The sequence below is a fragment of the Pteropus medius genome, unplaced genomic scaffold, assembly GCF_902729225.1.
Source record: "Pteropus medius unplaced genomic scaffold, Ma_sr-lr_union100, whole genome shotgun sequence".
Taxonomy (NCBI): Eukaryota; Metazoa; Chordata; class Mammalia; order Chiroptera; family Pteropodidae; genus Pteropus; species Pteropus medius.
In genome coordinates this window covers 7,756,352-7,819,103 of record NW_024344378.1, presented here as the reverse complement: position 1 = coordinate 7,819,103, position 62,752 = coordinate 7,756,352, and the positions used below count along the sequence as shown (strand labels likewise).

At 36.8% G+C, this 62,752-nt stretch overlaps 1 protein-coding gene across 2 annotated transcripts; it reads right to left on the bottom strand.

Moving 5' to 3' along the window:
• Positions 1–2,233: 2,233 nt before the first annotated feature.
• Positions 2,234–41,153, bottom strand: RAB11FIP2 (RAB11 family interacting protein 2). Of its 2 annotated transcripts, XM_039871079.1 has the most exons (5): positions 40,501–41,141; positions 34,713–35,155; positions 33,545–34,013; positions 12,416–12,461; positions 2,234–6,560 (listed from the first exon to the last, which is right to left on the bottom strand). In XM_039871079.1, exons 1-5 carry the CDS (start codon positions 40,851–40,853, stop codon positions 6,333–6,335), a joined length of 1,539 nt encoding a protein of 512 aa, XP_039727013.1. In that variant the 5' UTR covers positions 40,854–41,141; the 3' UTR covers positions 2,234–6,332. The 2 variants fall into 2 exon arrangements, with proteins under 2 accessions (XP_039727013.1, XP_039727014.1); XM_039871080.1 differs by lacking the exons at positions 2,234–6,560; positions 12,416–12,461 and adding an exon at positions 16,104–17,663 and having other exon boundaries at positions 40,501–41,153.
• Between the last annotated feature and the right edge of the window lie 21,599 nt (positions 41,154–62,752).

Sequence of the window (62,752 nt, the reverse complement as noted above, 5' to 3'; positions counted from 1 at the left end):
CCCAACACCTGGAGAACCAGTGATCTAAACCACCCCCTGCCCTGATCTGTGGAGTCGCGAAGCGTGTAGAATTTTAAATGGCTGATGTGCAAAATCAAACTATGGAATCCACAGCCACTATATTTTAAGAAAAATATTTAGGGTATTTTATACCCCCCCAAAAAAATCATATAAAAACACACTGACTTTATATTACTGGAAACTGTCATACATCGCATGTGATTTGGGACACTAATGATTTTTGTGTGATTTTAACCAAAAGGCAAGACCATCCAAAATATTTAAAAATCTTAATTACCACACAAAAAGATACGTAATAGATCCTGGTGATAACACTATAAAATGCTCTAAACACTACAGCAGCGGCCTTCAGATGTGACCACACGTGATTAGTATCCCCAATCACATGTGGTGTATGACAATTTCCTCCCCTGCCCCCACCCCAAGAAAGTCTTGAGCTGTGGTTCTGTCTTACACATCACACACATCCCATATGCCCCTTGGCCAACCCAGTTTTTGAATAAAAACGGTATCATTTGTGGGGGGAAGTAAACACCAACCATATCCTGAATTGTCCTTACCGTGACAAAGAGAAGGAAGAGGATGAGAGATGGTACATCGGAAAGTGACTCACTAAAGAAGAGATTGTGAACCAGTGGCCCTCAGTATTTTTTGTTTAGAAAGAAATGAATTAGGTGCTAACATTTGGAAATCATATTTCACACAAATATCTATATTTTCAGTTCACGTTTAGCAACCCTGGACTTGCTTTCATTTCCACATGGCCACGATGAGCTGGAGCTGAACAGCTGTCGTCCACTTTTATGGGAGGAGAAGGGGCTCTCCAGATTGCCACTGTCCCCAGTAATCCCTACTCTCCCACACCTGGCCTGCCTTATTGTTATCCACCGCACGTACCTGGCTCTGTAAACATTCGAGTGTGCAATCCCTGCACTAACGTTTTCACACAAATAAGAAAGGTTACTGGGAACTGCAAATAACCTCTAGTCTCAGTCTCACATACTTTTATGTCATTCATCAGGGCATAACAGAACATGAACGACATTATAATAGTGATAATCTGAGTTCTAATTTATTAAAAAAAATAAATCCTTTGCAAACTTTGGTACTAGTTTTGAAACAAACTGGGCCATAAATTAAAATCCTCTGATAGAGAAATTTGCTTTTGTGCTTCCCAGCATAAATTCTGACTTTTGAGCATACCTAACAAATGATGAAATCATCGAAAATTTCAGAATCAAATTTTAGAGCATGAGCAGTATAAGGAGTATAAAAATAGAATCAAGCATTTTTAGTTCATGTAATTACAGGTATGTAAAAATGGTGCTTGTAAGTATTAACTGTCAATCAAAAAAATTGTAAAAGTATGATATTTGTGTTATCATGTAAAATTATTTGGGAAAAAATGAAGAATTCTGGGTATCCAGGTCACAGACCCATTACTTTGAAAACCTGAACAGAAACATTTCTGAGACAGGTACTGCATTAAAACAAAATCTATCTGAAAAATGGCCCCTTTAATAGAATAACAACTCTCTGCTCCCAAATTACCCCAAATATCTTTGTCTGAGTAGACAAGGAAAAATAAACTTGTGTGCTGGGGATAGGCTGGAAGGAGAACGATACAGAGATGCACTGCAGGAGGTGAAGGGATAGGCTAAATGCCACCCCCCGGCCCCCAAATTGAGAGCAATGAGAGACGAGGATGGTGTTCTGGCCTGCAGAGAAATCCCATGTCCCAAATGTGTATGATCAATGCCTAGGAGGACAATGTATGGATCACATCTCACAATCTAGAATACAACTGCCTAATACACTGCCATAAACACACACACACACACCCACCCACCCACCCATCCTGGGTCCTCAGATTCCTGTTTCCCTCGGATAGACAGGTGTGTACTTGAACGCTATGCTGAGAAAACACTGGACACAGACAAGCCTTAGCCTAAAGTAAGTACTCGAATGTTATTTTTGACCAAACCACAGCTCCACATTTGCTGAAGAATGTCCACTCTAAAGTACTTAGAAACTCTCCTCTAAATGAATTTTCTGAACGATTTCATTGTGAAATGGGTTTGTAGGTCTTACAGAATACTTGCTGCAATATACCAAACAGGAGGCACCCTAAGTATTTTTAAAAGGCGGGGACTCATGTACAAATGCGTATGCCGCGCTGTTTCATCTGCAATAAGAAATTACAACAATTGAATTAAGATTAAACACTTTAATCAACTATAATAAATCATATATTGTATAAAAATTCTGATTCATGCATCAGATTACATAAATTATACAATTGTCACATTATGCAATGTTTACATACTTTCGAGTTTGTACCTGTAAAAATGTACACAAGTTAACAGAGCATTTTACTTAATAAGTACAATACTCTTCAGTTATAAATAATGTTGATATCTTTCAAATACCTGCTAAATATATATATTTCTAGATCTGCAGCATTTTTTGTACCTTAAAATACAAACCACCTGGAAGCTTCGAAGATTAATAGGCCCAATACATCATTTGTTACAGACTTCAATTCCATAGTGAGTGGTTTTGACATAAGAAATAAATGAAATAAAATGTCAACTCTAGTTTAATGCTTGAAGAGCTTCCACACTACTTATTAAATACATCAGAAAACCCTTCCTATGCAGATTAATGAGTTAAGGTGCTACCTATTGCATATTAAATACTTCCAATAATTGCACCTGGATTATTAAAGTTACAAATCTGTGAAAACGGGGGCTTTCCAATGTGTGCTGACAGACCCTTGCATCTACCATCTTGAACCAGCAGCACCGTGATCCTTTTCCTCGTACTTCAAAGAGATCAAGTGAATAAGCATGCTTTACACGTCACTTACACACACGCACACAAGTGACCATTTCTATAAGACACATGAGTACATGGACATCAAAAACTTTCAGCTTGACTTACAAATCCAAGGTAGGTTGCTTTTCCTAAAAAGCTACAGAGGGAAATAAAAGCTCTAGTGTAACAATTACTAGACATATTAAAGAGAGTACTTTACCCCCCGCCCCCACCCCGGAGTCTCCTTACTAAAGAATAAGCAGCCTTATGGGGGTGGTAGGCAGGGGGGCTGTGAGGGCGGAGGAGTTGGTGATGGAAGGATGTGGGGGAAGCAAGTCTGTCACTAATGAGCTGAGTTTTACTTAGGTTTCCATTCATGAAACGCTTTTAAATACAAGGCAACATTTTCACAGCTGGAAAATTACAACTAAATCTTCATTTACTGCCAAAAGCAATAGATACAGTTATGTATAATCTATGGATAATACATTTGTGGGAGAATGGCAAAACGAGGCTCAACGCAGCATGTAGCAGCCAAAAGCAATACTTAAACATTTTTCATGAATGGGTGACACGTCATTTTATATACAATTCTAAGATATGACCCTGGTATTCAATAAATGAAACTTGACACAGAAGTGGGAGGACAGTACTCTCAGTAGTTTCAACACTGAATTTTAAAACTGGGAGGGAAACTGATTATAAAATATACGATTTTAAAAATAATAGAATTTAATTACATAACAGAAGTATGTTAAGATAGGTTTGAGATAAATAACAATGCTGCAATTTTAAAAAATCCTCGTTGGTGGAAACAGTTTTCAGCATGTATCTGTAAAGCATAAAAGTAAAATCTGTTTATAAGTCTATAGTGCTGCGCGTTATTTAATGAGTGCATATATCTTATCTCCATTTCTAAGCTACTAACGAAATATACTGATAGAATATGTTGAAAAGTTACATTTTGGAAAAACAAACTTAAGGTGATCTTTTTTTGGCCTTCCTTCCACGATGCTAGAAAATAAAACCACTCTGTTTGTACTTCTGCCCACACCGGAAACACTGATATGTTCACTTGGGAACTCATTTTTACTTTTTGTCTTTAGTTTATTATACTGACCGATTAAGAAGATATATGTTTTGCTCTGGGTCATGAGTAAAAATTCATAACGACGGAACGGAACATTTTCAGGCAGTGATAAATGCAAATTGAGTTTTTGATAGCGTTCTTGTCTCAGATTTAAAGATAAAACTATTAATTTGGTTATAACCAAATCAATCACGTATGGATAAGTCTAATTCTTAACAGTTTTTATACAAGAAAAGAATTTCTCCTTAAAAATGAATTTCTTCATAAAAATGAATTTCTTTATAAAAAGAATAGCAGTACTCGAGCCATACTTTTTAATGAGCTCTAGTCTCATGAAACATGTCCTCAATACAGAACCAACATCTTGGTTCATTCTATAAAGAGCAAATTTGGCCAAAGCAGATTAAAATATCTGCAGATAATCTGTTAGAGTACTAAAAACACATGGATTTGGGTATTTTTAAAAATGTAAGAAGAGCTTCAACTATACTAACAGAAAAAAACAAATGCTAAGAATTTTGTAATATTTAACAAATGTTAATTAAAAATGACACCACGTTAAAAGATAATAATTACTAAGACCTCAAATGAGAAAATAAAACTCGAGATCAGATTTTGAGGTTAATTACAGAAATATATAAGTGAAGGAAAAAGTCGGTAACAGCTGTTTTGCCTTCTCCATGTCTTCATTTCAGAAGTTATTTAATTTTTGGATTTGAGGAAAATTTTCATAATTTCAAAGTGTATGTTCTTATAGGAAAACTCAAGAAACTCAGAAAATACAAGGGATTTTAATTTATGGATTGAATATAAGCTTGGCCAAGTAGTAACTGATTCCAAATAACTAAAGTGAGCAAAACTGTTATATCTGCTTTTTTATTTAATTTCCAATGGAGTCTTAACAGAGTCAAATATTAGACAAAAATGCAGTTCATTAAAAGATGGGGGATTATATGACTCCGTATAAGGTATATTTTTCATTAAATTCAGAAGACACAGATTCAGTGTTCTATATTAAGTATTTTAGAAATTTGTAAGGTAAAAAATAGCAGTAGATGATCAGTAATAATTTTATAACCATTGTTTCACATTTTAAATTTCAGACTAATTTTGCACAGATATGCAAAGATAATTCACAGAAGTAATCAACATTTTTGGGAAGCAGACTTACAAAAAAAGCCGTCCTAATTTTGTGATAATTCAATTCTTAAAGGATAGATGTAGAATAGTATACCATGTCATGCTAGTAAAGATCTGTTCTAAAAATTCACTCCTCCTTTAGTAACTGTTATGTTGGTTCAAGACCCAAATGCAACCATCTGCTCTATTATCTATGTAACTTGAAACCAAGCCTAATTCTTTATTCCTAGAATTTGCTCACCGCTTTGGGTTATGAGGCATCAGACGCTCACCTACACCCCACCCCCCCAAACAAAACCTTCAGATTGAACTTAGTATTTTCTTTGCTAGTGATTTAAAGGCATTCAGAATCTCAACAAATTATATTAGCTTATCTTCTGCTTATAGCTTAAACAAAACTCAAATGTGAAGATAAAAAATGAATTCAAGAAATCCATGCTGTTGTGAAATTAATGAAGTTTCCTAAAACATGTCATTCTCTAAAAAATGACTTTGGAGCATTACTTTTGGAAAAAGAGAAAAAAATTAATGCTGGAATAATATAGAGTAGCAGCTTATTCTGAAACTAAGGTTCATATAGTCAAGAGTGATTTGAAGTAGCTTTTCCATAACGAACCATAATACTGTAGTAACAATGACGATTTGTTTTGCATCAATAGAGCACACATTTTCAAATTAAGAAATTGGCATCCTAATTTTAGAAGCAACCGGTTGTTTTTAAATGTTCTCAAAACATGTATATATGAGGTATACGCATGTATTTTATATACAGATACATGAACATATATCCACGTATGTAGATCCGTATATAAAACATGAACTTTTTTTAAAGTAGTGTTTATAATGAGCAGTATTCCTGCAGTTATATATGTGTACAAACTGAATGCTGAGAAACCAACCACGGAATCAATTCTGCTTATGAGAAATCTATTCCTGAGGAGTAAGTGACATACTTCTGAAGACACTTCTAAGGCCCAGAGCATGTCAGTGGACTGGCTCCAGCACCTAAGTGAATCCTAAGCCACTGCTTCTTTATGGAGAATCTGGCCCATTTTCACTTTAAATGTTTAAGTTATTCAGCTCACTTCAAAGGTCACTCTTGACGGTCCCTGCCAATAGTCACAGGTAAAACAATTTTTGACCATGGAGTATGTAAAGAAATCTGAAAGAGCAGTCTCTTTTTAGTAACAACTTTTTCTTCTTTCCGTCTCTCTTTCTTCCTTTCTTTTTTCCCCCCAATCAGAAATGCAGTGCAGTTGGCTTATTAACTGTTGGAGAACTTGCCAGCTTTCCTGGACGGTTCGTATGGCACTCTGAGGATACTGGGCGTTTCTTCCATGACCCTTACGAGCAGGTTGTCGATGTAGTCCTCGAGTTCCCGGATGTGGGTGTCTTTTCTCCTGAGCAGCTCTTTGTGCTTCACTAGCTCCTGCAGCACCTCCTCATAGGTCAGACTACGATAGCCTGCGGTGGCATCAAAAGGGTTGCTGTCCTAGAACAGGATAAAGCCTGTCACTTCAGCAGATAGGAAATCAGGGACAAAGTCAGAATTATTTTGAACTTCAATGTTCGGTTTTTCAAACCCTGATCAAGATTTTCTGTCCTTGGCTGGCACCAACCTGACAGTGCATAGCATGGCTAGTCAGTTCTGAGACAAGCACTAGGTCAGAAGCACCAAGGCCCTGATGATAATTCTAGATTCTTCCACAATCCTTTTTTACATGGTGGAAAACATCCTAATATAAAATTGACCTATAATTTAAGAGATAAAATGTACTATAATAAATATAAACAGATAAAAATGAAAGATTATTGGACAAACTCTAAGAAGCTGTTCAAAACTATACATTTAGACATTAGTCCTCTCAGAACTGCTTCCATTGAACTGCAGTTTAACTTTGTGCCTTTGCCTTTTTACTGGAGACAGCTACAAGAAGCGGCAATATCGAATCTGCTTCTCGCTGTGAAATGATGAAGCCATTCAGAATTAAATCCATGAGTCCTTATAAGAAGCCCCATGGGAGCAACTTCTGTTTTAATTTAGAGGAGACAGAGCTTTTTCTCCCCTGAGTAACTAGCTTATTTCCTTCTCATAGTACGAAAACATATGTATCTTATTTCTCTTTTTGCCTTGGTTATCAGGAAACTCAGAGTTCAACTGTGATCATGTTACTATTTAGAATGGGTAGATCTACATTCTCTTCCATTTCACTTTTTATTTCTTTTGTTAACCTTGTTCTAGTGATTAAAATTCTTTCTATACAAATATATAAATTTTAAAAAGACATTCATTTAATTCATTTTTATTACAAAGCATTCTAATGTAAAAAAATATTTCACAGGAATTTAATCAAAAAGGCACTATAATGTCATCTATTTATAGTGTATTGTAATTAGATTTTCGTTCTGTAGAATATAATGCCCAAATATAAAGGAGCATTTTTATGCCTTTTTATACATAGTTCTTTCACTAACCTCAACAAGTTAAAATGGTTTTCACCATTTTCTTTCAAAACGTGTCCATTTGGCTTTGAAGAAAACAAAACAAAAATATCGAGGCAATTGGTTTTGCTCTTTCAGACTAAGTATCAAATCTATTCGGTGGAGGGTTGAGCACGGGGATTAAGGAATGCAGAAAGCCCCCCCTTTTATTTCCATAGGAATTTGTCTTTACTCATTTTCAGGATCTTCTTTAATTTGCTATATGTCTAGAATTTTGCACTGGTAAAGCCAAAGTGTAACTTTTTACCCTCTCCTCCTCTATGCACCAAGACTCTTTTGCCAGCACCAGAAAAATGGAGCTAGAGTACAGACATCAAACTGATGCTTAGGTTACTGAAGCATACTTCCTTCTCCAGGATAAAGGGGAGAATTCAAGATAGAAAAACCTCTCTAATTCCATAGAATCACCCACGTTTTGTGGAGAAGATGATATAGTTTGCACTGGGCCTTCAAAGGTAAAACTTGCACTAGGCAGAAATTCGTAACGGGCATCTCAAGCAGTGGGCTCTGCTTGTTCGAAGCGGGAAACGAGGTTCCAGGCCCAGCGGCCAAACAGGTAATCAGTGGAGCCCGGCTGCAAAAGAAGGGTCAGGATGGGAAGCAGAGAGAGGCCGAAATGGTAGGTTCCAAACAGGCCATCAAGGATGCCGAATGCTTTTAGACTACCGAGGACTTTTAGACTCATTGCTGTGGGAAATAGGAAGTCATTGAAGGTTTCTAAAAGAAGATATGATTAAAGCTAAGTTCTAGGAAAATTAAAATGGCAGCAGTGGGTAAAATCACTTGGAAGGGCTGAGATTAGTTATAAAGCTACTCAAATATTAAAGATGAGGGCTAATAAGACCCTCCACTAGATTAACAGAATGAGTAAGAGAATGCTAAAGGGAATTTAAATTCTGTAAGACATTTAAACCAACTTACTTCATTTTAGCATTAGAAAATGGGACAGATAAAACTTTATTACCTTTGTTCCTAAATATATTTCAGAATATTGCTCTGTAACAATTAAAGTACAATTCTGGAGACCAGTGTTGATTTACTTTTTATTCTCTTTTCTCTCAGATCATTATCTTTTTTAAGATTAAGTCTGAACACACATTCTCTCTCTCATGTATTTACTAGTTTATTTAATTGGTCATGAGTAGTTTAAAGATATAAAACTTATAATTTCCTAAACATTCTTATTAAACAATTATATAAAGCAGATTTCTATAGAAAAGGTAATACTATAGAGGTAAGTATGTGTATGTGTGTGTGTGTGTGTGTGTGTGTGTGTGTATTTTTTTAATTTATTAAAAAAAAACTCTAAAGTTTCTTATTTTAACCTAAGTAGTTCAGTACAGAGTTGAGACAGAAATCAACCTAGGTCTTACTTTATTTATCTGATAAATGAGATGTTCGCCAAGGTCCCTTTTAACTTTAAAATTTCCTGGTCTGCAAAGTGATTTTTCTGAACTGCATTTTAAAATAGCAGTAATGTCCAACTACTGTGATTTCCTTTTTCTAATAAAATATTTACCAAAAAAAATAGGGATTCTTGGGAGAATTGCAGAGATTTAATGAAATTAAACTAAATGAGATTCATTACTGATTGGTTGACTTGGTTTTTTTCCTCACTTTAACATAATAGCATCAACTTTGAGTCTCTCTAATCTTAATCAAATTACATGTATAAACTGATTTCTCCAAACTGATTAAGTGATAATATAAACTTATATTGTTATATTTAGTACTACACCAGTACTACCAGATAATGTAGTTAAAAATAGTTTTAACATTTTTCTAAAGACAAGGATAGTCATGTCAAAAAATTCTTATTTTGACATAAATAGGTTAAATTAATTAAATGACATAAATTGATCTAACAATTTAATCTGTAAAGAATCAATTATTACCCTGGAATATTGTTCAATACTTTATAGCCATTTTTAGAATGTACAGATCTATTATTTCACTTACCTTTTCCCCCTGCGACCACCTAATACTTATGTATAGACAGAGTTTCTGAAAATACATTTCTGACCTTTTCAATAAATTTTCCGCTTGTCCTTTTATGTAAAAATTTTACCCTAAATTTCTGCATCAAGTTTCTAGGCAGGAAAACATCTTAGAAACACATGTACTATAAACTATATTCTGAAAAGAAAATAATTAAAAACAGTTTTATGCTTAGTTCCAGATTTTATCCCATATTTGAAAATCATGTAAACTTTTTAATTTTAGGCATAAGATTCTTAAATCTTATACTTAATAAATAAGTATATACATGTTCTTCTGTTTGTTAATATAATTCCAAGTAAAATAATAAAGATTGATATTAATATATACGACAAAAAATTAAAACATTTTCTGGTAACAAAAATTATTTTGCTTAAAGAGGAAAACTCTCGGACAAATATAAAAATTAATTATTTTTTCAACAGATACTGTTAATGCTATTCTTGGAAAAATTTCTAAACCTGAGAAATGTCCAAACTGGTAAAGACTCGAATAACCTAGAGTGGGATTCCTAAGTACTCAGTATGTTTCCCTCCAGCACTCCATATAGATGGCACATATGTTTTTAAGATGTCTTCTTATATTGAAATGTAATGTAAATTTTTTTTCTCTCTTCCCCTTCCACAATCAATTCTTTTTCACTCCTACCCAACCTCTGTTAAAAATCTCCATATGCAGATACAAGAAAATTGGGGTTGGGTGAGAGAATAACAGAGTTAGTACGTGAAGTTTTCTAATCAGAATTTTAAATAACATAGTTGTGCAAAAGGCTGAGAATTATTAGTGATTTATTACAATTAGATTTAGATTTTACACGCAGCCTAGCCTTTTAAACTAGGAAATGTGTGTATATATATATACACACACACATATATATATATATATATTTTTTTTTTACAATATTTAAATTTAGACAAAAGCAAATTATCAGGACTCAAAATAACTGAAGATTTAAAGAAAGGTTGTCCTGGTAACCAAATATTGGTGGGGCAATAACTGACATCCAAGGCAACGAGAGGGGAGAGAGAGAGATAAGATGAAGACTTGGCATTCTCTGATCATCTCATTATTGTTCTAATGAGGAACTTTGCTCTGGGAATATCATCTCAGCTACTTTCACATCTTTTGTCCTACTCCCTTCATCTCCCTTTCAGTTCTTAATTAGGCCTTAAAGAGCTCACACTGCCCTTTCAACTGGCTACTGCTCCTGTTTAAACACTGCTTTCACAGACAGGTGTTGGCACTAGCATATAAGACATACAAACTTAATTACAAAATACTATGTCCAGAAGGGGAAAAAATAACTTGGTGGATGGCTATTATTGGAGAGCTTAATGTAAATTACTTCAAACATCTTATAATCTTCGCCATAAAAATTGTTCAAATACTTTTCCTCAAAAACGATCAGTATTGAGGATGAGCTTTCTCCTCTTAATTGTATCTTGCAGTAAATTAACGACACCTAGTAATCCCTAACTGTCACTTAGAATAGTTAGTATTCCAGAGAAAAATAATCACACATCAAGGATTCTTTTTATCACCTTTAAATCCTTTAACTAAAACAATTTTCACATTTTATTTCTTTAAAGAATTCTAAGGATGCTTTTACAGCAATAAATTACAAGATTTGGAAAAGTACATTTACAAGCTCATAGAAATTGTAATTAAGGTTACTTAATAAACAATAGCTGCACATTAAATCAGTTTTTTGATGTTGCATTTTGTTTGAGATTAAGTAACCGCCTGATAGAATTCATTTTACTATCTGATCAAAGGCTGACTTCATATATTCTGACATTTCTCGCCAGACTGCCGTATTATAGAGACGTGAGTATTTATAAACATAAAAACTTACAAATCATTTACATAAGACAGCAAAAACACAGTACAAAGTCCTCTGCCTCTATAACATTTTCTACAATTTTAAAGAAATAACTACATTTAGAATGGTTTACACTCTATCACGGTTTCTTCTAGGCATATCACATCATAGAAAATTGTGATATGTTATTGCTTTAAAAAATTCTTATTACACATCTGGATCACACACATTAAGGACAGATGGTTCAAACAGCAACCCAGCATCTCGGAATAAAGGCTCTATTTCTGTTATTTAGGGAGAATTTAGTTTTCTACCATGAACATGTGCCCATATTTCTGTAAAGCAACTCATTCCCTAGGTTTAAAAATATTTTGAATTGACTGAAGATGCAATGAAACTCTAAACAGAGATCCAAAACTGGACTTCAAATAACAATAATATGAAGTTAAGATATCCAAACAACGCTTGCCAAATATGTGAGTTAATTCAGCTGGTCATTACCAAGCCTGTTAATATACTGGGTTTTTGTTCTGACGAGGAAGGTAGGTGTCCTAAAGCTTCTCTCAAATACCTTCCTGGTTAATTGGATCTCTTGCCAGAATGCTCTCCCTATTGCTGAATATCAACACGCAGTTTTATACTTTCTTCAATCTTTGTCCCAACAACAAAAAACCTTAGTTTTCTCCACATGCTCTTATTTCATAGCTAAAATGTTGACTCTGACATACAGCTTTCATATTAATTTTAAACAGTCTGCAAACAAAATATGTAAATTCTAAGTCGGCTTCAATTACAATGTTTACCTGAACTTCCAAAGATCGTACAGAAGTCACACCCTACTATATATTAAAAACAAAGTTTGAATTTTACTTTATTTCTTTCTCCCCAAATTATCACACTAATCTATAATCCGTAAGTAACTAAGGGATTTAAGGGAATGGAGGACTTTTTAGAAATGTGTGCCAGACAGAAGGCCTGCTTGTGGCTTGTTTTTTGATCATTCTTGAACCCCCTTTGTAACTTACCGGGATTTTCCTGAGGTCTTCATTGCTTGTCGGATTCATATGAAAACTGAGCAATAAAAGACAAACGTAAATGTTAAAAGTGTATGGTAGCCCAAGTGGGAGGAAACATAAAAACAGGACATTTTTAACCAACATTTCAATAACAATTTCAAAAGTCCTAAATCACTCAGATGAAATTTAATCCAGAATGTAGAAGAAAACCAGTATTTACTCAACATTCTAAAGCACTGACAATTTTCAACTTTGGAGGAAAACTCTTTAGTTTTTATCAGAACTGAAGAACTGTATTTCTAAAATACGTAGTTTCTAAACATTTTAAACATAAGCATTTTACACAGCAAGATATTTTATAAAACTAAATTTTATAACATATTATTCATTTTATATACAAACACTCACCTTACGCCTTCTGATATAAAACTATGGAGGATTAAATAAATTTAGGTTGGAAAGATGGTAGAATAAAGAGTTAAAGCAATCTTTTAAAAAAAATTCTACAGGTATTAGAAAAATTATCTTTAAATATTATCCTATCATTGAGAATAAATTCAGAATTGTATGAACCATTTCTGCCATTAATGTGATTTCTAAGTAGCTGGCCTTCAAAATTTAAATACCAAATGGACCAAAACAAAATGGTTATCTTCCATGTAGAGAGTAAGAAAACAAAACAGCTGAATGCTATAATCGTTTTCTTCTTTGAAACTTGTCCATTAGGAAGGGGACTGCAACCCAAAAGAAGCTAAACTTCAAAGCCAACTGATGAGTAAATATTTCATCGCTGCTATTCAAGTTTAATTTTACCCAGCACTTAAGAGTATTAGCCATTATAACTTCTACAAAGCATTACTGTCCTAGGAACCTTTTTATTCCTCCCCCCAAGACTTAACTGTAAAATATATATTTTACAGTATCTGTGCTTTATCAGCCAAATGTTGGAATCCTTTGAAGAAATTCACTTTTTAAACTTTTGATTGTGTACATGAAAAGTCTGGACCCTAGATATAATATCTGAAAAATATCTATTATTATAGGTACACATCCCAGGCTGTAAATCTAAAGAGCATACACGTATGTACAACAACCTCAAAAGAATTTCTCACATGTCGAAGGTTTCGATTGTTATGACTAAGATTGGTAGTACTGGCTTCCAGAACTGGTGGTTGACCTCTTCTGGCTAGAACTCCTGAGAATAAATTTAGTATTTCAGTAGAGCTGGGTGACATGGTAGAAAAGACTGAAACGTTTTAAATACCTACCATGCACCATTCACAGGCTGAGGTGGCTGACACACTTTGTCATTTCCTGTATCTCACCGTCTTTATGGTGTTCTGTATGGTCCCAGACTACTGTCACTACACTAGCAACGTTTCAAGAGCACGACAAAAGAGTGACTTAAAAGAAAACAACAACAAAAAAAATCCTAAAAGACATTATCATATAGTAAACCTAGGCCTGGGTGCCATTGCAGCAGCCACTAACGCATGTGGTTCCCACCCGCTCGGACTTTCAATCCAAGGTGGTCAACATCAGGGGTCAGCAGGACATTCTCTCCTGGCGCCATCGTCTCACAGCATGCTGTTTTCTGATAGGTCAAGAAACACATTCTGCTGCATCTCTCTCCAGCTGGCGGTGATAATCTCAAGGGCAAAATGACTGACATTCAGGTTTGACAGTACACCACGGTGCTTAGGGGCAGTGGGGTGCTTGAGGGCCCTGGAGCTGGAAGGTAGGAATTCAAATCCTGAATCTGCCCTATACTTGCCTTGTGACCTTGAACAAGTTACTTAACTTTCATGGTCCTTGGGTTCCCTCATCTGTAAAATGGGGATGGCAAGTGTCTACCACGTAAGACAACTGTGAAGGTTAAATACATTAACATGTAGAACACTTCGCACAGTGACTAGCACATAGAACATGTTCAATAAATTATTTAATGAACATTTACATAGCACTTAGACTATGCCACATACAGTTCTAAGCCCTGTACCCAAATTCATTCATTTCATATTTATAAACCTTAAAATAGGTATGATGTTCATTTTCAAAATAAGAAAACGAGAGCCACTGAGAGGTGGGGTAACTTGCGTTGTGGCCCTATAGTTGGTCATGGTGGAGGTGTCTGCCACTAGAATCTGTCCTGTGACACATGGCCCTAGCCCTGGTCTCTGCACACGGTGAGCGTGGCTTGCACTATTGAAGCCCTGAACGCACAGGACACATGGAGCAATCAGAAAGTGCACATCACCGCAGGCTGAGCAAGCACACAGTCCGGTGACGCTTGGGGGAGCAGGGGGACAGCACTTGTGAGAGTTAAATTTTCAGACCACGTGGAGGAAAGATATGCTCTATCACAGCAATTAGCCAAGGCGGGCCTGACTCAAGGGAAAAGCAGGATCTTACACTACTGAAGGATGGGTCTGGCAGGCCAGAGAGAGGCCTCTGAAGACATACAGCAGTGCCTTGGCAGGACACCGAAGAGACTGGACATAAGGCACCAGCGTGGGACAGGGCCATTGAAGGGTTTCGATGGGAAAGATGAGGCTCTCAGGCTGGGTGCATGGACCAAAGGGCAATTTTTTCACACTTTCTATCTTCTTTCATAAATGTTAAACATTTCATGTTTGTTAGCGTAATCTATCCCATTATATCCTTGAAGAATAAACAATATTCTGACTGTATAAATTTCATTATATGTCTCAGGAAGAAATGATTCAACTAAGAAATAGAAACATTGGTATCATAATCCTTGTGATGAGAGTTTTTAAGAAACAGACATTTAAGATGAAGACTTTATCAAAATCATAAAACAATACATAATATCCAATGACTTTAGCCCATGGATATAAGTGAAACTCAGTGACAACCTGAAACATGTTTGAGAATTCTTAAGAATGATTAGGTTGAAAAGGTCGCAACTCTAAGGGAAAAGGGTACGGGGCGCAGCAAGCCCCAGCTCTTTCCCATTATACCTGAATGTAATCTGAGTGTTCTGACACTCTCTCCAGCAGTCCCCGGTGCAGATCTGAGGACAGGGCTCTTGTATGGGGCATTGTCTAAAATCTAAAGGCAGAGCCCCTCCCTTGTGGTCCGCTTTATATTCACACACTGACCTGTCAAACACATGACAACTCAGTCATCCATGGCTGCCTTTTTTGATCTGTCCTTAAGAGGGAAAAAAGAGTTAACTGAACTGGACTGAATTAGCTTGGTGAAAAATAAAATGTCTCCATTTATCGAAGTGTGGCACCAATTTGTGATATCTTTCTCTTTGGACTGCTGTCCTCATGTCAGACAAGATACTGAATAATGCAGTCTGACTGCTCAGCTGAGCTGTTGACAGGTCAAGGAAAATGGTGCTTTTAATCAGGTAGAAAATGAACACAGACATGCTCACACTGAAGAAAGTTTATATAAATTTAAAATTTAGAATTAAAAAATTTTTATTTTAGAAATCAGAACTGATAAAGTCTGAGCATGGTAGAGGATTTTAAAGTATCTTTTCAACTGATAAAAGCATTTTAAATTCGTATTTTAAAAAGTTTTTAAACTAATAAAATGCTTTAACATTCTAAAGTTGTTAAGTAAAAGCTTACTTTTACCTTGTGATTGTAAATTTCCTAATTTAAAGAATTTTTCTAAGTAAACTCTAATTGTAAATTTTGGTAACAGTACTTAAAATATTTTAAGGAATCGTTAGTATCTCTTCTATAATATTGCTTATTGGTTTATTTTGTAGAAGAAATATTGAGTAAATAAGTAAAGTGGTGAGAACTTGAAACTGTCCTTCAGTTTCTGCTACGGACTAGTCTTCTATAGATAAGTCAGAAAAGCAAACCAATCTTATAAAGCAATAAAAATGACCACTGCGGAAATCACTAAGGCATTTGGCAGTGATCGGAGTTTTTCCTTTGTCCTTCCTTTTCTCTTTTTAAAAACATAAATACATTCCTTTGAAACAAGAATACCTATGACAGGGAAGAGACTATTAAAGTGAAAAAGTATGTGCCTGTCACAAACAAAACAAAACCAAACCAAACCCACGGAAGAACAAAGATCTATTAAAACTGATTAACTGTCCTTTAGCATAAAACAATGCAAATTGTATAAATATCCGGCTCTAGGACTTTAAGTCTTTCAACGAGAAGTCACGTAACAACACTGGAAGCTCTCGAAGGCATTTAAAAACAAGTATTATTATGTCTTCCACAATATCGCTTTCTAAGCCCCATTAATGCTAAAATTATAAAGCAAAGTCCATTTTGGCCTACAACCTGATCCATTTTGCATTTAATAAGTGAATTCAAGTTATTTGAAAAATCCAGGCGCTGTCCCACCTGGCTGGAACGGGGGCCGGGACGGGGAGGAGTGGGTAGTAGAGGAGTAACTTTCTCAAGCACCATTCATTCCTTATTGTACGCGCACACACACAAAAGCATAACTTTAAACTATCACAGAAGAACTTCTGACATTAATTATGTTCAAAAGGGAGTAGCCTATTGATCTTCTTGTTTAACTGAGGGAGTGGGCTCTAGAGACCTGGGGCTTCATTTTGGTGACAAATGTAGTTGGGAGGGGGGGAGGAATATAAGAACTGTAAAACATAAAAGCTTTAATGAGTCTGAAAAGAGGTAAAGAAAAATCCTCAATTACAGTGAAGCAAGGGCAAAGACAATGACACTAGGCCTAATAACGACTGATGTTTATCTTACTTTAACTGTGGTGCCGGGCGCCTTTCTGAGCACTTTGCATGTTAACTCACTCAATCCCTGTAATGATCCTATGAGGTGAGTGCTATTTTAACTTACATTTACAGAAGAAGAAACGGAGGCACAGAGAAGTTAAGGAGCTTACTCCAGGTAACACAGTTATTAAGTCGCAGAATGAGGATTCAAAGAAAGGCAACCAAACTCCACAGTCCACGCGCATTAGCCATAAACTGTACTTCTTCCTCACACATAGGGGTTCTAATCTGTTCAGTTGTACCGTGAGCTCAGAGATGGTTGGTTTCAACGAGTCCAATACAATTTCTTAAGGATTCTTCCAATCAGAAATGACTAAGTCCAAGACAGGTAAAAGAGAACAAAGGCTGAAAAGCAATAGGTTTTGAAATAACTGTGCCCATTATTTTCTGTTGGCCCCTCCTGCTGCATCTGCCCTTCGCTGTACCCCAGGAAGCTGACCTCGAGTGCAGCACCTGGGCCGGCTTCCCATTGGCTTCCAGTTATGCTCTGCCACTGGGAGGCACCTGCAAGAGATGGGAGGAGAGAAAGAAGGGGAGGCAGGGTATTTACTCCCCACCCCACCCCATTCCACTGCGGAGGCTGCAGTCCCTCCCTGCCGTGGTGACATTTCACCAGTAGCTTCTCCACAAACAGTGCAGTCATGGCTGCAGCTACAGCTACTCCTTCACACCCGAGCATGGCAGTCACTTTAGACACTGCTGGCCTCCAGGGTTACACTAGTCCTCCTTGGCGTCCTTAACCCTGGCCACCCCTCTGTGAATACTCTCCTCACTAAACTTTCTTCGGTTATCCATTGTGCGTGTGTCATCTGTTTGCTGCTGGGACTCTAACTCATACAGGAATATAAAATAAATGCTATGAACTATTCACCTAATTTAAAACAGTTAAGGATAAAGGTTTATCCTATTTATCTAATAAAAAGAGAACCAAAGAAAAACAATATATCATGATTTTTCACATGAATTATCTACACTTCCCTTTTCCCTTCAATTTCTGGTTTATGCTCCATGACTACTTATTTTAACACTATTTTTTTTTCTTCCCAAAATACACATAGTGGCGTACTTTACAAGTGATAATTCACTGTTAGGCACAAAAAAGTTCCTAGCTTTCATTTAACAATACTTTTCACATTCACAGAGCTAGAATACTTTACATTCAAAATTATTTTCAATTTAGGATTACATTATTAAAGACTGATGGCTCCTGTACTTCTGAAATGGTGTGATTACTGCAGGTGACTTGGACTTGAATAATATGACCTCATGTTTATATTTGGCCTTACTATTGATAACACATTTTCACAAACAGAATTTTTCTCGATATGTTTCCAAAGGAACAGTAATCAGTAAGATGGGATATGGTTACTCATGCTGAGATCTCACACAATCGAAATACCATCTGATCATCACACCTTCTGATTCTCCCAACCCCTTACTCCCAGCAGACCTGCTTGTGGCCACACACCATCACCCCGATTGTTTCCTAATCCATTTGTTTGTACTCGCCTGTCTCACCAGAGCACATTACAGCTTATGACCCCTCAGATGTTCCACCATTTTTATCTGGCCAATCGCTAATCCCTCCCAAGTAACCCTGCTGACTTTGTCACTTTACTCACTCATCTTCTATAATCTGAAACACAGTCCCCACCACCAGTACTCATTGCTTTTATGAAGGTCACCAACAAACTACTTTTATCTAAGGCAACAGCCTCAATCTCTTTGACCTCTCAGCTCCATTTGACACCAATGACCATTCTTCCTTTTTTAGACTCTTCTGTACTATATGGAAGCCGAAAATTTCTCCTACGTTTCCAATTAGTCCTTTTCCTTGTCATCTTCCTCCTTTGACGCTGAGGCAGGAAACACTGGATATGTCTTAAGGTTCTGTTTTCAGACCTCTTGATCTCCCCTCTGCCATGGTGATTTCTTAGTCTCTCACTACTTCACCTATCACCAGCACATGGACTGATAAATGCTAAATTTTTTATCTTCAACCACAATCGCTTTATACTTTGCAATATCACCTTTACAAATGTCTGTTTAAAGCATGAGATTAAATATCCCACTTGTACCTAGAAGTCAACATGTCCAAAACCAATCATAATCTCTTGGCTTTTATATCAATTCTGTCTGATTTTCCTCCTAATCCAACCAGTCTCCTGGTCACTGAAGGCGAGGCACCCTTGACTCCAGCCTTTAGCTTTCGTTCCTCATCGATAAGCTTCCAGACTCTCCCCATTCAGCTTCTGGACATAGGTCTCTATTTCCTAGCTATTCATCTTCAGTTACCCTTCTGACCACAAAGCCACATTATCTCCAGCCTAGACTTCTGTAATGGCCTCTTCAATCTCTGCTAATCCTTCCTTGTCCAAGCCAGCCTAAAATATGGCTGAGCAGCATGTGCTAAAGCTCAAGTTTATCCTCAATACTTACCTGTCCCCAAAATTCTGGCCTCCAACTTCCACCCAAATAAGAACAAAATTTCTTAGCTTGGCTTTCAAAGCCTTCTGGATATGACCCAACATATCTGACCAAATTTATTGCCCACCACCTAGTTCTCAGGTACAACCTATTTACTGCTCTAAATTTTGTATTTTATTTTTAACTAAGAAATAAAAATGCCACCACCTATTTCAAAGAATTAGGATTAGAAGAGTGTTAAATAAACATGAAATGCTTTATATGACAAAGTACTAGTACTATTCAAAGATAAGGTATATGAATCGAGACATGGACCTTGCATTCTTCATAAAAATTAACTCAAAATTGATCACAGACCTAAATGTAAAACTTGAAACTATAAAACTTCTAGAAGATAACAGAGGAGAAAAATCTACATGAACTTGGGTATGGTAATAACTTTAACTACAACACCAAGGCATGATCCACAAAAGAACTGATAAGCTGGACTTCATTAAAATTAAAATCTTCTGCTCTGTAAAAGACACTGTTAAGAGAATGAGAAGATAAGCTGGAGGCTGGGAGAAAATATATGCAAAAGACATATCTGATAAAGAACTGTTATCCAAAATACACAAAGAACTCTTTAAACAATAAGAAAACAAACAACCAAATTAAAAAATGGGCCAAAGATCTCAACAGACACCTCACCAAAGAAGATATACAGATGGCAAATAAGCATATGAAAAGATATTGCACGTCATGTCATCAGGGAAATGCAAATTAAAACAACGATGAGACACCACTACACCCAATCAGAATGGTCCAAATCCAGAACACGGACAACACCAAGTGCTGGCAAAGAGGTGGAGCATCGGGAACGCACATCCATTACTGGTGGGAATGATAAATGGTACGGCCACTTTGGAAGACAGTTTGGCAGTTTCTTACAAAACTAAACATACTCTTACCATATGATTCAGCAATTATTCCATGGTATTTACCAAAAGGAGTTGAAAATAATGTTCACACAAAAACCCGCACACTAATGTTTATAGAAGCTTTATTCCTAACTGCCAAAAATTGGAAGCAACCAAGATGTTCTTCAGTAGAGGGGTGGATAAGCAAACTGTGGTACATACAACAATGGAATATTATTCAGTACTAAAAAAGAAATGAGCTGTCAAGCCATGAAAAGACATGGAGGAACCTTAAATGCATATTACTAAGGGAAAAAAGCCATCTGAACGGGCTATGTACTGTACAGTACCAACTATGTGACATTCTGGAGAAGGCAAAAACTAGAGACAGTACAAAGATAAGTAGTTTCCTGGCATTGGAGGTGTGGGGGACGGGAGTGATCAACAGGTGGAGCACAGAGGAAATCTGGGGCGGTGAAAAATACTTTGATACTACAAAGGTGGACACATGTCACTACATACTTGTCAAAACCCATAAAATACGCATGAACCCTAATAAAAAGTATGGACTTTGGGTGATGGTCATGTGTCAATGTAGGTTCATTAGTTGTAATAAATGCACCACTCTGGTGGGGATGCTGATAATGGGGGAGGCTGTGCACATGTGGAGGTAGGAGGTATGTGGGAAATCTTCCACTCAATTTTGCTGTGAACCTAAAACTATTCTAAATATATACATATATATATATTTTTTAAGTTTGCTTTTTGTGTATCTTTCCTCATCCATGGGTTTTCCACCCCTTTCTACTATAAACTACTTGCAGGAATTATATCTCATTAACCTTTTTAGTCGTGGCATCTGACAGCACTTAGCATATGGCAGATGCTTAACAAATGTATGCTGAATAAATAGTTGGTGCCTAATAAAAATTTTTAAAACCTGAGCTAATAGTTGAATGAGTAAATCAATGGTAGTTCGGTACAAATTTCAACAAGATATAAAGTCCTCAAAGAGCAGAGAATATCTTTTTTTCTGAATAACCAAGATTACTTATATCTAGACCTGACAGTATATTAATATAATGTTTTTCACTTCTTTTTTAAGAAATGAAAATATATTGCAATACTCACAACTGCCAATATGAACTGAAGTAAGTTTCAAATTGGTGACTTCCTATAAAATCAATTCAACTAGCCAGTTGAATTTTACCAACCAGGTCTACCAGTTTAGGTATTTGACCATGATACAGATTCATTTGGGATTTTTATGACAAATACTGAAAAAATTTATTCCATAGCAGTACAACGGGGTTTGAAGAAGTTAAAGAAATTTAAAGAAATGTTCTCTAATGATCCTCTTTATAAAAACCCTAAGAAATGAAGTGTCCAAAGAGAAATGCCACTAATAAACACACCTTTAGCATATTTCGATCATGTTTCTTAAACCATGCAAATAGGGCATAAGAGGCAAGGTGCAATTCAATATTGTTTTTTTTTTCCTTTTCTTTTAGGAAAAAAAAAAGTCAGTACCCAATCAAATTAATGATATCACAGATTAAAGTACTACATTCTCTCTCCTGGGACTGGGCAAGCACACTAAATATATGAATGGCAAAACAGAACCTAATACATAAACGTCTATCGGGACTAACAGTAATTTACTTATTAATATTCTCACAGGGTATCTTTTATGAGATCTCATAGGCAAGACAATTAAAACCTGTGGTCAGTGACACCGAAGATCACGGACAGCAAATTCAGACCCAGATGATTTTCTATCATGAATAGTAATAAATATATTGGTGAAAAGTCCTAAAACTTGAAGATTTAAAGATATCGATGATATTAAGGCATGTTTTATCAAGAATATCATATTCAATCGAGTTTAACTTACTACTTTCTCCCAGTGAAAAAATAATTATTTTAAATATAGTTGATCAAACAATTCACACATTGTCCAACATAAGCCCTATGGATTCCAACAGTTCTCCATCTCTTTAAAAATAAACTTCTCAAACATTTTTTTCTAGCCCCCCTAATACATGAGAATACAACTAGCAACAAGCATAAAAGTTCCTTAACTTCTAAATTTAACTAAAATTTAACTAAAAATTCAGGTACGATTTTGCATTTTACTCCATACCACAATCATATTTCTCTTGATATAAGAATCTTTTCTCCCTAAATCTTTAGGAAAAATGCCATTCTGGGAAGTTGTGTCGTGTTCACCCTGGTGCTCTGAGCAGATCCTGGCCCACGGCCTACCACATGTCCACTAGTCATCTGGGGCTGGGGACAGGGACTGGGAATCAAGTTCTGTTTATTTTAGAAGCAAAACAGTACAACTGGAAAGGAGTGATGAGAACAAGCCACCGGGCACCTTGACAGGGCCAGACCCAGCACGGACCCAGGCTCCGTCTACGTGACCAAGGCCAACCCAATACCCCTGCTCAGCCTTTTCCTGGGAGGAGAGAATGCCTTTACCTGGGCAGAGGTGCCCTCTACGAGGAGACGCAAGTTGGCCCTAAGTCCCTCTGGACTAGGCACAAAAGGAACAGAGGGCCCACAATGACTTTGGCCAAGAATGCCCCTAACTGGCCCTCTACCTGGGACAAAGCTAAGCTCTGGCGAGGAAGCTATGGTGCCCACTCTTTTCACAATTTGTGCTCAGCCATGTGAATTTATGAAATATTCACCGTGCTTTCAGGTAAAGCCAAAGTTTAGAAATCTACCCTGTGTCCTTACTTGGGCCATGCGAGATTCGCCGAACACAAGATTTTATAGCGATACTGATTATAATACCTTTGACCCGCATAGTAATAAAATGAATTTTCTACTTAATACAGTGAATACTTTTTACTCAATTTCAATGTGGTTTAGCTTATTTCATCAAGATTATTATTGAACATACATCTCAAAAAAACTAGAAAATCTATCAAATTTACTGTTTTCTTCCAAATGTATGTCCTTTTTGGTCAGTATAAAACCTGAGCTCCTAAATTCCACTTGAGATTTTTAAAGTTGAGAATATATGATTACTTTGAAATAATTTCATTTAACTTACTTAAAGCCAGTCTGTGGATGCTGTGGAATATGGTCACAGAGAGCGCCACCACTGCCTGGCTCACGCCACCTGGCAAACACCGCCTCCCGCATGTGACGGGTGGCGCATTACGTACTGCTCTTCTGCAACACCAAGGTGGTTATCCCAGTCGATAGGTGGAAGAAAATTAAGCTTAGAAAGGTTAAGTAAGGTCACGCAGCTAATCAACAGCCTGAAATCCAGACCTGATTCCTAAACCCGAACTCTTAATACCTATCCTCCACTCCCTGCAGAATGGTCCACTATTACTATATTTATGTCTTCATGTTACACCGTAAAATACTTAGGTGGAAGAAGTTAAATATATCTTCTGAATCAAATACTAAATTACGTTCAGTATGATTTCTATTTTTAATTTACTTGGGGCATTTAATTTCTTTGAAAATGAAAAATGAGTACATGAAACAAAATATATTGTACACCCCAAGTAAACAAAATACCTGATTAACCTGAACACCCCCATTCCCACACCAGGCTCCATAACAAAGAAGTCGTCACACTCAATGCAGAGCTGCCCTGGGCACTCACTAACCGGCTCCTTGGGAACCTACCAGGTGGGGAATGACAGACAGAGAGCATAGCTCCAAGTCTCCAACTAGAAAAGAAAGGGTGAAATTACTAAGTAGTTAGCAAAGAGCTAATGATACGAGTATATGGCCACTATAAAACCCTCCTTCAAAACATACCTCACGATTTTAATAAGCTTTCTTGCTATTTACTAAAACAACTATCTCTCTGCTCATTCCCCAACCTATAAAATTATGTTCAATGGTCAAGAGCAAGCTCAAAGGCCTTAAAGAAGCGCTTCCCAATTTCTAGCAAGCTGTCCACCTTTCCACAGCAAGCACTGTGTTCCACACAGTTCATTGTGCCTGGATGACAGGTCATTGCTCACATATCCTTCTCAAGCTTATGTGGCTACCAGTCCTCTACGAATTATACCTTCGAGCCACCCATCCCGGCCCTAGTAGAGTTTTACATACATGTTTGTTAAAACGACTTTACAAAACTGGCAATTTGAATTAAGGTTTACTCTAGGCCAAGCTGATTCATGCCATTGCTATTTAAGTGGCATTAGCACTTATGTCAGAAAGTGTTCTGAGCTTAAAATATATTTAAAATACATAAAATTATTTTATTTGATATATATTTAACACATAATATGTAATATCATGTTAATATTTTTACATTTATATTATAATTCTACAATAATATACTATTACATTTAATGTATCAAATCAGAGAGCAATAATTTACCCTTAAAATATAAGTTCAAGAAAACAAATATCAAATGTCTGGATCCTAACGTTCTTAGAAACTATATAAATGCATGCAAGGAAAATCATTTCACAATCAAATTAATTACTTTGTTTTTCTATCACCCACAGCTGTTTAAAACACCCTGGCCACAGGTAACACCGTCACCATATATTAAACAATCAGAAACAGCTCTTGTTTTTCAAAAGTTAAAGTTTTATTGTTATGAAAAAAGTGATGTGGTCATAGAAGCTATTCTCTTAGTGAAAACTAACAACAGGGACAAGATTTGGTAAAGCCAAAACCACAGTAAAGAAATACATATAGTAATTACAATGCTAGAGTGAACACACTTTAAACGCATTAAATTCATAAACAGCTACAGAAATCCATATTGTGTTCAAAGAAGCCAAAGCGTGGTTCAGTGTTCAAAACTAAATTCTCAAGAACAGTTACTATGTTGGTACTAATTTGACTATTGCCATCAACTCAAAACACATAATTCCTATTCTCTGAAACAAAACCCAAATAAATAAGACAGCATCTCATTAAAAACAAAAACACAAAGCTCAAACCTCTCCATCAAGACTAAAATGCCAAGTCTGACTCAAAAACTACAGACCTGACATTGCTGTAATACAGTTTTTACAACGCTGTGTTTCATCAGATTTAGGACACGGACTAAAGACACATGACTGGAATACTCTCTCTTGTTTCTTTGCCTTTACCAACCAACCTCTCCTCCACACACGCATGAAAGCAGAATGGTTAAGTCTAATCTATTTTAGCCCAGAAATAAATCTTAGAGATGTTCTCTTCTTTTCCATCCTCACTGCCAAGTGACCGCCATCAGGTCTCACCTCAACAGCCATACTTACTTCTTAACTAGTTTTCCTGCCCCAAGTCCTTCTCCTCTTCCCTTTCCAGCCCTGTTCCCAGCAGATCCCCCAGGCTACAGGGCTATGTGTGTAAGATATTACTTTGATCATATTACAGTCCAATTTAAAAACCTTTCATGGTTCCCCATGAAACGCCTATACAATGTCCAGTCCTTAGCACAGAATTCAGATCTAATGTTTACATGCCTGTTTCTCTGGGCTCTAAGGGCAGAATTTATATCTTCATGACCTCTAATTCCCATGTATACAGTAAATATTCCAAAAATAATGAAAATGAAAACATCATTTGATAGTCAGATCTGAAATATGGAAAAAAAATCATCTTGATGGACAGGAGGAGCCACGCTGAGGCGGCAAGGGAATGAGTCAGGAGACTTGCGAGGGCCTTCTTCAGGTCTTTAGATTATGACGTGTTTGTGATAAAGGTTTGCTGACTGTAGGAGTTTTCTGAACCCAAACTAGAGTTATACCTCCAATAATTTCAAAATTACACAAGAAGTAACTAGATGGAATACTTGAAATTAGGAATATCAAGTTTCAGATGTGAAGGTACCACAGGAGCATCACTAGAGAGGGACCTGTGCACATTATGTAAAATCCAAACTAGTGAAGGCCAGTCTCCTGTCTGGCCCAGACTCTGACAGTTTTAAAGTGGATAAGGAGAGTAAGGTCAATTTGGAATTTTTGCCAATTTTAGCCAATAGACAAGAAATGAAAAAATAAACAGAACAATATATTTCCAAAACAATTTAGAAACATATAGTTTGACTTTCCGATGCATTGTTCTCAAAATATACATTTTCATTACTGACAATTAACAAAGATTATTAACCTACATGCCAACAACCTCCCTTGCTTGTTGGTTTTACAAAGAAATAATCCTCTCAAATTCTATCTTAAAAGTTAAACCAAAAAATGTACATGTTGATTTACAAAAATTAGTGCACTGGGGTCGCTGGAATATAATCTTAATACTTTCCTATCAGAAACCTCAAGAGGACTTACATATTATATCTTGTATCTGATCATATCATAACAACCTGTTCTCTTTAACTACTGGACTCGCTATGTGTTATCCTGTGTCCGGTGCCTAAGAGCTCGTTAATTACCTAAACTATATCTCCATAGGTCTTGTTAATTACCCGTCTCCTGTCTCAGAGGACCTTGTTAATAACTTGTACAGTCTCTCTAAAGAGGTCCTAACAACACATTAAAATTAAAGATGCTTTTCTTTTAGCACCTGTCAAGTGCTGTAAATTGAGAAATTTTCACATCAGTTTATTAGCCTACAGTAGTTTTTGTAGATTTTTTTTGGCTTGTTTTCTTCTCTCACAGAATCTCTCTGTATCTCAATCTCTCGGCTCAAAATAATAATAATAACTTAGCAAAGTTTGTCTTTTTTCATTACAGAGCTTTTTTTGTTTTCAATTTTGAAGTCTATAAATATCAATTTGTATTAGTGAGTTAGCAAAAGGATGGCATGGTTGGTATCTGCAAATTAACCCATTGGGAGATGTACCAATTAATGAGAGCTATTTAATGAGTATTAGGATGACAAAGGGTAAAAAAGTTTCAAGTGGTATCTGGGGAGTCGAGCATAAAGTTCTAGTTAGTGTTAAGGGAACTAATCACGTCGCATATTTCATGTTCCCATCACTGTTTCACCGGATACATTCTGTAAATCCCTGGGCACTAATGGATTAACGCATCTAAAAATCACCTCGAAAGTTTTTGTTTTCTGCCTCATAAATGAGGCTATACATTTTCAGCCGTGTAAAAGATTTACAGCCTGCCATGAATACCAAATTATCTTTAATATTAGACAAATATAAACAAAAATAAATATTGCTATGTAATATTTATATGCCAAAGACAGAGCTTTAAATTTATGCAAGGAAAAAAATGTCCATAAGGAGCATTATAAAAGTGAAGGTTTTAAAACTAAGAAGAAGATCTTTTATTACACTTTTTAAAATTAAAATGTAAGCCGACAGTAAATGACCTATCATTTTTTATGGACATGTTATACAAATTCATAATCATGGTTACATGCTTATAGGCTGATGGTGATTTCGGATTTGTGAAAATTAGAAACACATTTAAATATACATTCCAGGTAACCAATTTTTATAGCTTCTAAGAAAGCTATGATACAGCCATAGACAGGAATCAAACAGTGAAGGAAAGAAGGAAAGGAGGAAGAGAAAGAGGGAAGTGGGTGAACCTGATCCCAAAAGTAAAAGGCACACTGTCATGCAAAATTGTAAAACATTAGTGAGAAACATGAGGTCTTCATCTTAGACACCATTTCTGCACCACCCTAAAAAATAACTATTTGGCCCAAGTTTGTCAGCTAAGAAGCAGACAGGTTCTTCCACAGCAAATACTGCAAATGAAAATATGTGCATATATTCTCCAATAAAATCAATAATACTAATACTGTAAAACATACTATTATCATAGAGCAATTAAGAGTTTGCTACATGGTACTCACTAGAATGAGGCAGAAAATAATGACGCCTAGGTTTCACTTGAATCCTGAGAAACGATTCATCCACAGATGTCATAAATATTTAGTAGACAATTCTGTCTGGTCTTCGATGCCTACTCTAATTTAGATGTTTCTTAGCTATTCGGCCAAATCTCAAACTGCTCTCCACATCCCAGTTTTAGTTAAGCTGATCTCACCATGCCCTCTGCCTTAGTTAGGGTCCTGTAAGCAAAGCAAACATGACTAAGTTGTCGATTCAATTATGCGTGTACAAACCCAATTCCTCAATCCTAATTGTCAAAAAGAACTTACTGAACTCTTATGAAACAGAGTTCAATATTTAGATCAGCAATTTTTAAACCTGTCTGAGAATCAGCGGGAAGTTTTTAAAATGTTGATTTTTATCTCAGGCCCATTCACTAAAGATTCAAACTTCAGTCTGAGGTAGGACTCAACATACCGCAGTTTAAAAAAATCCCCAGGAGCCCTTGATGCTCGGCACTGGGGACATGCGCCAACCTAGGTGCTCTGGGCCTGCAACAGAAGAGTTGGCACAACTATGAAGACACTCACCTAGCTTTGTAAGGAGGACTGAGACCTCGGCACAATAAACACCATCTAGCAATTACGTTCTTTTGTATCAGCAGAAATCAAAGAAGGGAAACACCATGTTAGAAATCAAGAAAGAATGAAAGGGCTTTTAGCACTAAGGAGAGATGAGCTTAGGACACTCAGGAGAGTGAAGAGTGCATTCTACCACTAAGCCAAGGAATGGAATGGCAAGGTTTAAAAGGGCAGTAAGGAAATTAACTTGCATAGAACAAAGAGATGAGGAATAGTAAAAGAAAAGCTATATTGCTAAGAAAAACCTAAAATACAATAAGTCTTGAAAAAGAGAAAGAAGAGTTTGGATCTGGTGTTACAAATCAGTAGTTCTTAAACTTTTTTGAACTAGGCTTTTCTTAAACAGAACAACAGGTGCTATGGCCCCTGTGCCCTAAGTACTAAATAATATGTGCTGGAATAAATGCAATAAATGCAAAATTGCAGTAACTTAATACTCTGAGAATGTGTCATGCAGACAAGTTTCAATTGGCTATTCTTAGTTAGGTGGACTTCCACGTGCATCCAGGGACCCAGGCTATTCCTACCTTATGGCTCCACCCTTCTCATAGATCTCCATTCAGCTAGAGCAGGGTTCAGAAAACTGTTTTTGTAAAAGGCCAAACAATAAATATTTTTGGCTTACCAGGCCATAGTCTCTACTACTCAACTAGCACGGAAATAGCCATGAGCAAATGGGCAGGCTGTGCTCCAATAAAATGTTATTTACAAAATCAGGCAGCAAGCCAGGTCTGGCCTCCAGATCTGGTCTGAGGCAGGAAGGAAGATGGAGGCTGATACAGGTTTTCATGGACCAGAACTGGAGTGCTTTATATCTCCTCCACTGACTCAACAAGCCAGAACTTGGTCACATGTCCCTACCTAACCAGGGGTCTAGCTATGTCTCCGTTAAAAAAGGAAACCTGGTTTGATGAACACACCCACACATTTCCACTTCCCAGTGGAAAAACGGCCCAGTGTTAAAGAACTGGCTGTGAACAAGTTATTGAAAATGGCAGACAAACATCTGGGTATGTTTGTTTTTGGAAAACTATGTACTGATGCAAAAGGCATTACTTTACAAATTGTGGGGCTAACTACACAACAGATTAGTCGATACAGATGGTGCTCGACTGCCTCTGATTTATAATTAAAAAGCAACAGTTGAAGCAATTTTAAAACACAAACTCGATACCAAAAACAAACTGATAAAACATCTTCCTGACAACTACAAGAATGCCAAGTGCACTCTCATGTACCTGCGTAGTCGGGGTTTCGCATCATGCCAAGCGTTAGGATCCAGACGTCTGAGAACCGGCATCTATGGCAAACACAGCACCGAGTAGGTACCACGCCCAATTCATTTTCCTTGGGGTCCACAGCTAAACCGTTTTTCTTAACTGGCTGCACTGAAGTTGGGATACGACTGAGCTCTGGCCAATGGGACAGATGTGGAAGTAATGTACCCCACTGCCACGCCTGGCAGACAAAGATGGGATCCTCCACTCTTTCCCTGCTGCATGAGCTTAAGGAAGGAGCCTGGTCTCTGAATAACTGTACTGAACAGAGCACCCACTTCTCTCGTCCCCATCTCTCCGTAAATTACTTTGTGACAACAATGAACAATAAACATCCACTGCAATAAGCCACCAAGATCTGGGGTTGTTTATTACAGGGGATATAACCTACCCTAATCGTTAATATGGAGTTCTTAATAAACTCCAGAAATGTGCTATTTAGAGCATGAAAATGAAAATTTAGTAGTTCTCAGAACTCACTCGGATTTTTAATAATGTTTAGCGTTACATAAAAATGCACACATTTGCCTGTATGGATCTGTTTTCAGTCTATCCGAAAGAACTTCACAGCCCACACCGAGCTGGAAGCAGGGGAATAAGGGAACAAAAGCATTTTGGAAAATCGATCAACGCCACTGTGCTCATTAATCAAAAATGTTTTTCTAACACCTACTACCTACCAAGCACCATGCTGGAGATTAAGGGCCGAAGGCTGAATGAAATGGAGGCGCTGCCCTTGAGCTGTTCACGGAGGGAACAGAGGGACTGGTCTATCAGTGAACAATGGGATGCCCACAGAAAGGAAGACATGTGTGAGAAAAAGCTGCAGCACAGGAAGAGCCACCTCCCCTACAAGAGCAGGAAAGGCTCCAAAATGCAGGGGCCTGGAAGAGGAAAGACACTGAGAGTTAGCAATGCAGGGAGAGGTGTTTGAGTCCTGTTCTCTGCTGAAGCAACCCGACCAAAAGCCTAACTCATTTCCTCTCCAGTTTGATGCAAGACTGTAGAAGCTAATCCAAGAAAAGAAGCAAAATGCAGCCTTTTTGTGATTTACAAGGTGATTTCTTCAGGTGGATTTTGCTGACACTAAGAAATAAAAACTCTAACTTTTAAGAAAGTTTTCCTTAGTACTTGAAAATTTCCTGGCATAAAGCAAATTCTCCAGTTGAATCATACACATTACTCAGAGAGTAATAATATAGTTCGTACACACCTGCACTCACAGGTGACCAGGTTCACTCACCAAAATGAAACCCGTTCCACAGCTACATTTACTTCCCTTAACGCTGTTGACCATTCTCACAAACTTGGGGCATGAGACCAGGAAACTCTGTAACTACTTATTTAGCGCTACTGGAAAAAAATAATTCACAGCCCGTGTCCCAGTGATGTGAGTCTCTAGCTTCGAAAGTGCGTTTGGTTTAGATGCTAGTGTTAGAAATCTGAAACGTCCCATCCAACGGAAGGGTGCTATGGGGAGGAAAACAAGAATATGCTGTCATGGAAAGATAAAACTAACTCCACTACATCCCCCCAAGTGCCACGCAAGATAAATGTGAACTGCACTCTCCCCCCTAGATCTATTTAGAGTCAAGCCTTTTTTGATTTACTGCCATTAGAGTTACCCCTTTATTGCAAATGTTTTAAATTTACCACAAAGATGGTTTGTGACGCAAAAAGGAAGAGTAACTTCCCGGGAGTCTACAAATGTTTCTGTCCTCATCTCTGGCATCTCACAGAATATGAAGATGAAAGAACGTGAAAAAAAAGTCTTAAAAATGAAAATGCATTGTTTTTTACATATTTGCAATCATTTTATACATATCACAATACAGCTCTAATTTTGATAGAAAAGGCATTAATATTGAAATAATCCCCAAACAAAACCCAAATCTGGCAAAATGCCACACTTACTTTTAAAATGTGTGGCTGCCCAAGTAAATAGTCCAAGTATAGAACAATTAAAGGTTTGAAGATATCTATTTTTCCACATGCTGCCATAATTTTAAAAACATTATTTTCCTACCATTTCCCATTTTTCTTGCTTTTCTTGGCTCTGAAATTATATGTTACCCAATCTCTAAGTTATCTCAGTTATTTATAACAATCTTCTTCAACAAAAGTTCATTAAGGAGGGAAAAAAGCAAATGAATTTCTATTTACTCCTGTAATTTAGGACAAAGCAATATGTGAAGTATACTATATACCAAAATAAAATATTTGAGAACAGCGTATCAAAACTATGGACTCTTTAATAAAATATTAATGCCATATGATAAAAAGGTAATTTTTGGTGTATAAACTATAAAGAAAACTGACCGATACTTTCTAAAGCTAGAGCAAATACTCATTTATTAATAAAAGAAAACAAAGAAATACACACTTGCCTTTGAAAGGTTTAAATGCATGTTTTAATGTGTCATTAGAAGTTTAGAGTTGGGAGAGCACAGCCTACCTAGATGGGTGAGTGTTAATACTATATTTTCTGTTTACAATGGAACAAAACACTATTTTTGAATAAAATATGATAAGACAGTATATAAAACATAACAGCAGCCACTGTTTATGGATTTCCTATTTGGGGCCTGGCTTTGTACCATGAACTTTATTTATCGTTTATTGTCATCCAGTCCTACCAAGTAAGTATTATTTCCCTTGTTTCAAAGATAGAGATGCTGAGGTTTACAGAGGTCACAGAGCCATTAAGCCAGAATTCCCAGTGAGGGCTGTACACTATACATTATAGAAAAAACTGTTACATGGCAAACGTTCTACTATGCAGTTCTATGATAACTGCTTAAGATTCCAATAAATTCATCTTATTCTTTGCTTGAGGTTTTCTTAATTGACTATTCCATTGTTCATTTCTGCAAAATTCACAATCTTAAATGTACAGAGTTTCAACATGTACTAAGGAATAAGAAAAGTATCATTACGTATATACTTATCATAACGGTGATTACTTCTATGACTATAAATCATCATATAGTCTTTGATGTATTTTAGCACCCACAAAGGTCACAGAATTCCAATAAGCATTCACAAATAAAACTACTTCTAAATAGCCATTTGAAATACAACTTATCACCTAAATTTCTGGCTTGAATTAACACCCACTGGTGATTCACTCTCACGTGTCTCATCCAGAGCTATGTTGTTTTCCGCATTAGTTTCAGTGAGTTTCTGGCTCGCATAAATAGAAATAGACTAGGGTAGATATTAAGAATCTTTCATCCTTCTAAGATAAAAAGTTCAAATCCAAAGACATATGCAACATCACCTGGCTCCATAATTAATTATAAAAGTATTTTTCAAAGGAAATAGGATATTCAAGTATTTAAAGGAATATTTGATATTTTTAAATATGGTATTTTCAAAATAGCACAGCTTCCCCCACGTTAAGCTTACCTGGAAGATGGCATTGTATTTGAAGCCCTGAATTTTGTTGTAAACGGATTAGTTGACTCATAATCAAAATAGTCCTGACGATTTTCACTAAACGCACTAGGAGATTTGAAGTCACAAGGGCTATCGGATGCCCCATTGTTAAGTTTATCAGATCTTCTGCTATCTTTTTTCCCAGTCACTCTTTCAAACAGGCTAACTCTCTCCCTTTTCTCTCTTTTATTTTCTTTTCTTACTTCAACCGATTTTGAAAATAAATTCATGCTGCTGTCCCATGATTCACTGCTTTCCTCAAATGGATTTTTCTTCCTTGGCAGTGTTGCAAATTTTTGGGGTAATGAAGCAGTCACATTTGTAAATGGGTCATTTTGTCTTCCGAAAGTTGATTCACCTTCATCCACGCTGCTATCAGGTTGGTTCATTTTAGAAGTATCAAAGCTTAATGTTCTTCTGTGTGGAGATTTGAGACTTCCTGCAAACAATTTTGTAGTTGGTACAAAATCAGTGACACATTACATCACACCATTTGACACATTCTGTGTGCACACTGCTGCTTTTAGAATGAGAGCAATTAGCTATTTAAAGATATTAACCTTTAAAATAATCAAAGAAAACAATCCTAAAATGCCAAGGTATAGCAGCCTTAAGTATGTAGGCTAATAACAATTAGTGTATTTATTGTGAGACAATCAGTAATTTACTCAGCTCAGAAAAAAACAATGTCAAAACTAGAGGTTCTGCTTGGCCTAACAGTGTTATAAATTCTCAAAGTTTTTTTTTTTTCATCATTAGAATTAAATTTACTTTCTTATTTCTGAACGTAAAAAGGTTTTTTCTAGGAACTTTCTAATTAGATGGAATTTTCATTTATGCTGCAGACTTTCGAGACAATAAAAATCAGCAGTTAAGAAGCCAGGCAATGAAAAGTGACTGGGACTCATTTTTATTACCATCTAGTAATGTAAATAAAATATGGAATGCAGACACGCTCTGCCTTTAATAAACTTATTGATTTTGAGTACAGTAGGTATCGATAAATATTTGATCACTAAATTTAGAAAATACTACCAGGAATCTAATTTTTATTTTCTAACTTTCGAAGTTAAACTTTAAAAATTCAAAGGGTATTTCAGGCCACTAAGGACACAATTAGAAAGAATGTGTCACTTACCACTTTCCGGAACCGTTCCAAAGGACTCTAGCTGACGTCCGAGGAGACGCGTTTGCCCCACCGAGCCAGACTTAAGTTTCTCGGAAGATACATGGGCCCCAGTTAAATCAGACATCGAATGCGCTGAAGAGAGTCGCTGAGGACCCAACAGGAAAGGCTTTTTTGGTTTGGATTTCATAGATATTTCACTACTTGAAAATTCAGAATTGACATCGGGCATGTGAGAATTTGGAATGATTGCAGAAGATGTATCCGAAAACGTCCCATCGTTTTTTCTACCTTTCATCTTATCTTTTAATTTTGCAAAAGGAGATCTTGTTTTGTCCTTCATTGATAAGTCAAACATACTTGCTGTCATATTGTTCCTCATGAATTGAATGTTGACCTTTATCTCACCCCTGTTTTTGGCTCTTTTTCCTTGTTTGGATTCTAATCTAAACCACCTTAAAGAGAAGGAAAAACTGGGTTGTAACATGTCATGAAGAGAGGATATCAAGCTTTGTTATGTACAAATAGCTTTGCAGGTAAAGCTATGATACATCAAGGCAATCTTAAGCAATACATGGGAATCTGTCAGCCAGAACACTCTGGTTTTTCTCATTAATTTTTAAAAATTCATCACTGTCTCTGCGACATGACATATACTAAAAAAAAAAACAAAAACAAAAAACAACAAAAAAAACAGGTCTTGACTAAGTTTGAAAAAGTTTTTAGATAACCTTTTCTTTCATGATTTGAAAATCATTCATCATCGAAAATTCTTACCAATGAGAGCTATTAACTGCATTTCCATCTGGGATAAGTGCTGTGATGGCCTGAAAACATTTTTTAAAGTTAAAAGACACTGAGGTACAAACTCTGAAAGAATCCATCAATATGAACTATTTTTCAGCACTATAAAATGATAATCACCACATTTTTAATAAAATATTTAGCCACTATCCCCAACTATTTCTTCTGTAAAAATTATTAAAAGAATTTTGTTAATATTGGAGATCACTATATATAGTTTGCTAATCATGAAAACTGCATGATATAATTTAGGTTAATGTAAAATGGGTCAAAGCCTTTTCTTGTATAAAAAAATGCAAAATGAATAAAATGCATAAAGTTACAAATAGTAATAAATCTTATAAAGAGTTTCTGAAGGCAAAAAGAAAGCTTAAATGCTTCCTGTTAGAATTTACTTCATTTACTATCGCTACTGTGACAATATGGAATAAAAATTATTTTAATTGGAGCCAAATCTTACACTTTTATTCACTTCCTGAATGTACAACACTGCCCATGATTAAATGATGTATAAGAAGCAAAGTTTACTTTGCTTTTGTTTACAGTATTTTTATCCATGAGAAAGTCTCCAGTTGTGTCACAAGTGGTCATTCTACATGGCGAACAGCCAAAAAACTGCAAAATCAAGCCTACAAGAGAGTTTCTACAATGTTTTCACATTACTTAACAATGAAGCATAATATCCATTCCTGCAGACAGGTTATTATTTAAATACAGCTCTAATCAAGTGTAACATATTTTCTTAGCTACAAAGGAACTCTGATCTAATTTTACATTAGCTCTTTCTCTCATTGTTACCAACAGGATATGCCAGAAGGCGGCACATTTACTATACATCATGTGGAAGACCTGTTCACTGGTCTTTCCAGACAGGAGAAAATTGGCATGTAACACATATACCAGCTACATCTTAGCAAGTAACACCCAAGAGAAATCCATTCTTGATTAATTTGGAGCAATCTGATCAATTAAGATCTAGATGCGTCAAAACAAGCAATTAAAAAAAATAATATCTTATAATAGAAAGCATTAACCTGAGACCCTAAACTTTAGAAAACTCCTTATCTAAGGCAAACGGTGAAATTCTGAAAGCATGGGGACTAGAAATGACGGCAATAACCTCTGTGGACTAGAGAACCCTGAAAAGCCAAAAACTGAGCACTTGAAAAGTCTGAAAATGAAACAAGGTTATATACCCAGTTATTAACTTACAGTTTCAGAAGATAGAAAAGTTTTCAATGAGGGAGAAATACTTCTAATAGATGGTACTTCAGAAATACTCTATAACATCTCGAGCTTTACAGAAAATAGATACACTTTTTAAGAAATGTACCAAAAACAAAACACCCAAGCATGTGAGATTTCCATGTGTATAGCAAATCAAAGCAAATCCAAAAAATAATCCAATAAATGAGGTGAGGGTAATTAAAATTCATAGATTTTTAGAAAAAAAGACCAAATAAATCATCTACTTTAACATCCTTATTTCGTAAATGAGGAAATTGAGGCACTGAGAATAAGTAACCTCCCAATGTCAGAGTAAAGTCAGTAAAAAAAAAAAATGCCCAAAGTTGTTGAACAACATCTGCATGAAAACAGAAGTTCTCTCATATCTGATGAGCCATATATGTTAAAGATTAAATGCACAGCTGGTAATATATGACACTGTATTTAATAAGGAGACATGACAGCCAAAGAGGAAGTCAATGTAGGTTTTCTCCTGCTAGAGTGTAAGCTCTATGAAGGTAGTTTGCCTTGCACTAAATCAATGTTTATTGAATTATTATTTCTAAAACTTATTATTTCTAAAACAACCAAGCAATGTGTGTGTGTGTTGCATTTTGTTTTTCAGTAGAGAACACTGAAGACTTATGTGAGCTTTAAAGAATAAAGTCAGTGTTTGAACACAATCTGTAAATACAGTATTTTCCATCCTCCTCCCACCCAGAAAAAAAAAAAAAAAAAATCCTGCAAAAAACGTCAACAAATAAACTAATTTAAAAAATAGGCATGACAAACAACTTTAACTGCTTTGTTTTGAAAGTGATATAACAGAGAAGTCTTAATGAGACCTTCCAAAATCATCCCAGAGATAAAACTTGTTTTCCTAGGCTTCATAAAGATAAAATAAAGACACAGCATTTGGGGCTTAGTGGATTAATGCTAATTTTTTTCACCTCTTCAGTACGGGATTTAAACTGCATAGGCCTCTGTTCAATTTTTAGTGGGCATAAGTCCATGTTCAAAAACCACCACACATGTGGGAACTATTCGCAAGCAATTGGTGCTGTGTGGTCAGAAACGGGACAAGATTGGCAGTAAGGGTGCCAGAGGCCAGAACGCAGGTGCACTGCAGAGACGCACACGAAAGTCCTAAAATCTGTGTGTGTTTGAGTCATACCTAACTCTAGGGACTCTGTTACTACTTTTCATGAGTATTAAAAAAAAAAAACACCACCACCCACTTGTTGTAAAAAAAAAAAAAAAATCAATAGATATTACATAACAGCATGAACAATTTTACCGTTCTATTATTAAGTGTATTATTCTCTTAAATCTCCTGCCAGAACCAACCCAGACACCCATTAAAGTGGGAGATACAGAAGTTCTCTTTCCTTGCCCCACTCAAAGTGCTCAGGCTCAGAAACCTTTCCCCCTCTCCTCAAAAGAAAAAAAAAAGGCATTTAATTTCAAGGTATAAAAATAAGTAAAATAATAGTTTTAGCTGTCACACTTCTTTGCCTAACATGACACAACTGGAAGACAAGCTGTAAATACTTGTCTTCAGTGTCAAGAGTAAAAAGTGTCACACCTAGCAGTTTCATGGGACTTCTAAATCAGCTGGTAACCTTCATCACTCATATGGGTTTTCTAAAAAGCACTTGGGAATATGCTGACAAGGTTCAGCAATGTGTAGAATATTAAATATCTTTCTTGCAATACACCAATGGCTCAAATCTGTCTCTTACTATGTCACATGTACAGCTGTGCTGGAAAAGGAAACTATTAAATATATTAAAAAACTAGAAATATCACCAATAAATATATCTCATCAAATATGTGGTCCCCATTTATCCACAAATAGGGATTTAATAACAAATGAAAATCACTTTGAATGCAATAACATCACAAGCCCTGTTGATAACATTTTAAAGCATTCCTTCCTCTGCCCCCCGCCGCCAAAAGTTCTAACCAATTTCATATAGTAGCCAATAGAGAATTTCTACAGGGAGACTACAATATTAGAGTCTTGTTTACAGCCAAATGTACTGTAATTGTGATGCTGCTAAAGATAAAGAGTAAAGCAAGAAGAAACTCTGAAAGCGTATTTCATCCTCAGAATCTTTGGGTTCGCAGGTGCACCTACTTTTACTTGGCAAATTTACATTTCAGAGAAGGCCTGTAATACATCATTCATTAACATTAAAAGTACTATAAACGCGGTATGAAATATGAAGTTACAATATACTTAAGTTCATGTTCAAAACACTCTGAATATTACATAGTGACATCCAAAATTGGAAATTTGAAATAAATTATTTGAAAATTATCCATTTTTTCTATTTAAATTTGATGAACTCCTCAGAGGAAAATGAATGACACTTAGTAGGTATCAAACAGTTTTACTGATACATAGTCAACTTTAAATCTTTTAAAACCTTTCTCTGACCTTTTTCCTAAAATATTTCCATCTCTTGAACTAGTCTAAATATTTACCATTGTTCATCTTGCATTCCTAATATTTATCTCTCTACCCTTTTACCCTACACATATTAACTTAGGTAAAGAGCTGATTCAAACTTTTTTAAAAATAAAAAACTCTAATCAAGAGAAGCTTGCAGGAAGATATGTATAAAAAACAAGGGATGGTTGTTTTAAAATATAAGAAATTAACATAAACTTCAAGAAAGTTATAAAAAAGTTTCTAAAAGGGTAAATAAATTTCAGTTATGGCTGAAAGGAACACCAAAGCTATTCTGAAAATTTGAATTCCTCTTATAAAGTCAACTTATATTTTTCTCTCATTAATTCCATTTATAATTCAATTATAATGTTCTCTCAGACTAAAAAGATTGTAAGTTTAAGGCAGGGGTGAGTACACTAATCTCTGAAAACATTTTTCAATTTAAAACATAATATCCTAGTGTTAACTGATATTATGGTTTTTTAAATTAGAATATATGCAGCTGAAGTTTGAAAGTCATATTAAAAAGGTCATGTTTTCATTGAAGATGTCATTAAATCATTTTATCACAAGAATTTAACTATTGTTTCCAAACTTACAGTATCTAATACCGTCTAAACACACTGGCTTTGCACAACTAAATCTGAAGTAATACACCAGCTCCAACATATTGTAAATTCAAAGGGCAATGCTAGCGTGATCAAGGTTTAGGATGTTTGTACATACTTTTAAAACTTTTTTTCTTTGAACAGCTTTAGACTCCACCAAGATGTACTGACCCTGAAAAATGGTTGAGCTCAAATAAAGGTCAACTGTTTATAATGCTGAAATGAAATACTGCGTTCTAAACTTGATAATTATCTTTTGACAGTTTCAGAATTATATATATGTATATATAAATAAACATTATATGGGCAGATTCAGTTTTCTGCTATTCCATTTCCTGGAAAATTCTACGATTTAAAGATCGTAACAATTTACATACACGTTGTTTTGGTAAGTCAACACTTGATCCAGTCTTGTTTGTTATTAGTGAAACAATGTTAACCGTTAAAACCCAGTTCAAAGTATTCAATTATTTAAGATGATTACCTCAAACAAATGCGAGAGTAAGGGATTACTGATGACTCCATTTAAAAAATGTTTCTCCACAAGAGCTATTTTTACTTGAGATTCATGCAAATATGGCGCTTAAAACTGGGTCATATTTCAGTCCAAAAACCAATGCCCCAGGTATACAAATAATTTCCAAGAACAGAAAATCCGTAAGATATAAACTCCCCCAAATTCAAAATAAATTACATAACTTACTCTGTTTTCCTTCTTTGTTTGTCCTCAAAGATGTCATTGAGATTGATTGCCACCTGCCCTAAAAACTTATCCAGACCCACCAGGGACCTGTGCATAACTATGAGGAAAAGAATGTATTTCTCTGGATTCCCCTGCATCAGCAATCCAGGGAGCTCAAAGGAGGCCTCTTCCTTCCAGACTGGCTCAAGGGTTTTCTCAGCTACGGAGGTGGAGTACTTTTCCTTACCCAGCTGAATTATAGTGTATGTGTCATTGGTGCCACTTTTGCCTTTTGGCTTAAGATCTTTGGCTTGGAGCACTGTGACCTGCACGTGGGTTGGAAACCACTTTTGGGCTTGCTCGGACAGCATCATTCTGTCCTTTCTCTCTGCACCGAGCTCCCAAGCACAGGCAAGTGCCCCTCCCGGAGGGAGCGCCTAATGCTTAATCACTGCATCCTAAGGGCACTTAACGGGAGACGGACAAACTCACAACTGTCCAACTTCCCTAGGGCTGATGTCAAACAGCTGCACCGGGGCAGTCCGGGGGCACGGCTGCTCTGGGGACGTCCCCTGTCCTCGGGAGACACCTGGGGCTCACCATCACCTGGCCGCGCCGTCCGGCCCCCGCGTCCGCACCTTCACTCTCCGCCCGCCGAGGGGACAAGCCCTCGGCGACGCGAGCGGCTACCCGGCCCACCGGCAGGAGAGGCCTGGCCGCCGGGGCCCGGGCGGAGGGCTGCGGGGGTGAGGGCGCCCCCCGCCCTGCAGACTACAGCTCACCAGCCCCAAACGCAGCCTCCGGCCCCCGCCCGCCTCCTCGTGGCCCCGCCGCCTTCTTCTCCTGCGCGCCCCCCGCCCTCCCAGCGCTGGCCCGCGGGCCCGGCCCGGCTCCTCCTCCGACCCCGGTAATACGAACCGCCGCCGGCTGGCGCGGCCTCGCGCCCGGTCCCTCCGCCTCCCCTCGGCTCCTCCTCAGGGGCGGGGGCGGGTCGCCCAGGGGCGGAGGGGATGCGGGGCAGGGGACGCTGCTGCCCGGCGTGTGCGGGCCGCGGACTGCGGGGCGGCGGGCGCGGGGCTCGGGCCCGCGGGGCCGGCGGATCCTAACGCCGTGCGGGCGGCGGCGCCGGCACTTCCGGGTTGCCCTTCTCCATGTTGATCTCGGGAACGCGCGGGGCGGGGCCGGGCGGGGCCGCGGGGTCAAGGGTCAGCACCTCCCTAGTTGCCGTGGCGACCGGGGGCGCGCGACGCGAGCTCCCAGCCCTGGTGGGTTTGCGCTGGCGGCTCGGGCCTGGCAGAGCGCTGGGCTCTGGGGACGTGGGGATCTACACCCGCCGACACGGGCGGGGAGTCTGAGGGAGAGCGGGGAACCCCTACGTTAGAGGTGGCACTCAAGGCCCGGGCCTGCCGGGTCTACGGAGAAACCCGATTTCAGTCTTTGAAAGCTGTCTTTGATGTACCCTGGATGTCTAGTGCCTGGCACAGAGCAGGCTTCCGATAAATAGTGATGGGGTGAATCAGCCCCCTTCACTGACCGAAAACACAGTTGTCCTCACCTCTTCTCCTTTTGAAAAAAGAGAAGGCTGTTAATTGATTGGAATGCTCCCAACGTCCCCAAGACAAAGGAAGAGAAGGAAGCAGATAAAAGACTCCAAAACTTAACACAGGGATTAATAAAGATAGCAGGGGGCACTGGGCTAGAGTCATAAGACCGATTTCTGACCCCATGTCTGCCACCAGTTTGTGTGACTTTGGTAAAGTCATTTCCCCTCCCTGAGCCTCAATTTCTTCATGGGTAAAAAAAAAAAACTGGTCTGTGACTCCATGGTGATTCTATAGACTCAAGGTCAGAAGGATCCCTTGGGGCACTGAGGTCTGGTAGACTATCCAACTTTGGGTTTGTCGTAAAGCACCAACTAAGAAAAACAAAAGGCTTTCTTCACCAATGGCACCCACAATTGCCTTATCTACACCTAAGGGCAAGGCCTGGGGGGTCACAGGTGCTGTTGGAATGAAAAGGGCTTTGTTAAGAGAAGAAAATGGGGACATGTTAATATCATGCTTTTTCCATACTAGCCTGATCTTAGTGGTAAAAATATGGGTGACGGCTGATGAGTCAGGAGTCTTGCTTGATGTCCTGACTCTGTACTCAGAAATTTAGCTCTGATGGGCACTTAGCCTCCTGATGCAAAGAATTAAGATTCTGGAAGCCTCCATTCCCTTGTCCATAAATTAGATACTGTAGATAAAATAGCTATTATATAGTTGGGGAGTATTATGAGAATGTACATTTCCTAGCATAGTATGGCACATAAGTCTCCCTTTGCCCCTCTGTTTCTCAATTATGAGAGACTTTTATATATTACCTTTATTGTTTTTGTTTCTGTTCATGTCTTATTCAAATAAATTCTAAGTTCTTTGGACTGCCTTGTGTATCATGGATCATTACAGTGCCTAGCATGCAGTAGGCACACAATTTACTGAATGACTTAATGCCTGTTTTCTTTTTATAGGACTAATTTTGAGAGTAACAATTTTATAGATGTGCATACACTTTTCCAACTTAAAATGGCCATAAAAGTGTAAGGAATTATGTTTATTATTTTCAGGCAAGGTTTAAACATTTCCATTTGAGGAAGACATTATGCTCTCAATGTCTTTTTAATGTCCCCACATTTACACAATACTAGCTGCAGCACTTTAAAAACCAAGAGTCTTTTTATTAAATATTTTTTAAATGGAAGTATGTGAAGGCCCAGTATATTTGTGTCAGAAAAGCAACCATGAGTTGAAAAACCTTCGAGGTGGTAGATAACATTACACATTATTTAAATTTTGTGGAAAAAAGATACTTCCTTGATTCTAAAGGACACCACCACAAACCTCAAAGACTACCCAGGTTCCAGCACATTCTTTAGGGACCCACTGACACTTGCTAGTGTGTATAGATTTCCTTTCACTTATTGGAAACTCCAATTCTTAGTGCTGCTTACACACAGTGGCTGTTGTAAGTTCTGCATGAAGTAGGCACTCCAAAAAGAGACAATCAATTAATTTACTACCAAGATCTTCCATGAACCAAACTACAGATGAATCTTGAATAGTCCTGAGCTAGACACCACCTAGAATGAAAAGACCTGGGTTTAGGTCACTCTAATAAAAGTTTACCGTAAAATGTTTAAAAAAGAGGCAGAAATTTTCATCTCCGAGAGACAATATATGAAAAGGCCATGTGTAGAAAACAACAAAATCATCATACTGTGAATACAGCATCTGGATCCCAGAGTGGGCAGTTGTCACCTTTAAAAAATATTCTTTAGGAATATTTAAAGAGTGCATTGGAGTAGTCAATGGTAGAATTTCAATCAGGATCTCCAGGGAGAAATCATCTGATACTTGAAACAAAAACAAAATAAACATCATGAAAAACAATTCAGTTGAGAATTTTTATAAATTGCAGTTTTTGAAAGTCTTTATATCTCTATTAAAGGTTGTGTATAAATAAACAATAGGTAATTAATTATGATAGTGAATATGTGTTTCTAAAGAGCTCAAATTGTTTGGTAAGCTTTATTAATGATTATAAACTTGTTTACAAGTATCGTTTCACTCATCTCTGAAATATAGCCATCTCTAGGGTGGAAGTTGGCAGAGGTAGTTCACAGCAACGCAAAAACATACGCTAACACAATTCAGGAAATACTCTAAAGCAAGGGCTGAGCAACTGGAATTACTAACATCTTTTCCTGTAGTACCTAAATTTCTTTTGAGTTTTCCCAAAACTTGGCTAGAGCCAAAATGGTTTAGTTTTGCTATCTGGCAAGATCAGGAGTTATGAGTTAATGTTCGTAAGCCAGAATAAGAAAATAGCATGTTTATGCCCTGGGGAAGCAAATAAAGAAACAAACAAAAAAAATATGAGCTAAATAGAATTCAGGATTTTATTATAAAAGTGAAGTGATTCCATATAAAGAAAGTATTTTCTTCTTTTTTGATTATCCATATTAAGAGAGTGAAAACATGTCAATTGGGTCAAATATATGGTTGGCTCATAGTGAAAAATAATGGCAATTACATAAGATCTGGGATCAAAGTGGTTCTGCAGAAATGTTTATTGTTATATGGTTTTAAAAATTCTTACTAATTTTAAGATGTACTTGGACAGCAATTTATAAATAGAAGAAGGCATTCAGAAGGATGACATACCAGAATCGAAGACAGTCGCTTTTTAAAAATTCTAAGACTAATGATATATCCAGAAATGTTTGGTATAATTCTAAATTCAAGAGCTTGAAAGAAATAATACATCTTAAGGAGAAAATGCTGAAATTTCTATTTTTAAACTGTTACAATGCCTGATGCAATGAATAAGAGTGATTTGACCAGAAGGTAGAAATAGTCAATATTTATTCTCCAGTAGCGAAGAATTTCACCGATGAAAATATTTACTAAGTGCTGCACCTTTCAGTAGAGCCCCATAAGGAGACTTACTCCTAGCATCGTGAAAGAATTTTTCCTTTTTTGGGGCATCAGCATCTCTAAAATCGCCACTTGCAAATCTATTGTAGGACAATTATAAAGCTCTTATAGTGTTTAAATAACCCTAGGTCAAGAGCATTAATGCTCCCAAATACAATATGTAACAAATATTATTTTCCGGTTGGAGGTTCCAAAGTACCATTACAATCTTCGTACTTCAGATACACACACACGCTTTATTATAGTACAACTCAAATATATATAAAATTTATATACATATACATATGGCAAAACTTCAGAGTTATGTTGGAGACACGTACATAGATAATCTCCACATAACCAGGTAAAAAGTAAAAATCTGTTTGCAAATGAATTTGAAATTATAATTGCAAAAATAGTATTTGGGGGTTTTTGGTGATTGTTTTGTTTTCATCACTGGACTGATCAGTTTGTCTTTGGGACTGGGCAGTGTGTGGACACAGCTTGTAATGCATGTGCAGTGTGGTACATAGTGCTATAAAGAGCTTCAGCTGGCAGCCTGGGACTTAATCCCAAGTCTGCCTATTACTAGCTACACATCTTTAGGAAAGTAATTTTCCTTCTTTGGACCTCTGTTTCTTCATCTGTATAATAAGAGTCTATCATAGGAACCACGAAAGCATTCTCTAACATTTAATAATTCTAAGGAGTATATCCACAACACAAAGAAGCAAAATTGCATTTTAATTACCTAATTGAATTTGGTCAGTATATTAAAGCAGATTCTTTTTTTTATGTAACTTATTAATGAAGTCCCCTCTAATTCAGGAGAAAAAAATCCTCAAGACGTCCTGAGAGCTCTTTTTCCCAAATGAAAATGATCATCACAGAAAGGAAGTAAATATATCTTTTATTAATGGACCCTTTTATTAATAGGAAATTGACACTAATAGTTCAAGATTAGGAAGAAATTACAAATAAGTGCAAGTGATTTTGAAAAACCTTAAACTTTTCACTTGTAGTAATAAACATAACTTCTATTCGTGTTATCTGTAGATTTTTCAGTCTATGAAGCTGAGTTCAAGAGGGTAAGAATTTATGGAGCAGAAATACATTTTGCACATAATAACGTTTTGGGTGAATGTCTTTTAATTCTTTCTCCTAATGAAATCAATGCATGTTGCTATATAGAACGTGAATTGATTCACTTTAACTGTTATATAGTATTGAGTCAGATGAATAAGCCCCATTTGATCTTTACTGCTTCCAAAGGATGTTTAAGTTGTTTCCAGTTGTTCACTATCATAAGCAGTTCTTCATATATGTCTCCTATGCACATATGCAGAGAAATTTATTTTTGTGATCACGCCTCTTTTTGATAACTGACAATGAATTTATTAGGAGTTTGTGTGGAAAACCTATGGACCTAAGCATCAGAAAACCTGATTGCTAATCCTGGTTCTGCAACGAAGCAGTTGTGGATCTGGCAAGTCATAATCTTTTTGTGCCTCTGAGGCCCCTTCTACCTCCAGAATTCTCAAAGTCCTTCACATATATGTATATATAATATTATGTATAATATATATGATATATTAATATATACAACATATAACATACTATACAATAATGTTTTATAAATATTATATCTATATATAATGTATTATATATTATGTAATATCCAATAACTTATATGAATTTATATAGATATGATTTGTTTATATGATACAGTAAATTTATATATATAATTACTGAAAAGCAGAAATTATTATTATTGGAGAAAGGTTTTGTGAATACTTAGGTATTTATCTTCACGTTTCAATTGTCTCATCGTCATGAGTCTTTCTGAAATCTTCCAGAACATTGTTACTTGTATGGATTTATGTGGAGGTTAACAAGGACTGGATAATTTTAATTATTGCTGAAAGAAATGTTTCTCAGAGTTACATAAATTTATCATCCTTGTACTGTGTAAACATCTGTTAATATTTTTCATATTCAGTTAAAATCCAAGATGGAGGATTTCTTAAACAAATAATAAAGGATTCAAATTATAATATTTCTGGAACTGATGTATATGATCATTTGGAGAGCATTAAACCAGTTGGCAGCTGGCAAAAATAGTTTTTCATAGTGTTCTTTCCCCCTACATAAGATCTAGTTCTCTCTTCCTTTCTACTTATTTAATCAATGCTAAACAAAGTAAAGGACTTTAAAAGTATTCGTTATATTTTGTGTTTGATATAAAGCCCAGGGGTGGGGGTGGGGAATGGCATTTTGAGGGGTAGAGCCAACTCTTCTTGTTCCAAGGTCAGGTTTTAAGCCATTTCTGCTAAGCAGTTTCAACTAGCCTGAATAATGTTTTAGTCTATCTGAATATCTGATAATAAAAATATGTTTGGCTTAGAACTGGGTGCTTTTCTTTTACATGGTCTGGATTAGATCACCTTCAGAGCACTTATAGGTTATGATATAGAGAAGGATTGTTGTGAGTCTGTATTATAATCATTTTCTAGTTATTGGAATAACCACTGATGATCTACATAGCCAAAATTAATTATAGGACTTGGCTTGGCAATGTAGACCTAAAAGAAATACTCGCTTTCAGGAAGTTAAGTAGTATTGTGGAAGGAGCATTGAACTGAGAGAATTCATGTGGCTCAACCAACTAATAGCATATATGACCTTGAACAACTTAAATTCTTCTATAGTAAAACAGTAGCTTTTAAATTTCTTCTCTCTTTGAACTTGAATCTCAGACGATCCAGGATCCTTCCTAATAGACTCACACCAATGAACACTCGTGTTTTACTGAAGTTGTTTATCAGACTTATGCAGGAGGAGAAGGTATGGATTGTGTAATTTGTGCCTGTAACTGGGCTCTTGTAACCTGAGGTCTTAAGAAAATTAAGGAAGTTTTTCAAAAACTTCTGTCCAAAGTGTGAAGTGCGTTGCATGAATTTCTAAGATAAAGTTTCTCCTCAATCACCTTCGTAATTTCTTTTTCTATATACCCTTCGACATTGGAAAGGAATGGAGCAAATTAGCTTTGTAAACATGGAGTCCGGTTTATTAGCACCTCAGGAATCAAGGGCTTGCAACATTTTCTAAAACAAGATTTTCTCCAAAGTTTCTCAGAGAAACTCACTGGACTGCCCGTTGAGTGCCTATCTCAGGATGGGTTTTGTCCCTTGGGTACTAACTGCCTGTGTAAACCTTTGGCAAATTATGTAAACTCTAACATTACGCCTGTGAAATGAGTTGTTGGGAGGATTAAATGAGGGGTCAGGTAAAGGCGGGGAGGGCCCAGCACATAGGAAGTCCTCAAAGGTTGTTTGTTGAGGACTTTTGTCGTTGGTACAATTCCACTTCTCTCTGCAGCTGCTTTTCTCATATCTGAAGGCAAAGGCTAGACAATGTGGTCGTTCTGGGCTGTTCTTTGGCAAGTAATTAAAGATCTGAGGCTGCAGTAGATGCCTCTCTGGCCCAGCAGGTGAGAGCCAGCAGACCGAGACCCTGAGTTATTTTTGTTTCAAGCCAAACCCAACATGATTAGATGCTTTTTCTGAACAAAAATGAAAATGAAAATAACTCCTTAATATTATTCCAATCCTTCCTTCGAAATTTAATAATGACTTTTTAAAGTATCAATTTAACAATTTCATAAGCATTCATCGGCTTCTTGAGTTGCAGAATAATAATGAGGACTCCCTAAATTATAAACTATCTCTACAAGTAACTGAATTAGAAACAAGTAAATAGGCCATCTACCAGACAATATTTTAACATACTAGAGTTCCACTTAGAAGAGAATCGTGATAAATTTAAAAAGAAGTATGACACCCCTTGGTACATAGTAACATCAACATTTGGTGACTAATCAGTGTTTTCTAACTCCCATGCACCACTCTAATTTTAAACATGTTATCTCCATTTTAAATATTATTAAACAATAGTTAACGTTTTCTGATTGCTCACCTTATGCTAATTTCTTTAACATCATAATTTCATTTAGTCTGAAAGAGATAAAGCTATAGCCAACACAAACATTGCCTTTTTTTCCTATCCCATCATAAAGAATGAAGGAAGGTCGTGTAGTGGACTCTCCTCTTTAGATATTGCTCACATCAGGTTGAGGCAGGAAACCTGGAAACCAAATCCTTCATATCCTTTGAACAACTCTTGTACTTCAATTGGCTTTAAGCATTATCATCGCATCCTTGACACAATCCCAGAGCCTTACACTGCTTTAGTAAAAGTGCAGAGACAAGCAAAAGACAATTGATCTGTTTTGCAACTCATGGCACACTCGGTGAAGCAGCAGCCTGAGCTATGGTGTTTGGCATCCACAAACTGCAGAGATTGAAATGTATTCATGAATCCTATATTTGAAAAAAGTCACCTTTGACATCACTGGATTCTTCTGCTTTCATAACCCAAGGACAACATGCTAATCGTCTCTTGTGGAAAATCTTCAGTTTTCATTCAGGAGACCAAGCCTCATACACCGCCTCAACCTACCAAGTGTGTATATTTGACATTTACTGGAGAGTAAAACACAATGCATGTAAAGGCATTCTGTAAACTGTAAAGAATTTTATAAATATGAAAGTTTATCATGATTTTTAGGCTTGTATCTATTAAACATATATCTCTTAGAATTAATAGTTTTTCCTCTAGCATCAATGGTTGCTTAAAATGGTGAGCTGAACAGATTTAAAACCAAGAAAATTCTAGTTTACCATCAAACTATGTTAAGTCCAGTTCAGTTTGATAAAATAATGAACTTGTAAAAGATAAATAAGAACTTGATAAATAAGTAGATATATATCTGTGATGAGTCAAAATCGATTGACTATTGCAGAATAGTCAGAATATACCATATTAAGACAGACTATTTCTAAGTTTATTGTGGAACGAAAAACCCAGTGCCTTCTTGGAAAAACATGCCTTAGCAAGCCCATGTGGTTGTGAGGCTGATAATATGTTAATAATAATTTATATGTTTCTTGTTCCTAGTAATGCCCAGCACCTTTATAACCTTTCTCCTAGTCTCAGGCAGCACCTAGGAGAGCCAGACTGACTGCCCAGCGTCCATTCTCAGCTTTGCCATTTTCAAGACAGTAGGGAAAGAGGTAACAAAAGCCAAAGTTTATGCTATGAAGAAAGAATTTTGGACGAATGCAATTGTTGAAAGAGCTAGACTTGACAAAGATTTCACTGGCCAGGGAAAAGGAGAAAAACAAAAGGAGATTGGCACAGAAGATCAATCTTGTTGAATATTTTCGAATGTCTCCAAGACCTTTCTATTCCCTTCCCCCTTTGTTGAGCACGGAAACTGGGCAAATTGTCCATAGAGCCTCCAGCTCAAGTTGGGCATCCAAAAGCAGTTATCACTTCTATCTTGTTTCCTAAGAGGGACCTTGAAAATAAGCAAGGACCTAGAGCTCTCCAGTGCCATGCACCACATGCTGGCTTGGAGCGCCAAAGTAGCAGCAGAATAGCAGGTCAGGGATACCCTAGGCAAAGAAGGTTTGAGGCAACCTCCAAGCTTCCTCTCAGAAAATGTCTGAGAATTTCGCCTTCTCCCGAAAGGTATGAAAATGACTCAGAAACTGGTGGTAGACCTCAATGATCCTCAGCGTCCAGACTGGGACGATTTGGTGTGCGTGGATCAGGGACCAGGGACCGACCATGGTGTGGTTCAAATTTCAGGGTCAAGCTTCATTTAGAAACAAAAATGCATTCTACTTCTCAGTTTTAATGCAATAGAGTGTTCAAAATCACTAAATGTAAGCTCTTGTAACATAGATGTTCTATGATAGAAGTCCATATTACTCTAAGTATTTTTTTATATTCTATTAATGTTTATAGATGTTTTTCTCTCAGTTGCTGAACTAATAATGACTGCAAATTATAATTGCTAATATTCTCTAGAGAAGTCTTTTAAAAAACCTTCCAGCATTAATACCTATTAAAAAAAAAAAACCGAGTTGCATTTGGAATTTCCTGGATTCTTCTGTTTGTCATGCAAATATTCAGTTCTGCTCTTTTTATGATAATATGAAATAAAGTAGTTTCTCATAGTAACATTGTAAATCATTTGCTTTCTATTACATGCAGCTGGTTTTGTTACTGTAATGATTTTCTGTGAGTGCATATTGCAGAACACATAAGATGCAATGTGATATTCCTTTATTCAGAATTTATATGCAATTATTGTTTGCCCAGAAATAATGAGACAATTTGGAAATCTAGTTATTTATTGTAATACATTTCTTTTTAATATGTACCCACATTGAGGGGGAAAAAAAATCTAAATTTCTAAAAATGACATGCCATCTCTTTTTGTTATATGGACTAGAGTTTTCATCTCACTGAAAATTCAGAATCAAAATCAAAAACAGCTGAGGTAGTTACTCGGGTGCCTTCCTTCAGCTTATTCAAAAGAATACAGGATGAACGGTAAGAATTAAGTAAACCACAAATTATTTTGGAGTGTCTGGTTTATATTATAAATAAATTTTTCACTGCTGGTTGTTTTTTTCAAAAATATTGCCTGTATTTTGGATAGTCATTCCTGTGATCTAATGTAAACTACGTCCTACCAGTTTAATGTATTGTTTGTTCATAATTACATTTTTTATTACACTCATATGCTATAAATATTTCTCACTCTGCTCTTTTGGATCTCCTCCAAATAGCGATAGTCTCTAAGACATGTCATGGAAAATGTTATTAAGAGAAATATCCCCCTTTCGTGTTGGCACATACTAATTTCACACCTTAAATAGAGTCTAACCACATCGACAATGAAGTATCTCTTTTTAAGACACTAAATCAAAGATTATTTATTAGGAAGTAACAACAAAAAAAGTTAAAACAGAGTGTCAGTCTGGTATCAAAATTTTCTTCCTTATCGGTCTAGACAAGCATTTAAAATACTTGATGGTAAATTTACATTAGTTTGTAGTTTGATGAAATCAAAGAAGGTTAGTTTTTGGTTTTGAAGTACAAAAGTTTGTAAACTTTTCCTTATATACTTAAAAATGGCAAATTTATATAATATCTTCATATTTCGTTCTTAATTGCAAAGGTAATATCACCAACACGATGTATTACATATAACAGGGAAAAAAGAAGAGTACTAACTATTATCCGTGGGCCACGTGTTTTAGAAGTGGGCCACGTGTTTTAGAAGCGTGTTTAATTCTCACTTACTATGTTCTGTTCTATTCTCGTTTCCTCGGTGGTTCCTCTGGCTTCATAGAAGGAGCATAAAGTTTATAAGAGGGAGCAGAATAGGGCGACACTGCGCCAAGTAAGGTTTTTGGCGACAGGAACTGATGGAGAAAATTATCCTCTTTGAGTGGGACATCAGCGTTGGGGGGGCCAGCATGATGCCGACTGTTCCCAGAGAAAGCCATCCACATAGGGGACACTATACTGGCAGATACAGGGACATGTAGAATCAGCTAGAGTAGAGAAGTAAGAGAAAACCTCTCCACACCGCTGGCTAGTGACAAGATCCAACAAGGTCCCTTCTTCTCCCTTAGGTCTTCAAAAGGAGTTAGGGGTCATTTCAAACCACGCATCCCCCCTCGCATCCCTGCCTCACCTCCATTTAAAGAAGAGGCCAGCTTTTCTCTCCATCTCAAGTCCCTTGAGCCACATATCTGGGCTGAGGTAAGGCTGGGTGAGTACTTCGAAGAAGATGCAAACTGAGCCCTGTAAGCCAGACCAAATAGGTTTGTGTTTTAACTCCTGAGTGGCCAGACTATTATGAAACCTGCTGAAGATATTCTTATGAAATATGGTGACCATTAGTATCTTTAAAAGTCACCAGAAAAACCCATTGGTCAAGCCCAGAAAAGGTTATTAAATCTACATCGCTCTTCCAGTCTCGTTGGTGCCTCAAAGTGGGGAAATTGGGGTAGGGTATTAGGGCCTGGGCTGGTGATGTTGAAGGGGTGATGCAAGGCAGGAGTAGGGGTCCACTGAGTAAGACTAAGCAGTTTGTGAAACCACGGTTTGGGGTAAGTGCAAAGCAAGGCTAAGGTCTTGGAGTGAATCTTGTCGAGCAAGTTGCTGGGCTTAATCAGTAAGCTATTTAGTTTAGTCTTATCTTTCAGAATGACTGTTTTCTCAATCAAACAGTCAAGTTTTTTGTTTGTTTGTTTTGTTTGTTTTTTTTGCTGGATCTCTGTATTGTGTAATATAGGGGCAGGACACTGTTCGTGGTCTCAATACTGTTTATCACAGGGATAAGAAATTATAAGGGTTCAGTTCTCTAGTGAGAAAGGAAGATTTTCCAGAACAATGTGGAAAGAAGTCATTGGACAAAACTAAAACCGTTTCATGTTTACACCCCACTTCACTGAAATTTTAAAATAAATTACACTACGTTATTATCCTCGTTTGAAATCGGAAGCTCGAAGAGGTTAAAAACTTGTCCAAGATCACAAAACTAATAAATAGAGGAGTCGGAATTCAAAGCTAGCTCTGTGTAGGGATCATCTGGCTAAGATATTTGCCACCCCACTCATAACCTGGATTGGAACTGCCTGACTTTAAAATCTTTGTTTTTTCCACTGTACTGGACTGTCTCCGAGGAAGCTAGAGCTTAGCCATTTTTCTTACCAGAGCTTCAATACAATTATTTTTCCCTTTAGTGCTTAAAACAAGACCATGTCCTTGGCATGTCACATGTTGGTAGTTAATTACATGCTTCTTGCACAGTTCGTTATTTCTGTCTTTTCTCTTTGCTAACCCGGGAAAAAGCCTAACCTGCTTCTTATGTTTCTTTTGTAGCTTTCAGCAGTTAGAGAGTGCTAAGCACAGAGTAGGAACTCAATATTACATTGAATTGAACTTAAATGTTTACCACTCCTCCAGTAATAATATCTCTATTACAGAGTTTCAGCTACTATTTAAGACACAGTTGCTCTGCCAATTATTTGTTGTAAGGAATAAGCAAATAGTTCCCAAAATGTTTAGGCAAGCACATCACTACTGCAAACAGATTTTTTTTTTTTATTGGGAAGCTTTTCTCTTACATTAAAATCTTTTTAAAAGTAATGATGTCTGAACTGTAGCTGAAATAAAGATAAAGCTAGAGAAACATTTGTAAAACAGAGACTAAGTGGCATTTCGGCTCCAAAACACAGGGTAGATTTTGTTCTTCATGTGCTAATCAAAGACGGTTGTTTCAGCCCCCTACCTTGTGGGACTAAGATTGCGCCCCATGGGATGGTGGAGGTGTTTTCCCCTGTATACTAAAAACAAACAAACAAACAAATAAAACCAAAGTGCATCTCTTTTATCACAGGAAGTGAAGTCGGGGTGGAAAAGGAAGGGGATATTCATTTTCCTGAGAACGTTATTTGTAAATTATGGCCTTTCCGTATTTCCTTACCTGGCCCTTCTCACCTTCATAGACCACCTTCAGGCTGACCTGCTTTTATTCTTTAGGTTTGCCACAAAGACTTAAGAAACTTGATTTTTCACCCGGATTAAAATGTTGGCAATTGGGGACTTTATGCCAAGTTATTTCCTGAGGTTAGAGCCAGAGCTACAACCATTTTGATAAATATCACTTGCTTTCCATAGGATTTTGAACTGTTGAAAGATGGAAGGAACAAGCGTCAGGTGGCCAGTGGTCATTAAGAGCTGTTAGTGGTTTATTTGGAAGCTTAGTGAAACAGGCAGATTCTTCGGTCAGCATTTTGATGGTGATCATGGGTTGCTTTTCCTCTGAAGAGGCAGAGAGATGGATAGAGGTGGCTGTTAACCACAAGTAATGTAGGGGTGCATCTGCCCAGTTAAAAACTTCAATGCAAATGGGGGGGTGGGGTGTGCATTTGAGACTAAAAGAAATCATTTGTTCTTTCTCCATTGAAAAGCAACTAGCAGAACAGAATGGAAAACTAGGTAATTATTTTAGATACAAATGTTTGGATTTGCAATTACGTAGATAATGTATGCATTGCCTTTGTGTGGTATTGTTGAAGCTGAAGCATTTCTTTGAATTATTTAGCAAATAGCTTTAGTTATCCTTTTTACTAAGTGAATTGACTCCATGTCAAATATCCAGGGAATTCAGAAAATACCAGTTTTACATGAGGATGATTTTCAAACTCTCGATATTATAGCAGGGATGGCTCTTGTTATGACAGGTGAAGCTGGCTCCGCTGCTAGTGAGATGAAATGCTTTCACCTTCCCTCTTGCTTCCTCTTATTTCTTCTCTCTTCTTTGGTGTTCACTTTTCTCTGCTTACCCTCTACTTTCTATACAAAGTCATTGTTTTCCTGTTTGGAGTTTGGAATGCTTTGAGTTATATAGACAAAACATTTCATTGTTTGATAAAGAAATTTCTATTTTTATACAAGGACACGTTAGAGTTACTGCCTACCTACAGCGTTATTATCATTTCTTCCTTATACATTGACCTCCTTTAGAGCTTCTCTTTCTAAACTGTACACTTAAAAAAATAAAGTGACTTGTTCCAGGTGAGCTTTGAGAAAGGGCTTTTTACTGCAAGATCCTCCAGAAGGCCACCTGAATGTCACAACCCCTTTTCAGGTGAGATGTCTGAGATTGTCTAAATACAGAAGCTCTGCAAAGAAATTGTTCTCTAAGCATTTGGTGGCTAAGAGGAACAAATAGCTCATTTCTGAAGAATGTCATCTGTTCTTCAGTTTTTATCTCTGTTTGGTTTTCTGGGAGTTGTCCTCCAGCTCGATAACAATTCTTGCCCTTGTCTTGTGACCTAACCTTCTGGTACCAGGTCCTTGCTTTTTGCCTTCTCAGTGCCCACGCTCTCCTTTTGTCTTCTTGTTTTGACCTTGGTGTATTAACCTCATTATCTGGGGCTACACAAACCTCTAGCTGAGGCCAGAGGTACCCCTCAGGCACTGGGCCGCCCCCTCCTGATACCACTGCTGCTAGCCCAGGCCCAGCTAACCTAGAGCAGACACTTTCACTGGTTAGCATCTTCCCTCGGGGAGCCAGAGTCAAGTTCAAGTAGGTTAAAGCATTACATTTGTAAATTTGTAAAGGATCAAGTTGTGAAAAGAAGGGCGATCTTGTTCTTTGAGACTTTATTAGCCAGTAAATGCAATATGATACATTTATAGGAGCGAAGACCCAGATTTTCTGAACTTCACTGAGCCAGAAAGATGTGTTTATTTCATAGAGTTTATGGAATGACTGTAGCATAGGTACATTTTATAAGGCACTGCATCGACTAGAGGTAATCATAAAGTAAAAATGGGCAATGAGTAACTTCAGGTCTACGTATAATTTATATACATATTTACCCAATTAAATGCAAAGACCCAAAGCCATATGTTTTTAATTTTTGGTTTAATTTTTAAGCTTTAGTTGCTTTTTTTTGTTGCAAAAGAAGTTGAATTAACTTTCTAAAAATAATGTTGCTCACAAGCTGGTATCATAATAGAATGCACTGACTATGGCAACAGACACTCGTATCAGCAAAAAGTGACATGAGGTCACATTTGAAAGTTCTTCACTGTGACAAAATAAATCAGAATTATATGGCAACCACCTTACAGCTTGTTATCATTTTGCTAAGAAAACAGAGCTACTGAACCTTTTATATGTGGAAGCTAAACATAGGCAAGAAAGGTTTTTCAGATAATGCAAAAATTCCTAAGCTGTATTTTGACAAAGGTCTTCTATTAATTTTGTTATTTTTGTTACTATATTCTTGTTCTTCCATTCTATTCTTGTCATTTCATGGCTTTTGACAAATAAACCTTTTGAGGGGGAAAGGTATACATTTTAGGACCATCATGAAGGGCAGTACAAGCTATTTAGGAAAGGCAGAGTATAAATAGCAGGAATAGAAAATTGTGAGGTAGGTAGATGATAGATTATAGATAGATAGATAGATAGATAGATAGATAGATAGATAGATAGATACATACATACATACATACATACATACATACATACATACATACATACATAATTGATAGATAGATAAACAGGTAGATATTAGAACTTTCCTCTTAATTTTGAATCTTTTGTTTACATCCATCCTGCACCAGAAATGAGGTGACTCAGCAAGAAGTTTGCAAGGAAGGATGTAAATTTAGGTGGTTGGTTTTAAAAACATTTATCATTTTTAAATTATTAAAGTGCTTTTTCTATTTAGAATGGCAAAGAAACAGGTGGTGCCACTTAATTTATTTTTAATCTTATTGTGCATTCTCAGTGCACATGAACCAAACAAATCAAGTTACATGACAGTCTCTCTATCATCCTGCTTCTGTGTCCCATTCAAATGTGTGGGTGGGCAAGCGTTGGTTGTACATTCTTTCAGTCCCCTTTCTAAGTGTTTCACACATGTTTGTGCATATCTGTACATATCTTATTGTTTGCATACACAATATCACAATTTATATGTTGTTTTTTAGTTTTCTTCCACCCAATATATCATGGAGCTCTTTTTAGGGAACTGCATGTAAGTCGACTTCTTTCTTTTTATTGGCTATATAGAATTTCATAGCGTGACTCTATCATAATTCAGTTCTCTACTATAGTACATTAAAGTTATTTCCAGTGTTTTACTATTATAAAATTCTACAATAAGTATCCTCGTGTACCACTTTTTAAAAAGTGGGAGTATTTCTTTAGGATAGTTTCCCAGAAATGAAATTGCTGGATCAAATAGTAATCTTTTTAATCTTTTTATACATTGTGCTAAATTGGCTTCCGAAAAGCTTATCTTTTCACTAGATGTATGAGTGCCCATTTTCTCACATCCTTGAAAGTCTTTGCGATAACAAATCATTTTCTGTTTCATCTTTCCAATGGTGTGAGTGAACACTTATATTTTATTATTATTTCGATCATGTATTTACTTAATTATAAGAGTAATTGAGCATTTATCTCTTTAATTACTATATATGTTCTTTGTGAATTGCCTATTCCTAGTTTGCTCATTTTTCTTTTTTTAATGATTTGTTGAAGCTTTTTACATATTTTAGATATTAATTATCTCTCTGTAAAATATGTTGCAAATATTTTCCCCCAGTCTGTTGCCTTTTTTTGCCTTTATTTTGAATCCTGTTTGAGCATGTAAAATTATTACTAGCATTTAAACATTTCAAGAAATCAGCTAACATATTTCTTCAGTTTTGCATTATTATTTTAATAATTTTAAAAATATAAACTTGAATTATATTTATTATATTCTGAAAGAGTTTACCGAAAGCGGCTTTTGAAGTTTTGTTCTCTTCAACCGTTTTTCTATCAAAACAGTCTCACATGATCACTTTCACCTTTTAAGTTGTGTCTATTTTTGACATGTAAAAAGATACCTGAAATATGAAGTTTATTTTAGCACCTGTGCAGACAGACCCTAAGGTGACACCCAATGAACTCTGCTTCCTGATATTCACATGCTTGTATAATCCCCGCCCTTTGAGTGTGGGCATGTGACTTGCTTCTATTAGAATATGGCGAAGGTGATGGGATGTCACTCCCGTGATTATATCACATTAGGTAAGACTGTCTTTCTAGACCTCATGTCACTGGGAGGAATAAGCTGCCATGCTATGAACTGCCTATGGAGAAGACCATATGGCAGGGAACTACGGGCGGCCTCTAGAAACAGAGGAACTCAGTCATACGGCACAAGGAAATGAATTCTCCAACAACCCGGATGAGCGTGGAAGGAGACTCTTCCTTAGTTGAGTTTCCAGATGAAAATGTAGCCCAGCTAATACTTTGATTGTTGCCTTTTCAGACTCTTAGCAGAAAACCCAAATAAGCTGTGCCCAGACTCCTGAAATGCAGAAACTTGAAGATAATAAAAGTGTATTGTTTTAAGCTGCTATGGTTGAGTGGTTTGTTACAAAGCAATAGATAATTAATGTAGCACTCACATTCGAAATATACAGTCACATGCCACGTAATGACGTGTCGGTCAACAGTGGACTGCATATGTGATGCTGAAGCCAAAAAATTTCTACCGCCTAGTGACGTCATACCCGTCATAATGTTGTAGTTCAAAAGTCACAAAAATCAACAAGGCTGTTACTGAGAAGGCAAGTAGTTCTAACCCAGGTGTGAATGAAGAAGGCATTGAAAAGCTCCTAGAGGTGGTTCACGGTGAAGGGGTAGCAGAAGCTTTTGCAGATGTCAACAAGCTCCTTAAAGAGTTTGAAGACATGGACCCCAACACTGAAAGGTTCTCATTAATAGAGAGACATGTTCATGGCACATCATCTGCTAACAGGCAAATCTATGATGAAATCAACAAAATGAACCACCATGGATATATTTCTGAAAAGAGTGACATGTCCTCAGCAAGAGCCTCAGGCCGATCCTTCAGGAGGTATTCCAGAAGAAGCCATGATTATCAGATATGACAGCTCCATGAGTGTTATCGCCCCTGATGCCTTCTAGTGTGACAAAACATGGAGGTGGAAGACAATGATATTGATGATCCTGACCCTGTGAAAAATGTTGTTTTATAAATTTAGCGTCGCTTAAGTGTAAGGTGTGTATAAAGTCTACAGTAGTGTACACTCCTGTCCTAGGCCTTCACATTCACTCACCCTCACTCAGGGAAATTTTCAGTCCTGTAAGCTCCATTCATGGCAAGTGCCCTCGACAGATGTATCATTTTTTATCATATTTATATACATATTTACTGTACCTTTTCTATGTTTAGATATCATTGTGTTACAGTATTCAGTACAGTAACATATTGTACAGGCTTGTAGCCTAGGAGTAAGAGGCTAGACCATATAGCCTAGGTGTGTAGTGGGCTATCTAGGTCTGTGTAAGTGTGCTCTGTGATGTTCGCACAATGATGAAACTGCCTAACGATTCAGAACATGTATCCCTGCCATTAAGTGATGCATGACTATACTTAGACATCTGTAGGGAAAAGAAGTCATAAGGACTACAGAATTGAATGATCATTTATTTGGCACTATAAATAATCATGTGAGAAAGATGCACTGTTGGGTATAACGCTTAATGATATGGAAAATGGTTATGTTTCTCTAGCCCTTATGACAGTTTCAAGATTGTACTATTATGTTATTAATGTACTAGAACAGGCCTTAGACAATGGGGAAAACTGACAGACTATGCTTCAATATTCCTAGAAATATATTGGTTAAAATGTCTAGTAAAATTAATGATGAGTCTGATTATTGGTATTTCACCTGTACAGACATTAAATATAGCTACCACGCTGGAGATTTCAGACTCACAGCTGTTTATGTTTCATGAGCAAAGTGACAGTAAGAAGTGAGAATACCACACCTTCTGTTCAGTGGAGGAATTTCTTATTCCCTTCCATCACCAGGCTTTCTCTGCTTTTTTTCCCTCTAGTTCTTATAATGGTAACTTCTGAGATTTGTATTTCCTTTCACATCTCCTTTCTTTTCTCGCTTTCTTTTTTCCTTTGCTCATCGTTTCTATAAATCCCTATATTGAGATACTGCTTAAAGAAATTGCTAGCTTTAAGAATTCAGCTTAAAAATCTAATATCAAATAATTCCGTGGTCAGATTCAATATTTTTTTCAGATGCAGCATGTAAAAAAGTGTCATTGCTAAACTGCTTAAGGGTACAGAGATAAATGAATTCATTTCCTTTGTGCTATGAGGATTCTCTGGAGACATATGTTCTGGTTCATGTCTTGAGCCCCTTTAAACTTGCCCGAGTATAGTGCATGTTTATTTCAAGCTTAACAGTCTTCACCTTTCTCCAGCTTTCACTCTCGTCAATCTTGATATGAGGCTTCCTTCCTATCAAAGGTTTAGCCGATGAACTTCATGCCACTTGACATCGCGGTGCTCACTTTTCCAGCTTTGCTTGGGATTATAGGTGTCAATAAATTTCGTTCTCATTCAACAAACTTTGCCCAGCACTTTTCACTTTCTACCTAGCATTGTTGTTTCTGCATCTGTTGTATCCTTTACCTTATGGAGGGCAGAATCCCGTAATGTTTAGGGCTGTGCTTTGCAAATAATAGGCCCTGAATAAATGATTACGTGAATGAGCAGTTATTAAAATTTAAAGATACTTTACAGATCTTTAATCCAGTAGTTCGTGGATGGTGAATTGCACAGATTGGTGAAATCAGAAGTCAGAAAAAAATGGGAAGGGTAAATTAGAATCGCCAGTTTTATATTTTGCCAGGAAGTTTAAACAATTATCTACTATCATCATTATTTCATAAAACACCATATAAAACCAAAATGAGGTTTATAAATAAAGTTTAACATACACAAACAAAATTTAAAAGACGTACTGTCAGGTTAAAAGATTGGTCCTATCTCAAAATAGCTACATCAACTTTAAACTGACTTATGTACTTGATTCTCTTTGCTTTTCTCATTTAGCAGCATACAGCTGAACTCTTCATATTGTACTAGCACGGTCAGAATATTTTAGAAATTACTGAGCTAATCTAACCTTCTACTCAATGAAAGCATCCTCTTTAAAGCCACCTTGGATAAGGTCTGCTTATTGCACATCCGGGCTTCAGGAAGCTTTCTGACTCTTGCCTGTGATTAGTGACAGGTGGGAAAGAAGATTGCAGCAGGGGTCCCCCCAAAATCTGTCATTTACCTTTGTGGCTCTTAGAGAAGGGCAGATGTGTAAAATAAAGCATGACTGTTTATTCTGCACTGGAATATATGTTAAAACAAGGTGCTATTCAAAACCGAGAGCTTTCTACATTTCTTGTTTCATTCTTCTATTTTTTGGGAAGAGGGTCACAGCATCAGTAAGGCAGAGTCTCAAAGACGGTTTCTACCAGCGTCGCCAGCTAACCCCTGAACTTGGAAAGATTGGTCAGATGAGGTTGGAAATAACCCATCATATTTTCAACTTTTAACTTTGAAATAATTTAAGAATCACAAGAAGTTGCAAAAATAGTCCTTCCCCTAGCTTTCCCCATGGATATCCATAGTACCTTATGAAACTGACCTTGGTACAATGCAATTAAAACTAAACTACAGGCCCTACTCCGATGTCATCATTTTTTACACGCTCTCTTTTAAATTTTTTAAATTAAATTTTTTTTTTTTGGTGTATAGTATGTGAAATTTTCTCACATGCATAGATTTGTGTAACTATAGATAATGGAACTGCTCCGGCACCACAAATAAACTCCCATCGCTGACCCTTCACAGGACCCATTTTTAATAATTTATTTTGCTAGCACAGAATGACCCTAAATCTATTCGTTTAAACTCAAGAGGGGAAGGATGGAATTTTCTGAGAGTTGGGGATGAACTGAACGTGATGAGCCATAGAAAGTCAGTATAATATTTGGAGTTTCTGGTGACAGCCTCTATTGTCCTGCTCACTCTGAGACTTGCCCAAGGCAAGTCGGGCGAATCAGAGATCATGGGGAAAGCAAGCCAATCTCAGAGGCAAAGCCATAAGCAGAGGATTGTGCCCAAACCTACCTTTCTTTCTCTTTCTTTCTTTCTTTTCTTTTTTAAACGCCTACAGCACCTGGTCTTCCTAGGTGGTCTCCCATCCAAGTACTAACCAGGCCCAACCCTTCTTAGCTTCCAACGTCAGATGAGGTCGCTGAAATCTTTTAGATAGAACTTACTTAGGAGTTGTTTCAAGTTTGGTGAGGCTTAAACCATAGGTAATTGGGGTAAATATTTATTTAAAAGGGGGATCAAGCAAATTAAGGACCCTGAAGGTCAAGTTCCATTAATTCACAGTAAATCTGGATTAGTCTTAAACAAAGAATTCTTGACTAAGCAGATTCATTCATTTGTATCCTTTAAAATTATTAGTTCCTACTC

Bases quoted from the DNA above. Each gene is read 5' to 3' on its own strand.
- RAB11FIP2 (XM_039871079.1), bottom strand. From the start codon at position 40,853: ATGATGCTGTCCGAGCAAGCCCAAAAGTGGTTTCCAACCCACGTGCAG. The intron at 35,156-40,500 runs GTAAGTTATGTA...CTTCTCTTTAAG, and splicing joins AAACAAAGAAGGAAAACAGA to GTGGTTTAGATTAGAATCCA. The intron at 6,561-12,415 runs GTAAGTTACAAA...ATCCTGTTCTAG, and splicing joins AAGACCTCAGGAAAATCCCG to GACAGCAACCCTTTTGATGC.